The sequence below is a fragment of the Scomber scombrus genome, chromosome 13 (assembly GCF_963691925.1).
Source record: "Scomber scombrus chromosome 13, fScoSco1.1, whole genome shotgun sequence".
NCBI classification, from domain to species: domain Eukaryota; kingdom Metazoa; phylum Chordata; class Actinopteri; order Scombriformes; family Scombridae; genus Scomber; species Scomber scombrus.
This window is the reverse complement of record NC_084982.1, coordinates 9,641,419-9,702,533: the sequence shown is the minus strand read 5'-3', so window position 1 is coordinate 9,702,533 and position 61,115 is coordinate 9,641,419. Positions and strand designations below refer to the sequence as shown.

Genomic DNA, 61,115 nt, shown 5'->3' with positions numbered 1-61,115 from the left:
TGGACAAAGGGAAGGATCACTGTTTTAGGTAAAGGGCCAAAACAGAGCCAGTGTGGACATATGGCATTCAAGTACCTGACTAAAGGGGGCCTCAACAGGAGTGGCCAACATGATGAATCAGTACTAGAATAAGTGCCATTCATTCCACTTTTTATTTAGATTTCAGGATGGCGACAGTGCCATGGATGTGTATCTCATTTGTCTTACATGAGTGGCTTCATCCCCAAAAATGTACTTTGATAAATCTAAAAAATTTTTTTTTTTTTTTTTTTTAACATGGAGAGAACACTGACAACCACATACAGTCATATCCATTTTTTTAATAGGATGGTATTTCTTATCATTATGCCACGCAAATGGATTTGCATGCAACTTAGAGGTAACAGTGTGCTATCAAAAGTTGAAATAGTGATGAAACTCATGAAAAACAGCATCAAGATTTAGAGGATTTTTGATTGCATTCTTGCAGCCAAAGAAATTTTGGTCCTTCTCTTTGCTTTCCGAATAAGAATGGTCCTATTATTACCAGTGGCTATATGAGCTCCATGCTTCTCACATTAGCCACATACTGTATATCTAATTCACTGGATCCAACCTGGCAACCCTGCTGCACTGGGCCTTAACCCTTGTGTTTGTATTGTGTGTGTAAATACTGTGCTATAAAGAGATCTGATGTGCACAGGGAATTTTCAAATCTGACTCCTCTGATCTGTCTACAAACAGTGTGAGATGCTGCTTTGTTGGAAGGCACAGTTTAATATAAACCACAAAGATGCAGTAACATGGATTTCATACTGACTCGAGCCCTCAGGAGTTATAGGTCAGGTTTGTTGATAACATCACAAATAGTGCTTCCTTAGATGGGAGGACACACAGTTGCTCTTTGCTTTCCATTAATTGAAAAGAAATCAGTCACACTGTGTTCACACTTTGGGTAAAATGATTGATCAACCTTTCTTTCCAGGTAGACGTCAAGAGAGATCAAACTGCATGTATCTGCCAGAGCAGAAGTATGATTTAGAAATGCTGATAAAAACAAACATACACTGACGTCACACACAACTAATAATCAAGCTGAAAGGTCAGGTTTTTCTTGGAAAAATGCTCAAAATGACAGCATACGACACAAGGTCTTCCTCATCCTCGCTCCCTCCTGCTCTGACTCAGAGGGAGTATAAAGCGAAAGGCGCTCCATCACTCACTGGAAAACTGGATTAGGATGAATATTGCTCCGAGGACCTGCAGGGGCAAACTAAGTTTCTGACGCTCAACACAAAAACGCACAGTTGTAGATCCAGAAAAACACCGGAGAGAGACACAAAAACAGGTCTGGGAAGCGAGTGCAGGCCTTTTTATGGCTGCACTTTTACGACTGTGTGTGAACTTTGTGGTTTGAAAAGCCAGCCTGAGAACAGCATGTGCCTTTGAACCGCTCATGTTTGGATGACAGCGACGAAAAACACGCTTAAATCTATGATCCTGTCCTTTCTGTCAGGTTGTGTCTTGTCAGGGACTCGTGCATTCGTGTGTCTTGTAAAAATCAAAACAGCGTGAACACACACATATGGGTGCAGTCCGGTGTAGAAGGAGCCACACTCTGGGAGGTCACAGTGATCCAGCCATCTGCTGTTGCAATCAGACACTGAAGCGGTGGACTGACAAACACACGCATATGCATGGCAAGTTCACATGTGCGCGCACACACACACATACACACAGGCTACACACCTTCATCACACATTTCAAGAGCACATGTTTGGTCAAATATACACATGCCGTCCTCAAAAAGGAGACACACATATGAAGCCACACACATGCACACATGCAGAGCTGACACACATTCAGAAAGGGCTGCCTGCCAACACACAAGCCTGCACAACACTGCATTCACACACACACACACACACACACACACACACACACACACACACACACACACACACACACACACACACACACACACACACACACACACACACACTCAGTCGGCAGGCTCAGATTGCAGGAAGCTCTTTGCACGCAGCTCAGTCCACAGCAGCCGGTACTAATCAGCACAATCCACCTGCAGATCGTTATGGATCGCTTACTGCAAGTCACACACACGCACACACACGCACGCATACAATCAATAGATCCATACTTGAACGCACACAAAACTCAACACAACCTACATTCACGAATCATGATGCTGATTGTTCAGTCCCCTAATGTGCCAATAATAGGCTATATCCACACCTCAGTTCTCCATGTGTATTTATGATGACTTTAGAGTGATCGTGATCTTTTTGTCTTAATTCAGTTGTATCAATCTATCCCTTTTAATCTCCAAAAGCTCCAAAGGTTCATTTAAGGACTTGAAAAAGCTCTGATACAGGCTACCGAAATATCAACAACACACCGCCACCTTTTCTCTTTCAACGTACACCCCCCCCCCCCCACCCCCACACCGGTGTTGTAGGGCTAACCGGTTCCCCACAGGCGCGCCACGCTGCGTTTAGCGCGGCCTCACCGGGGATAATTACAGCCTGGCGCGGCAGGGCGAGCGTGGCTCCGAGCCAAACACTGCTAGCAAGAGGGAGGGGGGGGGAGTGAGTGAGTGAGAGAGAGAGAGAGAGAGAGAGAGAGAGAGAGAGAGAGAGAGAGAGAGAGAGAGAGAGAGAGAGAGAGAGAGAGAGAGAGAGAGAGAGAGAGAGACCAATTATTGGAGCACTGAGAGACACGGACCTATAGATTAAGCTCTAATCAATAGGCTGCCACATTCATCGATGCAATCAATCAGTGGGCCCGTGACGCTAAAATAACCAATGCGATCAATCACACTCTGATTCCGACCTTGTGCATCGTAATCCCTCCCCAAAAAAGCGCGGACGGAATTATTCTTTTTAGAAGGAAAGATTAAAACCTTCAAACGAGCCTTATCTGAGAGGAAGGAGAAGCGGTGGCGGCTCTCAGCGCAGCACAAGAAAGACCCCCATCACCTCCACCTCCCTCCCTCCCCTCCCTCCCTGCCTCCTTCTCTCTCGTCTGTCGGCCTCTGTCGAGTTCCGCTCATAACCTCGCCACCCACCCTCCCAGTTCCCCGCCTCTCCCTGCTTTCCGCTGCTGACGGGGAGCACACACACACACACACACACACACACACACACACACACACACACACACACACACACACACACACACACACACACACACACACACACACACAGGGAGACACACACACACCTCTTTATAGCTCTCTCGCTCTGGCACGCACCCACAAGCATGCACACTTGCACACCCGCGCATGTACACGCACGCACACACACACACACACACACACACACACACACACACACACACACACAAACAGGCAGGCAGCGTCGATAAAAAGCCCAGCGCTGTGAGAGGCCGCCGGCACTCCACTCCCCCCTCCTCCTCCTGCCACTGCGATTAGCGGAGGCTGGCTGGCTGGGGAGAGGCGCCCCTCTGTTATCTGGGGCGGTGGCAGCCTGTGTGTATGTGTGTGTGTGTTGAGAGAGAGAAAGAGAGCGAGAGAGTGAGAGAGAGAGAGAGAGAGAGAGAGAGAGAGATTAATTTAACTCTTTCGAGGGCGGATCGCAGCGCTGGAGGCTCCGCTCGCTCCTGCACTCAGGCAGCAGCAGCAGCAGAGCCGAGCTGCTGTTAGACAGAACGCAGGGCAGCAGGGACATTACACGCACGATCCTGAAGAAATACAGACGTAAAAGGGTCGACGTCATGTCCTTCATAATATTTCTGGCTATTTGAGCTGTTATTCTAAGATTACACAAACACACAAATGTTGGGTGTTTTAAAACTGTTTGTGACTGGCTACATATTCTAAAATTTGACTATGTGTATAATCAAAACACTAAGTAATTCAATTAGAAGGATCCAGTATTGATACCCAGAAGGCTTTAAAACAATCAGTCAGTCAGTCAGTCAGTCGACTAACATTAATTAAAATAATGTTTTTAAGAAAAAATGATTTGGTGGATTCTACTACTCTGATACTAAACATAATGTGTGTTTTTTGAGTTTTGGATTATCGGTTGGACAAAACAAATTGACTTTTGAACATGTCACACGTTTGACATTTTTCACTATTTTCTGACATTAAATTGACAAAACAATCATAATCATCAGACTAATTGATAATCAGAGGAAATGTTAGGTGCAGCCATAATTTAGACCTTGATAAAGGGAAAAAACATATACAGAAAATATTATATGAACAGTTAAATTAGTAATTAAAATGTGGGAATGTGGGAAAATAAACACATTTACTGACTTTGTCTGGTGGCTGGTGTTTCTAAAACACCTGATTGTATGGCGAAAAGACCAAAATCACCCAGGGCCAATATCAAGCGAAAATGAGCCTGAGTGAGTCTGTAAATAGTAAAAATAAAAAAATAAAAAAGGTGAATGAATGATGTTTTTTTCTCAATTCAACATATCGCCTTTTCTTTGGCAATAGTCTTACAACCAATTAGACAACTTCACCTGAATTTTGTTTTTTTGGCCCAATTTCTAATTTCTCAATGCTGCTTCTTCACCACTGAGGAGCTTCGTTCAGCTCTGCTCAGACATTCAAGGTCAGCCACAAGAGAAGAGTACAGATTTCCTGGAAGCACTGTCTTTGCTCAATCTGTTCCTTTTCATTTGAGGCCACTGCAGGGTGGAATAAGCTCCCTGATCGTTTGAAAAACATGATGAATTTCACACCTTTTCCTGGAGTGTTAAAAACCGATCTCAACTAAATCACGTAAGCATTGATTTGACATTAGGATCATCTACACGAGACACAATGTATGTTAATTTCCTATGATTATGTTTATAAAGTAGTTCAGTTATGCATGTTTGTAAACTGCGAAGTGGGGCTGAAACATGCTTTTGGGAGTCATTATAAATTGCAGTTATTGTATTGTGTGTTTATATTTAACTGAATGGCTGGATTAACCTGTCTGGGGGGCCCTGGGGCAAAAAATTTGACACTGGGCCTCTTTAGTATTTGACCAGATTTTGACACATTGTCCTTCCACAAATGACCAAAAACCAAATGACAAGCTGTGAACCTGAAGGGCTTTTGGGGCCCCTGCGGGTCAGGGGCCCAGGGATAGTAGTAGATTTTACGGACTGGAAACAAACTAAATCAGGTGTTTATTTTTTGTGTGCAGTCACTGACATAGTATTAAAAAAATGAACCAAAGCTAAAGTTTTTCACCAATAAAAAACTTACCTTGGGGAGCCCACTTGGAAGACTGATACAGTACAGTGTAATCCCAACGTCACTTGGCATGTTGTGGCATGTCCTCCCACTTGCTCTGCTCCTGTTTCCTGTCAATTTTACTATCATTTGTTAAAGCAAAGGCAAAACGACCGAAGAAAGAGCAAAGTAATAACAGGTTGAGTCTGGTGATATTCTTCAACATATAGTGTAGCTTATTGTTCAAAAGCTATAAAACACATAAATGAGCCACACTGTTGTACCAGGTGACACGTTCATTCATTATGATGAACAGGGCGCTGTAGTTTCAATTGTTCATCATCATCCTGTTGCCTAAATATTCACTATAGGGCACCTACTGTGTATTAATCCGCAGCAGAAAATAGTCCCCGACAAATGCACTTTTAGTCCGAGTTGGAGAAGCAGTATCATGCCCAGCCTCTTTAGACTATTTATAAGCCTTTTTTATTTTAAAAAGTTTTAAAGATTGATGTCTTTCAATGGGTTTAAAGGAAGCTATGCTCCGAAACAGACTACTTATGTATCGTATGTTTTGGTCTGTGTAAAATAACACAACACTCATCATTTAACCATACTCATACAGCTTATAGACTGTAGATATTTACATTTTGACCAAAAAGAACCCCTTGGATATCCCAGGTTTTGCGTCTGCTTACATTCCACTTTTATGTCTGCATGGAGGTTTTTTACTGACTTTGACTTCGGCCAACCACAAAAAAGGGATATTCCACAGATTCTTATGATTTCTCACGAATATACAGCGCCAGTTCAATACCAACAGCCTACAGCAAAAGCAATTAAAACATTTCATGTAAAGGGCTACACAACAACTTCCAGTCGATTATTTACACTTTTAAAACATCATTCAATGCAGGCTGTAATCTCCCCATTAACCTTCTCCAGCCTTCTATTTACTGTAAGCGGTGGGTGAGCAGATTTTTTTTTTTTTACACACCCGCCTGTAAATACTGCTGGGCTCTCTAATAAACAGCAGATGAGGCTCCCTGTGGACGCTGCACAGAGGAGCGACAAACACCCATCAGGCCTGCCTCGCTTTCGCTCCGAGGTGACGGAGCTCCACCTTGTTTTTGAGCGTCTGAGCTGCTGCTGCTGCTGTTGCTGCTGCCTTCCTCTCCCCCCTCTCCTCTCTCTCTCCCTCCTTCTCGCTCTCTCTCTTTCTGTGCGTCATGGCCAGGTCATGGCCGGACTCCAACAAAGGCTCCGGTTTCTCGAGTCCCACGTGCGCGCGCAATCACAGACACACAGAGAGAGGGACACACACACACACACACACACACACACACACACACACACACACACACACACACACACACACACACACACACACACACACACACACACACACACACACACAGTAGGCACCAGAAGCACACAAACACAGATCTGACAAATGATAGGCTGGTGAGGCGAGGTAAGCTAATGGTAGGCAGTGTGCGCCTGCCGACATGCCCCTGGGCCGCGGGTGTTAAATTGTATCCAATTACAGAGCACGCGACAATATGAGGGGAGAATAATAATTCTTCTTGCGTGACAGGGAGATTTGCTTATTTCCCGGGCTCTTTATATGGAGGTGGTGCTGGGCTCAAAACGCTCAAGCGTCTGTGGTAGAGCTTCATATGTATGTGTGTGTGTGTGTGTGTGTGTGTGTGTGTGTGTGTGTGTGTGTGTGTGTGTGTGTGTGTTTGCGTGTAAGAAAAACTGGTTTTCTGGAGGACATGGCTTGCATATTTCATTAATTAAAATCCAGTTAACCAGATTTGGAGACAAGGCAGGGGCCAGCAGAGTCCAACCAATAATTAATATCCATTATTTAAACAGCTCAGGTCTAAGACGACTTCGCTTACATTTATAGACACACATGCACACAAACACAAATGGACACACACTTGACAAAAGGCAGGGCAGTGGCATGAGGGGATGAGGGATTGCATCAACGTGAAAATGAAATAAACACACCCAGTCTCAGCTTTGTTAAGAAATGTCTTTCCTGCTCATTTATTTGATTGAGTGCAGAGTCAAGTAAAACCATGAACAGTGCCAAAAGAGGGGTAAGGGCATGGTGCAAGAAAGTGTTAGTGTGCGTGTGGCTCTGTGAAGTGCAAACTAAAGTTGCACTCTGGTGTCACTGACGCCCGGCAGAAAAGTTCAACAACTCAAGGGTAAAAAGGGTCAAGTGTCGGTTCATTAGTTCAACTTGTCAGAGAGGCAGCTGACAGCCGGCAGTGTGCGCCGACAGTGATGAAATCACCTAGATATGGGAAAAACCAAATGGGCTGAGGTTGAATATAAAGTGACTCTATTATCCTGCCAATCACACCTCAGTTACGTCCCCTCACCACTCCTGACAAGGGCCATGAGATGATGAACCATCAAAGGCTGTTGCTATGCAGCGGGTGCCTTGTGTGTGTCATCTTTTCCGACCCGTTTTGACAGGCACCAACTTAGAAATAAGTGTGTGTGTGTGTGTGTGTGTGTGTAAGGAGGGGAGCGTGTTGACCAGTAACATGTTTCTTAAGTTGTTCACAAGGCTTTAAAGTATAACCATAAGAGCAGCAGGTTTGGACCAAGAAAAGCATTTTCTTCATATTCCAGTCCAAGGCACGTACAAAAATAGAGGGCACACTTAAATATATACAGTGCATTCATCTGTTATAAATACAATATAACAAAAAGCTGTAATACATCATAAAAAATACAAAACCTTCTTTCAAAGGAATACTTGTGTGAAAGTCGCAACAACAGTACTGCCAAAGGGAAAAACTGAATACTGTCCGAGGAAGGAGAAACTCCTTGAAAGCAACATTGTTCCTTTGGGACTTATTTGCCGCAGGAGGTCATCTTCACTTAAAAAAAAAAAAATCCCTTCTGTATTTGCGCTGTACGCCACCTCCCCCCTATCTGCATGAAATGTATCCAATATCAGGATTCAGATAGGTGAATGTAGATGCTTTCACGTCCGGCACACAGGGCACCCTTTCAAAGGTCTGATTTTCACCTCACCTCCACATGCTAAACTAACGGCTTGTTATGATTGCCTTCCAGTGGCCCTTTATGGGTTTTTTTTTTTCCTTTCATTTTTGTGGTATGCCAAAAAACGCTGCAGAATACAGGAGTCACGACGGCGGTGAAGAGAGAGAAATTGTTTTAAAACCTTTGGGATGCAGCAGATGCCTTTAACATTAGGAGAATCTTTATAGCCGCTTCTCTCTTGCTCCTCTCTCGTGGTATTATTGCAGGGAGCTGCAGCTCTGTTCAGTATGTGTGTGTGTGCGTCTTTAGGATATTAAATAGTAAAGGATGGGGATTAATAATGGAACCTGACAGCTCATCTCCGGCTTCTATCTGCCTGACTGTCCCCCCAATCATACCTTCCATTCCCTCCCTACCTCTTTTTCCTCTCTCTCAGTTTCTAATCCGCTGCGTTTCTCTCTGGCTGTGACCCTCCTTCGTGCTCCTTCCCTCGAGCTCTTTTGTCTCCCCCTCTCTCTCTCTCTCTCTCTCTCTCTTCAGCTCTCTCTCAGGGCCCTCGGTCTTTCAGGGTCATGTCAGGCGAGTAGAAGAGCACGTTGGTGTCATCGTCGTCGTCGTCATCACTAAGGTCGACCAGGTCAGCTTGTGTGTAGCGCACCGCCCCGGGGTGATACTCTCCGATCCGTGTCCTGTCGCACAGCCGCGACTGCAGAGCCAGCTAGTGCGCACACACACACACACACACACGCACACACACACACACACACACACACACACACACACACACACACACACACACACACACACACACACACACACACACACACACACACACACACACACACACACACACACACACACACACACACACACACAGAGAGAGAGACAGACAGACAGACAGACAGACACGCATAGTTTGGAATTAACACATGACGTTTGTACTGGAGTATGTTCACAGTAAGCCAAGTGAATCTAACAATGCAACCTTTTTTCTCCGTTTTGGCCCCAGCAACGTTCAACTTTATGCAAATGTCGTTTGATGCAACAACCTGGAGAGAGGCGATCATGCTTATTTTGAGTCCCTTAGAAAATGGAAGCACAGCTGCTTCCATTTTCTACTCCACTCAACAATGTAAAAGTACTGTACTTCAATCTTGATGAAGGGAAAAGCTGCTTGTTGTGGTCAACAGCTTCCCCACTCAATATGATGCAACTTTAACGAGCCATCGGGACTTGAATAAGAAAAACGATGTGTGGTAACATATCGCTCAGGAAATGAACTACTTCGTCATGCGTTAGTAGAGTGGCGACAGGAGAAATTAAACGTACAATCACAGCTGAGTAAGTAAATTGTGTGGTAAATGCTAAACACGTTAAGACTTCAAACACGTATCTTATCGTCTCACCCAAGTAGCACCTGAAACAAGGGCTGTTCATGGTGCTACTTGGGTGGTGCCCAGACCGACATTAGCTGCATGAAAAAACGTGAGCCTTTTTATTAATTTCAATGGGTGCAGAGCATTGAGGCAGTGGGGATGACTGGGCAAAACAACAAAAAAGTTGAACATTCCTGATGGATTACTTTGTAACGTGAACTGTATTTCGACTGCTTGCCGCCATGATAATGTTCCAGAGTTGTCCTGTTTGTGAGTATTATGAAACACTTTGCAGAGTTTTGGGGCCTGATAAGCCTATGAATGCAAAAATCTGTAACTTCAACTTTACTTCCTGAATTGTATTTCATCGTCTCACTGGTGCCTTAAACAACACAGCCCCTCACACTGTTTTAATGCTGGGTTGTTTTCGGTCTGAATGCAGTTTTAGTTTGGAGCTCTTGGCAAACATTGAGCGGTTGGGGCTACATAGCAGTGAAGATAAAAACACTTTCCGTCATCTTTAAACCTCTCTGATCGCTCAGTCTAAATTTAATCTAATCTAAACCTTACTAATACATAACCAATTACACAATATGGATGTTGTCATTAGGCTCCATTCATGCCAGGTTTGTCAGACAACCTTGAAATCATAAAACAGTGATTGCCATCTTAGTGCCACAGTGCTGTCCACTTAGTTAACAGCTAGCATTTATGACTCTAGATCCAATCACTATTATATGCTCATTTTGTTTTCTGACAACAGAAACTGAAAAATATGTACGCGAGAACAACTACATTGTGAATTTGTTTTTGGGTTTTTTTGGGTCTTTTTTTGTAAAACACAGTATAAATGATCACAGAGAGCAGGATTGGACTTTAAATGTGTAATGGTTTTATTAACTCAATTGAAATAAGACAAAGAGCAGGCGATTTAGACATTTACTGTTGTTTTCACTTTTCAGTGTGGACAAAAATGACCTGAAAACACCTGTTTGGACACACACTGTGTGCTCATAATTAGCTGGCTTAGTGTGGACGTAGAGTAAGATTGGAATGATACTAAGACATATGGGGATCGGGAGCAGCATTTTCCTGCATGCACATTTGCGTGCGCGCACACACAAACACACAGAAGGAGTGAGAGGTGAGCTCATTGCAGAGCCACAGGCGGTTCAGCTGTATGGCTAGAATGCAGATCAATATCAGGGAAGGAGAGCGAGAAAGAGGTGGAGAGCAAGCAAGAGGGAGAGTACACAGGTGGGAGGGAGATGCAACACAAAAGAGAGATGCAGAAATAATGTAAGAGAGATAAATGCCAGAGATGCTGTAGCAGAGTACAGGGAACAGAGGAGGCAGGCAGAACAGACATGCACAAAGAGATAGAGATACTGTAGAGATAGCAAGAGCGGGAGGAGGAGAACAGTCAAAGACTGCCATGGAGGAGAGCTGAAAAACAACGGAAGACTGGATAAAGCAAGAGATAGACAGCACACACTAGCACTTTTTCATACGCACAAGAAACCAGGTTACTGGGAGAAATTGGGTTACACAGGAAATTGGACATCACATTCACATGTACTGTAGTAACCTGGTTAAGTAAAACCTTTAAGAACATGCGGCAGTTCGGTAATGGAGGAGGCTAATTAATGTAAATTTTAGTTTTAGCTGGATTAATTCAGACTGCTTACGCCTCAGTGGCTTCAGCTAAACTTATCTTATGAGGTTTGGACCGAACCACCAGTGGTACCTGTGTGGTGGCTGTGGTAGCAGTTGTTAAGATTGTTTAACATTTTCACAATGTTAAAAAATATGAAAGATTTTTATTTTTGTGAAACAACCTAAAACAACCTGTACAGCTGCACTGACCTCATCCACGTCTGTCACTATTTATCTAACTATTTTTCATGAATGTAGCTAACCACCATCTCCAACCACAGGTATCGGTTATTAATGGACAACCCATTAAACCTATTAAATCACTTCAATCAGAGATGTAGTCAGTGATTCAGAGGTCTGGAACAAGCATACAGATGCAGGTCCTTTGCGACATTAAATATGGCGTGTAGCTCTTCACTTTGCTAACATCAGTTCCTGAGTGATTGCGTACAACGTATTCACAAAATATTTGTCTTGCAAAGTCAGTTGTAAAACCCAAAATGAAAAAATGAGATGCTTGCCTTCATAGAAGATACCCAACACAGTTAAGCCTTTTTCATTATGCCAAAACTGCATGTAGGGCTGCGAGAAACTATTATTTTCATTATCGATTAACCTGTCAATTATTTAATCAATTAAACGATTAGCTGTTTAGACTATGAAATGTCAGAAAATGATGAAAAGTGACTATAACTGTTTCCTAACGGCCAAGGTGACAAATTGTGTCCCGACCAACAATCCACCACCTAATTTACTATCATAGAGGAGTAAATAAACCATGAAATATTCACATTTAAGAAGATGGAACCAGCACATTTTGAAAATTACAATCATTAAATTATCAAAATAGCTGGTCATTAATTTTCTATCGATTGACTAATCGTTGCAGCTCTAATTGCATGGAGAAACCACGCGGGATCCCTTCATGACACGTACAGCAAGGAGGGATCAACAACTCTTTGTACACACATATTGAATGTAAGTAGCCAATTAAGACAAACATGAAAAAATGTGAACCTATATCTTTTAAAAAATGTGCTGCACAGCAGACACAAGGACGAGGAAAGAGGCAGACAGCAGGAGAGAAAGAGAGAGAGAGAGAGAGAGAGAGAGAGAGAGAGAGAGAGAGAGAGAGAGAGAGAGAGAGAGTCAGCGCTGGGAGGGGAGGTAGCGTCTGGTATGAAAGCGCAGATTCGTTGCGTTGAGGAAGGAATGTTTTGATGCTGTTACAACTCCCCCACCCCACCACCACATTCACCACCTCCTTCTCTCCTTTACCCCTCCTCTCCAACGCCAATCTCACACCTGATGTGAGGGGGCTGCTGGGAGTCGCATGCCAAGATGAATAACAACCGGCTGTTAGTCACGAACACACACGCTGCCTGTCTCTCTCTCTTTCCCTCGGTCGTCTTCTTTCTTACCTTCTCTCTCTTTCTCTTGACACGCACAAACCGCATTTTCTCTGTGATTTACGAACACATTGAGATTCCATTTCACTCTCTCAGTCTCTTGGTCTCTCTCTCCCCACTCACCACAGTGAAACATTGACATTTGGGTTGAAGGTCATACCACACATTCCACTCTTCCACATTGTGCTCATGACCCGTTATCAGCCTGGCTGCTGATACTGAGTGGGTGACAATATGTGTGTGTGTGTCTGTGTTTGTGAACTAAGACCGCAGAGGGTTTTTTTTCTTTGCAGCTCAATATCAGCCCCGTCTCATATCCGCAGATACTGTCAATGTTTGTAGATTGAGACAAATCTGTGGAGAACAATATTGATTGTGGTGTTTATTGAAATGCGACCAATGAGTTTTGCGGTTCAAATGTAAAAACTTCATGCTTCTGGTGATCTTCATCATTACATTTTTCTAAAAGCTGAATTTCGGAATAAGCTGCAAATTTAGTCCAGTTATTAGTATTTTTACTATAAATAAAGGGATTTTGTTTTGAGCCAAAAACACTTTCCTGTATGTGTGATGCATGAACACTTGTCACAGATGACAGCTCTCATTTTCTAAAATTAAGTAGCCTAATTATAAATTCTGAGGTAATTAGTTAATAAAGTTTTTGTAGGATTAGAAAGTCAGTCAACTTTAACTTCCAAGACGTATTAGGTCTGCTTGAAGTCAACATTGTGATTATGAAATGCAGATTCACTGGTAATATGTTTTAAGGCTGCAACAAACTTATTTTCATTATTAATTAATCTGCTTTAGTTCTGTCTATAAGATGTCACAAAATGGTGAAAAATGCTATTAAAATTTCACTGAGCAGTCTTTAAATTACTCGCTCATACAGTCCAAAACCAAAAGATAGCCACCTTTCAATCACAGAAAACCAGAAATATTCCCATTAGTGGATTTTGGGCATTTTTGTGCCTGAAAAGTTAATTGAGGATTAACTAATAACGATTGTTACCAATGCATTTTCTATCAATAGATGACATGTTTCAGCAGTTCATTAGTTATGAAATGGCTGCTACTACAACTAATAGCCTACTACTGACGCATTCCAGCAACGCTTTTCAGTTATCCATCTAACGCAGATCTGAGAGAGCAGAGCTGCCTCAATTTTACAGGCAGAAGCTGTCTATACCAGCAGCATACAGGCTGCACTTATGTGCTTTACATGCCTACCTGCAATCTGAACTATATTTTTAGGCTTCAAATCTATTTTTTTTCCTTCAATGTGTGTAACAACATTGATTGTGTAATGGGCTGTGAGCACTGTCAAAATGTTGGAGACGCTGACGGAGGACTGCAGCTGCTGCTGCTCTGCTGACATGCTGCTTACTCTGTGCAGCCAGAGTAGACACAGAGTGAGAATCAACACAGCACTGTGTAGCGCTACAAAGCTCCTCATTGTTTTGATTATCCAGGCCGACGAAAATGTCAGTAACTGCTCCCAGCAACCTAACACAACCTAACTTCGGGCTACCTGCAAAACCTCAAACAGCAGAGAACCGAAGAAAAACAAGTCACTGATGAGGAAAGTCAAACATTTAACTAGCCAAAGGCAAAAGCTGATATTTTTCTCATCTTCTGGGTGGACCAAATCACAGTTAAATAGAGAGAGAGTGTAAATCGGACAAGCAATACACTGGTGGCCCTAAATACAACTCCAATGGTGCTCATGTTGCTCTGTTTCTGCTGGAGGTATAAGTAGACAGTGGTGTGCTAACTTGCTACGACCGAAATACATCAGGCAGGGACATGACGCATCACACAGGAAATATCAACCCAATCTCATATCCGCAGATACTGTCAATGTTTGTAGATTGAGAGAAATTTGTGGAGGGCAGTATTGATAATGGTGTTTTTTGAGATGCAACCAATGAGTTTTGCGATCCACGCTGCCGTGGGCAGGTACACAGACTCCATCTTTGTAGCGGTTGGTTGTATGACAGATGTGTTTTATGACGAGATTTCAAGTAGTATAATACGGAAAATAGGCTAAAACATATGCAACTGAAACTATTATGATAATAAAACCTGTGTACATGTATACCGTAAATTTATTTTCAGATGTTTTGAGCTGTGCGTGACCTATTCATATTGCCTATCTGAAGTACTTTACAGATTACTTATGTCATTTTCACTGGTTTTGTTTGTCCACAAGTGTCGTGTTGCATTTGTGTATTTTAGCCATTAGTCTTAACAACTTGAGATGTAAATACTCATTACTGCAGGTCATTCTGCCCTCTAGTGGTCAGAAATTGCTTAATGTAGCTTTAAAATGTGCAATCCAAATGTATTAGTATAAAAAAAAAAATTAATTATAAAAAGTCAGTTAAGAGGCGATTTGATACATTTAAAAATGCAAGAACTGTTACAATATGGAGACAAATTCTGTTCGCATTTTAAAATACTGATAGAGTTGTAATAAAGAACAATATATGGATTTGTGACATTTGGGTATATCATTTGTCAGAATGTGTTATAATAATAAAACAACAATAATTTAGCTTCTGTCTCTTTAAAAGGCCCCCTCTGGATGAGACAGTTCTGCTCTGATTGACCAGTTTCTGGAAGCTGCCCGTCAGCAGACATTAATCAACTAATCATGAAACAAACTATAGTATAGTAGGATTTTACTATGTTTTCTTGTTCTTTATTACAAATGTTAACTTCTCAAATACATCCCCACATGTTTGAGCCAAAATCTGATCTGAAATTTGAGAGTGGACAACGCAAACAACACATAGAAGAACTTTACAACATAGCCTACAGAAAAGATGGCTGTTTATGGGCAGGTGCGTGAAGTTGCCGTCAACTTGTTGGCAAGGTAGAAAAAACTGTTGCAAATGAAGCATAGAGCAGGTTGAACTCTACATATGTTAAGTTATTTTCCATGCTAACTACTACAGGACTTCTTCCCAAAGACTCTGGTGAGGTCCCTCTTTTCATTGTTGAAGTGATGATATGTAGGCATCTGTATTGAGCCTGTCTTTTCTGTAGGTCAACTGTTTAGGGTCCAATTTGTGAAGACTGGTCTACGATTTTCTGAATTTCTATAAAAGAAGTTCTCACATCACAGTATTGTTTGCATCAGCATCTTTCATAAATTGTCAGTTAAAACTTGATTAAGACATGACTCAACCTTTGTGCATTACTTAGTTTCACATGGCTGTTAATCAGTCTCAATGACTGAACAGTTACTTGACCAGGCACTAAGATTGGCGGCTTTCAAAATTCAATTTCTGCATTGCTAGGCATTATCTCTTGACTATATGACTGTCCCCTATTTGCTCTTGTTATCCAGCTTTTTCAACTGAAAGAGGAATTATCTAGCTTCTCCTCCTCTGTTAATTACAGTTGACATAGATCATGATCACAGACCTGTTGATGTTGATATCTCAATTCCTTTATTATGATAGAGATAATTCCTTCTTCAGATTAGGTTTATACACAATTTTTCAATAAACTCTTTAAGAAAAGACCCACCAAACACATATGGATTACTTTTATATTTTATCTGGTACTCAGTTGTTAAGCCTCCCAAAGGCCAATCTCCCTCAATATCTGTGCATTCCTTCAAGCTCTTAATTGACCACCTTATAAAAGACAGACCTTATTTGTAGAGCCTTATAGAGTGAGAATTGTAAATACTGCTAATGTTAGTATGTAGAATTATTTTACAAATCGGCTTTCATCAACTATTTAGAGAAATTTGTGGAAGGGGAATCATCAACTAAAAAAAGATTGACACTGTTGTGATGAGCTGAGTTTGCTCTTTCATATATATCCCTAAAAATAACTAATCATTAATTCTACTTAACCTGACAACTGAAACATGTTTTGATATTCGACTAACAGCACACAACATTTCAAGTATGCAAGGACTGGAAAACAGCAGGTTAAACTTAACAGTTATTTAGTGATATCTATCATCATCTACTGAATGGAATGGACCATAATTTGGTATTGACATTCAGTCTTCTTAGATGATTTATCCAAATGAATGTGGTGATCACCAGACACGTCATCTGGTAACACCATGAGGTTGAGGTTTTGGTTTTGAATTGTATAAATTTGACTTGAATAAAATGGTTTAGTTTTGCTTTAACTTTTGATCATTATCTGATCAAAACTTTAATCTGTTCAATATTTTGGTTTAAGACCAAATACTTGCAAAACTAGTGACATTCCCATCAGCCTCAGCTGCACTTAGTATTTAGTAATTATTAACAAGTGTTGTCATGCTGACATAATATGTTTTAATCATACTTTATTTGTATTAATGATCTTCCAAAAATTGCCTCTAATTGTCCTGTTCAGTTATATGCAGATGACATGATTATATACACATCTAACTCTCATATGACTGAAATTCAAAGCTCTCAGCAATAATAATTTTTCAATTGTTCAAAAAAGTTTTAATAATTTCATATAATACAAGCTGTCTTGTAGTATGTTGTTTGGTACTAGCTATAATCTTCTGCTTAGTTGGTGATTCATTTTACTGATGGGTCCCTCTTTATTAAATCCAATAAATTTAAATACTTGGAATATAAGATTAATTGTTCTGATTTTATTAGAAATAACATAAATACTAGTCTCAGAATACTACACCTGACAATTGTTTTACTATCCAAGCAAGAAAACAAATAGTCCAACAGCTTTTGTTTCCCATTATTGGTTATGGTGATATTATATACCAGAACATCACTGAAACACATTCTTTCATTTGTCCTGAGGTGTTCTTTTCGCAAGCATCAATGTTTCATGTACAATACCCTAAACTGGCTTCCACTTCCCTCTGGGAGACATTTTCATTGGTTGCTCTTTGTTTTCAAATGTTTTCATCATATTCACTTAGAAAAAGCTCAACCTTTTTATTGTGCCTAGAATATTTAAAGAAATTAGGGTGCTTTTAAGTTTTAAAGCGCCATCAGACTGGAATAATTTGCTTAACTCGCTCAGGTTGATTACTTCTTTCCATGACTTCAATGCTTCTTGCTTGTTCATCTTAAATCTACTGTACTTGTTCTTGTTTGTGATTAGTTATTTCTAGTTCATTAATGATGTGCATGTCTGAAAAGGGGATACAGATGTGTGTTCAGTACCTGCATGCCAGTAGGGCTCAGTAGACTCCACCAGTCCCTATCCAGGCCAAAGACAAAGGCATTGGCCAAGCCGTGGAGTGGCGCTGACAGGACGTGCAACAGGGTCAGAGAGAAGGATGGATCCTGCGGGTACATGGCATTATGGAGCCTGTTGGAAAGAAAAGAAAGAGAGACAAAAGTGTTGAGTTCATCCATGAAAAACAAGTTGTAAATAAAGGGACAACCTGCAAGAGAACTTCAAAAAGGCAGGGAATAGTGGCAAAAGGGAAAGGCAGAGAGTGAGAGGTTTGATAGAGCTACAGAAAGAGGGAAAGAGAGAAAGAGAGGACAAGTGAGTGACAGAGTGAGTGACAGGGTGAGAACGAGAGGTAATGAGAGGGAGCGTCAGAGGCAGAAAAAGAGGGAGAGAGGGAGAGGAAAAGGGGAGGGCGAAAGAGCGAGTGAGCTTTATATCAGCGTTTAAGAGCCCATTAGGCAGCGTGAGACGGCTGGGCTGACACATTCTTGGCTGCCGCTTCGACAGCACGCAGCACTTTACAAGGACAGGGAGAAGTGTAGCGCTCAACTCCCTTCCTCTCCTTCCCTCCTCTTTCTCTCATCTCAGTTTCCTGCTTCTCCTGACCACATTTTCACTGTCCCATCTTCTCCCCCTTTTTCATTCGGCACACGTTCCCCACACACTGATTCCCCCTTATCCAATATCCCTCCCATTGCCTTGCATTTGGTTTCATCTGTCTGGATATCTCATTTTCATCTTGACTCATGAGGGTGATCCTCTATTCTTTTCTTCTCAATTCCCCTCTCTGTGCCTATCTCTCTGGGAGCCTGGGGCATGACTCGAAGGAGAACCTGATATTGTGTGGTATAGCGGTGAACTAATGGCTGCCTCCGAGAATGATGCTCCTCAGCCATTAACCCTGGATTAACCCTGTATTAGCACTGCTCGCCGGGTTAGCCCGCCACTAATGTCTTTTATTGATCTATTAGTGAGAGAATCAAACCGTACACCGCTCGCAGCGTTTTTCGTGTGCGTGGTGTTTCTGGGTTTGGGTGTGCAGAGTGAACTAAGTGGCCACAGTGGTTGACCTCAGGGTCGTGAAAGTCATCCCCGAGCTACTTGTGTCTCGCAGGGGAGGAAGACACAAACCCAACCAGGAACCACGTTGTATTGTGGTTAGATGGAGTTACACGAGATGCTGCAGTGACTCATCTCTAAATGACCGACACTGTCAGAGGGTGAGACTCGTCTCCAGTTATTTAAAGTGATGGTGATTTTGACAGCGTCTTTGTTAGTCACCATTATTCACTTCACAGCTATGTTGCCAAAATCGTGACATTACTGGACAGATTATGGTGACAGCCGCCAAGCAACTGCAATTAAGGAAGAAATTTAACCAGAATTTGAATTGAAGAAGAACAGAGTTGAAGGATATCCCACAATTTTAAAATGATTACTTCTTGGAAACATATCATTCTTTTCTCAAGATTTCCAGAATTTGTCACCACAATGATTTTAACCCTTAAACTGTTGGAAATAAATTATATAATGACACTTATCCAAATGCAAGCGTTTTTCTTAAATATTCATTATTTATGTGATAGAATGGCATTTCTCTTTAAAGTAGAGCATCTCTGAGGTGAAAAGACACACTCATCATCTTTGATTTTCTGCTGAAAATAAAAATGTCCCAACATCTCTCATCCTGAGGACAGCTGCTATTGGATCCTGACTGACCATTTCGGAATATTTCAATTATTAATAAAGTTGTCTCTGCTGTGTCATGCGTATAAAAATACCACAGCCCCTCTCTCAATATGGAGATCCATGTATCGATCCTGCTAATGCGATATCCAATAAACTCAAAGCCAACCGATTAAACAACATTGTGCTCACTGTGTTTATTATGCACTAGTGTTGTTAATAAGAATGTGATAAAAAGGCTTGGAAAATGCTGTGTCCAGAGGTAGCCTTTTCCTCTAATTTGGCGCGATCTTTGTTTTGTGGGGAATCCCGGGTTCTCAATTCCCAACATTCAACCCTTGAGAAGCCTTAGTGTGTTGTTCATCAATCCCAGCATTATTGGGTCGGTCCCTGCCTTCCCCATAAGTGTCCTTGAGCAACACACTGAATCCCAAATTACGTCTTTTGCATTGACATTTGTGTGTGAATGGGTCAATGAAAAAGGCAATAAATACATTCCATTCACCATTTACTGAACAATAAAAATAGGAAAGTTTATTCATTAGTTAAGAATCCCTTTAAGCATTTGTTTGTAAAAAAACAGGCCCCATTGCAAATATTAAATTGTGTACTATTATAGATTTGAATAACATTGAATTCCATATTATTTCATTCAATCTGCAGCATGTTTCAAGCTATGAAGTTGCTTTAGCTAACACTTGTCTAATAGACTACGGAACGGAGATGTGCGCCCTTTTCTAGTGTCAAGTTTCAGTTAAAAAATCCAACTTCTTTCCAGGAGTATTTACACTTAGCTTGACTACCCTCTCTTATGTTGTGTTTACTGAAGCCAAAGTGTGTCCATATGATAGCATATTTTATTCTATACCAGCTCTTCTTCAACAGCGTCCCTGTGTCAAGCTGTAGTTTCTCAAGCATTTGAGAGTTTTTCAGTACATTTTCAGTTTATTGCCCAACCCTTAAACAGTGTGTCAAAATTGGCGCACCTTTAAATTACAGGTTAGAAGCACTTCTACTTTGCCACACTAAGCCACGGAAGAAGTTATGAGAGGGTTTTTTTGTTGTTGTTAATTCTCTGCAAAACCCAGTGAGAACCGCAGGTGAACAGCACAGAAGATGATTATGGAGATTCCTCCGCAAATCTGGGTATAATCCTCTCTTATCCTCTTTTGCAGCACGGGGTTGTAAGGTTTATTTGCTATTAATCTGTCTCCACTTACCTTCCAACTACCTTTTGAAAAAGTTGTGACAGCAAAAATAAACCACAGGATGGGTCGGCCAAGGGTTTGCAACCAGCCTGTAACAAGAACCTACCTGCTGCAAGCGTTTCTGGGTGTCAACGAAATGCCTAAACGCAGCTCAAAATAAAAACCAATGGTGCAGCTAGTGGAGCGTACAGTGGCGTGTTCTGGCACTTGTCAGAGTAAGGACCATTTCAGAGCGACGCTGCCTGTTTTCTGGGTTAGGCTACCGCTGTATCTCTGAGGACCAGACCAGCTGCTGCTCACATTCATTTCACTTCCCATTAAAGGTGAAATAAATCAGGAGTCCCTGCACAACCTCCTTAGAGACGCAGGAAGCACATACACAGAGGAGGTCTGACACATGTGGACATACATAAACACACACATCCCTGCCCGTACGCGTGCAGAGAGGTGTGTACATTTAGTATAACCTAGGTCATATGCATTGAGGTTGTCAGGTGGAGAGGAAATGCTGTGGATGTGCATGCGTCTGCCTGTGTGAGTGTGTGTGTATGTGTGTATGTTTCTCTGAACAGTGCAGCGGTGAGAGTGAGTGGGTCTGTGTGAAGGGGGGCTATTTCTGGCGTCTCATTTTTCCCCCTGTTGCCGCAAAGAAACGCGATCGGCGTCCGGGAAACGAGAGCTGGCAGCAAGCAATCATCTGCCTGCCACACACACACGCATGCATGCACGCATGCACGCAGGCACACACACACACACACACAAAACACACACACGCAGCACCTCGCAGCGCCGAGCAACACGCGCCATGGCAACGGAACAGCCGCAATTAGAGGCGAAGAGCCTTTCCCCTCCATCGAGGGAGAGACGGAGAGCAAAATGAAAGGAAGAAAGAAAGAGCGGGGAGGGAGGGAGGGAGGGAGGGAGGGAGAGGGAGAGGGAGAGGGAGAGAGAGAGAGAGAGAGAGAGAGAGAGAGAGAGAGAGAGAGAGAGAGAGAGAGAGAGAGAGAGAGAGAGAGACAGGAAGGTGGGGGGGCTGGCAGAGACGAGTGTCAGAGAAACAGCCTTGCACAGGAAGGAGAGAGGGAGAGTGGAAGAGGAAGAGCACAATAAAGAGGTGACAATGTGCAAGAGTGAGGCTGTGAAGGGGAACGAGGGCCGAGAGCAATGGAGGAGGAGGAGGAGGAGGAGGAGGAGGAGAGGGGAAAGGGCTGAAGGAGTGAGGCTGAATGGAAAAGACTAAAAAGCAGAGGAGACAGCGAGCGAGGAAGAGGAGGAGGAGGAGAGATATCAAAAAAGACAGATTGCAAGACATGAGCGAGACAAACAAAAGCGATTACGTGCGAGAGAAACCAAGATAAGAAGAGAGGAGAAAAAAAGGCGAGGAGGTTAGATAGAGAAGGGAGGCGTGTGGAGGAGGAGGAGGTGGTGGTGGTGGTGGGGGAGGTGGGGGGGTAGGCTGTTTCTCCTGTGTGAGTCGGGCTAATGAAAGATGAATGAGGGAGGCAGTGGTGGGAAGGAGAGTGTGGTTGCGGGCGATGCCTGGCTGAGCTGCTGTGCGTGTGTGTGTGTCGGGGTTTGTGTGTGCTGCGTAGTCGAGCGAGTCTCACAGTTGGCTGACTGGTGTTGGACAACAGGGATGATATTGTGTATACTGTAGGACTCAGGAGCAAATGCTCAACTGCTACGAACATACAGGCACGCACACACTCATGGAAAGAGTGTTAAGTTTGCTCCCACCTGTAAGCATGCAGTCAGTCATTAACACTCTCACAGCGTCTCAGAGCCGCGCTCACATATTCAGACCTTCCATCTATCATGTTGTCAGTCACTCTTTGAACCCATCTCTCTCTCACCCTACAGATCCTGCACAAAATCCCTCATCCGCCTCTCCCTATCTCTTCCAATATCCCACCCTGCCAGTCTATACCACTTTCCAGCCATCATTTTACCCTCTTTCAGACTTCACCTTTTCGTCTGCCTTTAATTGTTGTGCTGCACATTCTCAGAGCTGTGAGCGAAACATAGTGAAGCAGCTCAGACAAGAACCCCTTCCCCGAGAGCAGAGGGCGGCCAGACAGAGAAGTCATCCTGACCCTGATCGCACTTCCTCCTCTCTCCGACTCACTGCCTGACGTCTTTTTTTTTTCTCCTTCCAGACGAATCACACACTTCAAAGTGCCAAAACAAGGCCCTAGTGCTGCCTGCAGCGCTGCTGCTGACAGAAGATCTGAACTTTTCTCTCACTAAAAGGGAAAATTCTGCCAAAACGTGCTTAATCCCTTGACTCCCAGTGAGGTCAGTGAGTGATTTCTGACTTTTCTCAGCTCTTAAATGTTTTGCTGCTGATCAGTTATTGAGCCAAGTAAAATGTTAAAATGTATTTCTGAGTATAAACTGTAGGTGAGATGAAATCACTAAATCTTACTGTACATGAATGAAAAAAGGTAAAGTATGACCTAATTATACTCACTGCAGAGCGTACCTGCAGTTTTCCAACAGTTTTTTGCTCTTTAAGACGCTTTGAATGCTCCTGAAATTAAATTTAGGTCCAATTTGACAAATAAAATTCTTAACTTCCATGACAAAACATTCTGCACAAACAGACGGATACTGGAAATTGCCATAGTTCAATAATGTCTAATTATACTTCATAATGCCTTGGGGCATTATATCCTTTGATCAAATCTGAAGCAAGTATAATTCACTTATCAAATCCAAATCCTTTTAAAATGCATAATCAGACCTCTTTAGTTTTAATTCTCAATTATTTTAAGTAGCAAAAGTTATAAATAGCTCATTTTTTAAATCTGAAACTCAGTGAAGAGAAACATTGACTTGTGGATACACTGGTTTAAAAGGTTGTGTTGGTTGTGGTGTTTTGTGCATGTGTGACAGCCTTTAAGGCAGCACAAACTAAGGACAGGCTTTTCATTGTTCAGTGACAACATGTGATCAGCCACTCAAATATGGCATAAAGCTCTGATGCTGGTGGACTATCAGTGGGAATATGGTGCGCTCTATAGATATGGAGAGGGATAGTGTGACAGTATCTATATAAACCATGTATGGTCTGCTGGCACATGCATCACAATTGAAAACTGGAACATAATCTACTTTGATCACGGGGTCAACATGGGGATAATTGTCACAGCTCAGGGTATGACTCCCATTATACGCACACTCCCCCGCAGATGCACAGCACACGCACACACTCCAATCTCCTGTCAACCGCCAGTGCGAAAAACACTTCACCGAATATTTCTGGAATCAGCCTGAAACATACAAACAAGAGGCATGGTGTGCAGAAACATAGCGCGCAGACACACATAAACATGTGAGCGCAAACACGCACGGCTGCACAGGGGCGCACACTCAAGCAAACACACACACACACACACACACAGTAACAGACAAAGAGGCACACACAGACCCTGGGGACTGAAGCGGCTAACGTTCACCAACAGAATAAAACCCAAACAAAGAGACATCCTGTTTCCTGGAACACAACACCACTCAACCCTCTGTGCTGGGAGCAGCCAGTACACAAACACACACACACACACACACACACACACACACACACACACACACACACACACACACACACACACACACACACACACACACACACACACACACACACACACACACACACACACACAAATCTGCTCATCGTACATCGCCACGTATGTGTTTCCCTGCGCCTGCTTCATGTACCGGCGTGTGTCTGTGTGTCCAGCGATGCCACAGGCTGTGCCTTTGAGGGTTTTTGCACGTGAGTTTATCCTTGTGAGTGGCTATAGCTCAGTGTGCGTGCGTGCGTGTGTGTGTGTGTGGTGAGAGAGCAAGAGGTAGAGATAGGAGAGAGAGAGAGAGAGAGAGAGAGAGAGAGAGAGAGAGAGAGAGAGAGAGAGAGAGAGAGAGCGAGAGAGAGAGAAAGAGAAAGAGATAGAGAGAGGGAGAGATAGAGATAGAGGGAGAGAGAGAGAGAGAGAGAGAAGAGAGAGGGGAGGGAGGGAGAGCAGATGATAGAGTAGGCTTTAGCGATTCCCCGGAGTGTGAGGCAGCGTTTACGGCACTCTCAGAGCAGCCAGAGTGATGAATATTTAAAGACGTGCCTGAAAGAGCATAGGGAGGGGGAGCGGAGTGTGAGTGTGTGTGTGTCTGTGTGTGTATGTGTATGTGTTTGCACGCGCCACTGAAAGTGTGCACGTACCTAAGTGTGTGTGAGGGAGGTTATCTAGTACCTCCTTTAGCATTCGTGCGTGCATGTGTATATCATATGCATGTACATGAAGGTATGTATATGCCTATATGTAGTTTGTATGTCTGTATAAGGGTACATGTATTTATATAGGGCTTATATGTCTGTATATAGGGATTTATAGTTATGTATATAGTAACTTGTTTGTTAATGCCTGTGTATGGGTATTTTATGTTTGTATATTTATGCATGAAAACACATGTATACTGTAAATGTATATATTGTTAATACTCTGGCGACCTCTCTTGCACATGAACTCTTATTCCTTGTATCTTCTGTACCGATATTGAATCAAGAGAGCCGGTGTGAGTGCGCGTGTCCAGCCTCAGCATGGGTGCCTGCCCTGTGTGTGTGTTTGCTCTTCACGCAGCCCTGTAGGCCAGCTCTCTGTCTCGCTAAATGGGGATGAATAGCGGAGCGTCGCTGCTGCTCAACAGGAGACGAATGGCTACGGGGCTCCCAGTTACACACCGATCACTGCCCGAGATGCAAAAGCACGGGCGCACACACACGGGCGCACACACACAGGCACACACGCAATAGGCACGGTCATAAATCTACCCAAATACTATCTAGGCCACACAGTGACATGTGGCTATGTTATCGTACAGACAATCAGGATGTTCAAAAGCATGACAGCTGAAACCACCGACTTTGACTTTTGATGTCTTTACTTTAAAAATGATTCCATACATTTTCCTAATGTGATAACTTCTAGTGCACAAAATTAAATTCAATTTCAGCTAATCCTGATTTTATTGGCGACCCCCTGGAGCCCTGTCATGGCAACCCGGAGTTTGGAAATCACTCCTGCAAAGATTGCAGATCAAAGCAGTAAAAGAAGAGTTTTTCCTTTCAATCTGATAAAAACTAATCCATCACGTACAGTATGTGCAAGTTACAGTATGTGCAAGGTACAGTATAGAAAATTCCAAACTTATTTTAGTAAACAGGCCAACACTTCCACTCTTGCACAGTAAATTGAATATGAAGAGATGGATAAATAAAAAGGCTTGCAGACAAACAAAGATGAGAGATGGAACCTTGCATGCTTCCTTTCAGCATCTGAGAAGCTCACTTGTTCAAGTAAACAAAATGCACCACAAAAGATATTAGGGTATACAGTACAAACCACACACCAGCCTACACACATCCAGGCAGAAACACACATCCATGCGCACTGAATGCAAGATATTCTGAGAGGCATCGAGGCGAGGAACGGAAGGAAGGCAGTGTAGAAAAGAAAAGAGCAAGCAGGAGTTTGTGAGTGAGAGAGAGAGAGAGAGAGAGAGAGAGAGAGAGAGAGAGAGAGAGAGAGAGAGAGAGAGAGAGAGAGAGAGAGAAAGCGCATCCTGGGATGCAGAATGCCAAATACAGTGAGATAAGAGTTAATGTATCCCCCTACCCCCCACCCTCCTCCTCCTCCTCCTTCTTCCCTCCCGTTTGGCTCTCTCTTTCTTCCTCCCTCCATCCATCCCTCCCTCCCTCCCTCCTTTCCTCCTCCTCCGCCTCCTCCCCGTTCTCTTTGAGGGATGAATAATAACCGCTGCTCTGAGATTTCCTTCCTCGTTTTTCAAAGCGCAGAACGGAGATGGGGAAGGTCTGCCTGGCCCGGGTAGCGCGCGCGCACACACAAACACAGGCACGCACTGGAGCACGCACGCACGCGCACGCACACGCACACACAGCCGCACGCACACGCACACACAGTCTTGTTCTCTCTGCTTGCCTGGAGCAGGGAAATCAGATCTCCTCCAGAGAAAGGCGGGGGGGGGGGCTTAGGCGCTGTAGGGAGCCCATACAAAAATCCCCTGCAAGCACGTATAGGCCTATACACACCGCAAAACCCACACGCAGCATCGAGGGAAACCAAGAATAACTAGGAGGATGCAAGCTGCCTCCTGGAGCGACGGGGTGAACTCAAGGTTACAGACACATCACCAGTTCAAGCCCCGCCGCCAGGACCGATCCATCCTCACTGAAGCGCCCCTCTGAGAGGCGCCTAACCCCGATTGCTCAAAGGCAACCAGCTCTCAGCCTTGTGCCTCACTTAAAAAACTAGCTTCTAGACAAAGCCTTGGGGGAAAAAAGTCACTAAATGGGGCCGTCAGTTTCTCCCCGGGGGAAGGGGAGAATCACTTTTTTTAGGAGAGGGAGAGAGAGCGGAGAAAGTCTTTGTAAAAGACGAGCAGGCAGTCCAGGAGGAGTGCTCGCACATCAAGCTGCGACGCGCCGCAGAAATCGGCAGCCAGGTTCCGAGGAGAGGGCTTATTTATGCAAACAGGCGTACAAGCGCGCACAGTAGGAATCTAGACAAGCCTTGTAAACAAACACACACCCACACCATAAAGCACACTGGGGAAGCGATGTGAGAAGCAGACTGTGAAAACTCTAGTCGTGCCCGGGCAGTGCTCACACACACACACACACACACACACACACACACACACACACACACACACACACACACACACACACACACACACACACACACACACACACACACACACACACAAAGGGCTGAGAGAGAAACTGAAGTGGCATAGAGGGAGGGAGAGAGGGAGAAAGAGAAAGAGGAGTAGAAGGAGGAGGGAATTAGGGGTAAGTGTGAAGGTGTGAGTGTCTGGTGCTACTTCTGCATCGCCAAATGAGGGCAAGTGAATTAGTGACAGTGAGAGAGAGACAGAGGGAGACGTGTAAGGGTAAAATGATGTATAATGACTCGTCCAAGGGTGCGTGTGTGTGAGCGGGAACGCGGGAGAAGGAAAAGTAGGAGCGCTTTCCCATTTCAATTCGCAACAGCTGGTGTCGAATTAACACATTTACCAGTGTGCATTTGGAACAGATTAAAATTGTGTGTGTGGCGTGTGACTGTCTCCGTGTGTGCGTTTGTGTGTGTGTGTGTGTTTGTGTGTGGCAGCAGATGAGGGCCAAAACAAGTGTGTGTTTGTGTGTGGGAGTGTCTGTGTATTAACGCAATGGATCAGGGCAAGGAGAAATGGCAGGGGGAGAGAGAGAGGGAGAGAAAGAGAGAAAGAGAGAGAGAGAGGGAGAGAGGGGTGCCGAGCGAGGGAGAGAGCTCTACCCGACGGCTTTAGCTGCTGCCCTGGGCCGTCTCTCTAAGCCCTGTTTAGGAGGCTTTGGAGCTCAGATAGAAATAATCCCCCACTCAGACACACACACACGCTAGGCATGCACACACAAAATAAAAAAAACGCACACACGGGAATGCTCATAAGCAGCAAAAGCGCACGCTCAAGTCAGAGCGGACAAACTAGTGCGCGCAAACGCACGCAGACACACACATACACACGCATGGCAACAAGCAGCGACAGCACATTTGCCTTGACACGAAACCAACCACCCGCCTACACACACGTACAGAAAAACACACACGAGGCTGTCTGCCGTGCGCTGCTTCCGCACGGCAGAGCACAGCGGCATCGGCACCGTGACAAACACTTTACACACTCCAGCCCTCAGCAGAAGGGAGGGGAGGGAGGGGGAGGGGAAGGGGGGAGGGAGGGGGAGGGGAAGGGGGGAGGAAGAGAGGGAGGAGGAGGATATGAGCCAGGCGGAGGGAGGCGAGTAAGTAGGGGTAGAGGGAGAGGGAGGGGAGGCTAACAAATTAATAGGAGCCGGAGATATATACAGCCAGCCAGCGCTGCCGAACGGGGAAGGAGGAGGAGGAGGAGGAGGGGAAGGAGGAGGAGGGGGAGGGGGAGGAGGATAACAACGAGAGAGCAATTCATTCCCGTTTTCTCCTCGTTCGCTCTCTGGAGAAAGGCAGAGCGGAGCGAGTGAGCGAGACCGTGTTTGCTCAGGAGAGAGAGAGAGAGAGAGAGAGAGAGAGAGAGAGAGAGAGAGATGGCTTTGTGTTGCAGAGGAGAGGAAAAGTGGAGGAGGTGACAAAAAAAGGAGCAGAAGGAGCAAGACCGATCACGAGCGAGGAAGAGTGGAAATAACAAAGCCGTTTTGTGTGGAAATGAGGGAGAGAGGAAGGGAAAGTGACATTAAAGAAAGGAGGGAAGGAAGGAAGGAAGAGGGGCGTGAAAAGCGAGGGGGGGGGGAAGGGAGGAGAAGGCGAGGAGGGCGGTTTGGGGTTAGCACAGGATGCAGTTTGTCATCTTCATCAGCCGACAGTAGGGGCACACGGGGGAGGAGAGAGGAGGGGAGGACTGGAATGGATGGAAAGGTGACGGAGGGAGGAGGAGGAGAGGGGGGGAAGGGCAGTGTTTGAGGGAAGCCTTTTGAGAGACGTTGACCCTGTAATTGACCTGTGTCTCCGCCTACATCGCCGTGGCGACAAGCAGAGCCGCCGCAGCTAATCACTTAGTAACCCTGACCTGTCAATCACACCGGTACCACGTGGAGGGGGAGGGAGGACGGAGGGGAGGGAGGGAGCAGTGGCAAATGAAAGAGAGGGGGAGATGGAAAGAGAGAGAGAGCGAGGGTGGGGGTGGGAAGGGAGTGAAGAAGCAATAACAGTGCTGGGGTTATCATTTACTGGACCACCCGCCTCCTCCCTCCAACCCTCAGCCGATGAAGCCCCAGCTTTAAAAAAGCCAATAAAATGCACTATACGTCGAACACACACACACACACACACACACACACACACACACACACACACACACACACACACACACACACACACACACACAGAGCATTCTGATAGTTCAGATAAGACAGAGCATGAAAGGAGGACGGGAAAGGCAGAGGAGGATGAGGACGAGGAGGAGCAGGAGGATGAGTAGGTGAGATGGGGGGAGGGGGGGGGGTAACTGGTTGAGAAAAGATAAGATAGCAGAGTGAAGCCAACATGCAAATAAAACAACAGCAGAGCAAATTTACCTGCAGGTACAGGTGTGTGTGTGTGTGTGTGTGTGTGTGTTACCTGTTGATGAGAGGGAAGATAGACACCACTATGTAAACGGAGGGATACCACTTCAGCGGCTTGATCTCCTCAGCCAAGGAAACCTGGAGGAGAGAAAAGCGACTATTGACCCATGTAGAGAAACTGAATGTTCTGAATGCATTACCACTTTTGTCTGTCTTTCCATCTCTCAAACACGCACACACACGCACACACACTGTTTTAACTGCAACAACACTGCACTGAGGCAAACAACAAAGGCCAATTAAAACCTAATAAAATATTAACTTGCTGATAATACGCAATATCCACACAGTTATGAGGAGAAACAGGGATTCCAATTAAATTGAAAGCCAATACATCGCTGTAATTTGGAGGGATGAATTCAATATCTCATGGATAAGCAGGCAGGCAGGCAGGAAGACAGAGAGATGCGGCAGCGGCTAAAAGTCGAGGAGGGGGAGGGCCTGGCGGTGGAGAGCTTTTACAAGCCGTTATCTAATTCCCGGGAGAGGAGGACTCTTGCGTCTGGAAGAGGCTGAGGCACTCCTGGCTGAGTCGGAGCCAGGAGGCAGGCCCACGAGCTCTGGTCTCTACCCCCACATGCTTGAAATTAATTACTCACCAGTAAGACCCCGAGGCGTGCGAGCTCTGATGCAGGCATTCGCCACAATTCAAATGAAAATGTTGTGCTCAGGTGTATGCGTAGGGGTGTGTGTGTGTGTGTGTGTGTGTGTGTGTGTGTGTGTGTGTGTGTGTGTGTGTGTGTGTGTGTGTGTGTGTGTGTGTGTGTGTGTGTGTGTGTGTTTATTTGTGTGTGTCTGTGGTGATGCGTAGTAGTCTATGGAGTATAATTTCCACAGGTCAATTGTCAGATCAATTTTTGTGATCAATTGTCAATTGAGCGTAGACCGTCCGTATTTCCACATCACAGCACAGCATAACCCAAAGGCAAACATTAAGTTTATCCCTATTAGTGTCTATTATAACAGGAAGCTCTGACATCACTGGTCATATCAAGCTCTGCATTTTGTCATCTCGTTGATGTGTGTGTGTGTGTGTGTGTGTGTGTGTGTGTGTGTGTGTGTGTGTGTGTGTGCGTGTGTGCGTGTGTGTGCGCGCGCGTTAACGGGAATGTCTCATTGGGAGACTAAAAGGGCAAACCATGAGGCTGAAGGATGCCACGTGGAAAAGAACGTTGTGGGTACTTTTACATGAGAAATTAGTTTTAAAAGAATTTGTGGAGGCAGTAGTCTCCAGTAGATAAAATTTAGGTGAGGTGTAGAGACAGGCATTTGAGGAATTTCGGAGCGCAACAGACAGGATGTGGAGTAGTGGAGGAGGACAAGGAGAATGAGAAGGAGGAGGGGGGGAGGGGGTGAGCGCAGCTTAAGAGCCTCATGTTTTTAATCACAGTCCCCCGGTGTCACAGGCCCCTGCACTGCTCGGGAAGCGTTGGGGAATGAAACCGTAGCCTAATTATGTGCAGCGGGCGCAGCAACATTAATGACGCACACTAGATTACAGGTGGTTATCGGAAGAACCCCCCCCCCCCCCCACATCCTCCACTGCTGTCACCCTCTGCTCTGACCCGCTCGTCTCACAGGCAGCCTGCTCTTAAATTAACAGCATCAGATTTCCCACACGCACCTGGTAAATTCAAGGATTTTTTCTACTCCTGTTTTTTAGTTGGAGTGAAATTCAAGGACTAAAAATTATTTTTAAAATTCATATGATATCGTTCTGCTGTAGACATTATTCGTCATTATAATCGTCAGCATCTGCTGTACTATTAACACGCATATCTACTACTGGGTTTAGAGTGTGCATTCTTCAATAAGGCTTGCCCGAGGCAATTAAAATGCAACATTGGGCTACTAAATCTGGCAACTTGAGAGCAAGCAAAATGTTTCAAAATTTGTTTTATTTTTCATCGTCATATCATAAATTATGTTCTCGTTGTTTTGGCACGCAGCGTAGCCCCTCCCCCTGCATACATCGAAGAGTATTGACACGCGCTGTTGGCCAGTGAAGAATTGAGTAGGCTAATAGTGTGATGCGTGAAACAAACATCCCTCAGGATTATGTGAGCACTGTCAAATAGAGGAATCAGTGGAGCGTGTAATTTTTCACTGCCGTAAGTACTCTCAAGAATTAGAAACATTTAAGAGAGAAATCAGGAATTGAGTATTCAGTGAAATCTAGAAGATCGTTCATACAATTTTCTATATGCAAAAATGTTTGTTGTTTTGTATCTATGAAATGTTGTTCTGTGTAAATGTACTTAAATAAAGATTAAAAATGGGAAATTAACTTCAGTCTTTGTTATTTGATAACCACTTATAAATGAAAAAAATGTCTATAGGGGCAAGTGAAAATGGACTTTGGGCAAGTAGATTTCTGACTCTCTTGCCTAACCAGTCAAGTGTAAAAAAAAAAAAAAACTAACATTAAACCCTGGAGTTTTGGTGAATTTAAAATATTGTTTTAAAAACTGATGTCTCCAAAGTGAAGAATGTATTTTCAATATCAACTCTGAAGCCAAAATTAACGAGAAGTCCTTAAGTGCTCAGAGAAATGGAAATTTGAACATCTAAAAATGAGAAAAAAAGATGTGTGTTTTGTTATGTCCTGCTTTAGAGCCCTAGAGAGACAAACCAGAATGCAGCTTATTAATAGTAAGTTCATCGTGATGTTGGCTACATGTGAAAGTTAAAATTTGGTGGATAAATGAGAAGACAGATGTGCAGAGCTAAGACTCACCAGGACACAAGGTTACACACACACACACACACACAAATAAAGACATGCAAGTAGTCACATCACATTTTGACTCAACGCAAAGCTCGTGTGGATCAGTAAACAAACACCCTGGGAAGATAACGAACAAGCAGCTTGCTGTTTGCTCAGCCAGCTTTGTTGCTACCCGACGGGACTGAACTGCTGTGTGTGCAGTTGTGCAAATGTTGTGTGTGTGTGTGTGTGTGTGTCTGTTTGTGTACATCCTCACTTAAATACCCTCTTCCAAATATTCTTTAGCTGACCTGTGCTGCTGTACATAAGTACTACTGTAGTCCATGCGTGTCTGTGCGTGTGTGTGCGCTCACGCATGACCACAAACAAATCGCTCAAGACACACACACAGATGTGTCGCAACCATGTGACTGACGTCTCTGATAACTGCCAACACTAGTTATGTATGTCATCGCTCCAGCCAGATACACACACACACACACACACAAACACAGAAGGGGAGGGGGATGGTGCCAGGCTGAGTCAGAGATAGAAAAAAAGATCAGGAATGGCGGATGTGGGAAAACTACATGTGTGAGTGAAAAACATGTGTGTGTGTGACACAGAGAACAGAGAACGTGTGAGGCGCTGAAGGAGAGAGATGCGGTGACGTGAATGGAAATCACCAGAGCCGGCGGTCTTCAGACACCCAGTGGGAATCGCTTTCTCTAGTTTACACCTGCTGGCACACACACACACATTCATACACACACGAACCAAAGCTCGCTGGCTTGGCAAGCACAATTGGGGAGGCTGTTGTTGTTGTTTTAAAGCATCGCAGCACGTGCATAAATTCTCATAAATATTCATGTCCATGAACCTGGCTTGCTGCTTTATTCATGCTGGGTATGAGTACAAGAGTGAGAGAGACAGAGGAAGGGAGTGAGAAAAGAAGAGACAGAGGGAGAGAGGGGGAGATAGAGAAAGAGAAAGAGAAAGAGAGAGAGAGAGAGAGAGAGAGAGAGAGAGAGAGAGAGAGAGAGAGAGAGAGAGTGCGAAGTGCAATGCAGAGTGGAAAACAGATGGAAACTAGGAGAGTGACTAAGAAAGAGATCCATGAGGAAATGGAGAGTGTGATAAAAAAACTACTGCTGACTTATTTACACCCCGCGCTACACATAGCAATTAGCCCACATGAACGGTGTGTGTGCGTGTGTGCGCTGCTGCCACACATTCATGCACACACGTCACTAGTGAGGGTTACACCAGTTCAGTGTGCAGTAATTACATCTGCCACTTAGGGGCAGCATCTACATAACCTTAACCCTAAACTGCCCTCTCCACCTAACCCTGCTGGGTGGAGGCCAGGTAGCATAGAGAAGAAGAGGGAAGGGGGTGGGGGGGTGGATGGGGGCAGCTTATCTAAAAGCAGGGCGGCTGTTATAAGATGTAACTTCTCAGTTGCACTTTGAAGGAAGCGTTGGTTTAGGTGGATTTTAAGCTTTACATTTTAATAATTTGGCTGCTCTACTGAAATGTAAAATGTGTGGGCAGGTGAGGGTTTTAGTGTCTTGCTGGAGGACACTTGATGCATATGAGCCAGCAGGCTCTGAAATGACAGTAGAAATAATGAGTTTTGAAACACTCAGAGATAAGAAACCAGTCCCTTTTTTGTGATTACTGCAGTCAAAAGTGCTTAATGTTGTAATGGTTTTTCTCAGAAATTGCAATCGTTATGTGGTTTTATTACAGTAAAGTTGCAGGAACTGGGAAAAATTTCAAGCAAAAGCCACTACCAATTTACTGCATATCACAGAAAGAAATTTAATCCAGCGCTAATTTTTAAATGTATTGTCTGAACATGAGAACGATGTGCTCAAAGTAACATAAAAAAGAAAATAATGTACTTGAGTTCCAGTTATAAGCCTTTGTTAAAAAGAAGCTTTTAACTCGACATTAACACCAAATAAAATCAATAATGCCATAAAAATAAATCCATTAACATAAAAACTTTTTTGTCATTTTAGTTGGCAAGTGGATTTTATTTCCATTTTCCACCAGATTGAGTGCCTGAATCCTTGCTGAATGCATGCTGCAAAGTGCAATGACGTAAATTACCACAACATAAAATGCAACAATCGGTCCATATAACAAGAAGTCTGTTGATTTGGCCATTTAATTCGGAAAAGTTGCAAAATTACAATGTCTCACAAATATTGTGGAGATTTCTTGAATGTTGGGACTGAGAAAGACATCCCAGACAGTACCAGCATTTTAAAGGAAAGCCATTATTTAATTTAAAGGGGTAGTCCAATGATTTAGCATTGCACTTCAATAAAACTATATAACTAACAAGAAACACATTTGAAAAAGGACATTTAAAAATCACAGCAAAAACCCAAGATGTCTTGACTTCTGTGCCTTGTACGGCTCAAAAAATGCTGATCCTTAGTTTCCCATAATGCATAATGCAGGCTTTCTGTTATTGAGTTCTGGTTTCCAAGCCCAAGCCAAGATACACCTGATGACATCACCAGGGTTATTACTTAGGAGAGCTCACAGAAGAATATATCCACCAGTTTTCATAGGCCAAGTAGTACTACATATAACCACTAAATTTATGGAGACATTTATGGAGTGCCTCTTTAAGACGAAAGACGAAAAATACATCACATTTGCAAAAACAGCTGCTAATTTTCTCACCAAATGATCTTTTCTTCCTCCATTCCTCTATTTCTAGACTCTCTGTGACCTGTTTCTCAATCTGTCTTCGCTAGGAATGAAAACAATTTTACATGTAGCTCTTTTTTTCCTCTTCGCTCCCCTGCTAATTCAGAGAGGTCACAGAGAAGCACAGCAGCCCCCCGAAATTTACACACACGGATACATGCACGCCCGCATTCATACACGTGCACAAGCACATACACATGAAGACAATCAAGAGGTCAAATCGATCCCTGCCGTTTTTGACACCTGCCCAGCGTGACTGCAGGAGTTAATCCTGAACACACTCTAATCCCCACGCTCCATGTGTATGTGGGAGTGTGTGTGTGTGTTGAGAAATGTGATGGTCAGACAGGCCATTACCTTTCTTCTCTCTCTCTCAGGGTTGAAGGTTCCCAACCATGACCGCATCTGTGCAGAAGAGACACAAAATGGAAAGTAAAGGTCAGAGCACTTACTTTGGACAAAAAAAGCAGTGTGAAGATATCATTTCAATCACTTATTTTTTCTGAGGGAGGTATGGTGTCATGTTTAAAGGTCTGTGCCTGCATTGAAAAACAAATATCACATTGGCTCAAAAAACCAACACAAAATCCCTCCACCGTCTCACCGGTTTGTCCAAAACTGCCTAATTCATACCACAGTGCAGAGCGTAGAGGCAGAGGGGAGCACTTAACCAGCTCCCAGCATCTCACAAAAAAAGTGGGAACTGCTCAGTTTCAGCGCACACGATGTGATGTGAGGAAAGAGAAGAAAAAGCAACAGGAGTAGAGAAAGTGAAGAAAACTTTTTGAAGACGTGTTAAAGAAAGAGGAAAAAGTGGAGCAAACATGGCAGATTTGAGATCTCCGGAGAGAACGTGGGAATACTTTTCGCTCTTCTTCTGTCTCCTCTCTCGGGGGAATGCAGGGAAAATGTCAACAGACACGCGCCTATGAACGTACACACACGCACACGCACACACCCACACGTACACACTCACCCGAGCACAAGACTGGGATTTGTAATGATGGGATAGGGGTGGGGGCTGTAGGAAGTCAGAAGGTTTATGTTACCCAAGACATCAGAGACGTATCTCTAGAGGCCCAGTGTGACTGACACGCACGCACGCACGCACGCACGCACGCACGCACGCACGCACGCACGCACGCACGCACGCACGCACGCACGCACGCACGCACGCACGCACGCACGCACGCACGCACGCACGCACGCACGCACACACACACACACACACACACACACACACACACACACACACACACACACACACACACACACACACACACACACACACACACACACACACACACACACACACACACACACACACACACACACACACAGGATACGCACTAACAGCTCCTCTGTTCAGCTATTTATTAACTCAATGTTGCCATGGTTTCTGGGCACTGATGTGATTGTCATTGTAAATCTATGTGTGACCGCGGCATGTTTTCCGGAGGCCTTTGCTGCTCAGCTGAGCACCACCATCCATCAAAATCAACAAACACTGATAATAAGAGGCAACATCATTAGGCTTCGGCCAGGTCTCCAGCGTGCGTACCTAACTTCTGCCGCAATCCCTCTTAAGCCACGACACAGAAAAGTGAGGAAATTCAACTAGTTAAGTGCTGAGGTGTGGGATTCGGGAGGGAAGGAGTGTGCATGTAGAAATCACATCTGTAAAACAAACACTTCATCACACCGTCAGACCTCTCTGGCCTAATAATGACTCATTAGCTTTCAAATCCCTGTAGTTAGTACGAGCTCGCACAGTCACTCAGAATGTGTCGATGTTTTTCTAAATAATCCTGGTGTAAATTACTTGTGACTTGGTAAACTAATGAGCTACAGTGTCGTTCTCCCCCCACGTCTGCCTCTGAAAACTAGAGAAACTTCTCCGTCCAGCTAACATCCCACCTCTCTTCGCTCTCGCCTTTTTTTTTTTCAGGCTCCTCGTCTTTATCCCTTTATCCGTTGCGTCGCCACCTACCCTGCTTTCAAAGCTTTTGAAATTCTTTCAAGTGAGACAGCCTGCAGCTGAAAAGAGATAAGGCTTGAGCTCTTCATAAATATGATAGAGAAAGCAAAACGGCAGAGTGAAGGGGGAGAAGAGGAGAAGAGAGGTAAAGGGAAAATGAGGGGGAACAGAGACAGAAAGAGGCAGATGGAGGCGGAAAGGAAAAAAGGGAGGAGAGGGAAAATAAGGTGGAAAATAGAGATACAGTACAGAGAGAGACAGGAGGAAGAGGGAGAGACAGCTGAATACTGTGAGCTGAATGAGTTATGAGATGCAGGTTGCAAACCGGCTACATTAATTCATTCTCTTTATCACATCCGTGATAAAGAGCAGCGTAGTCTCTCTTTTTTTGGAAGTCTCCCTGCCCCATAGCTACCTGCTGTCTGTCTCTAATGTTGTCGGATATCTGCAAAATCTGTCTCACTGTCCCGTCGCTCAATCTGCCACCCAAACAAAGAATGCTAACATTACAAATGACAGTTCATTGTGAGTCTGGTGTGGCTTCAGCGAGATCCTCCCTCACTCTCTTGCTGTGTTTGATGAATCGAATCAGAAACACACACGCACACACACATTGTTGTAGCACAAGCCTGCCAGCTCCTTTCTGCTGGCGCTACAGCTGTTGTGTGCAGTGTTGTCAGATCAGGGGAATGGCAGCTATGCGAACTTTGTGGAATGTTGCCTCCGGGCTTCGGCTGCACCCTTACAATGGAAAACCACACAGAGCCGTGTGAGCCAACAGTGAGGGGAGTGGTTAATCAATTAATCGGTTGATTACGCTTTGAAAGATAGTGAAAAATGGCTATTGCACAACTGTGAAAAGGCTGGGGTGACTTCCTCAAACGGCTTATTTCATTTAACCAAAAAGCAAAGGTAATTATTTGATCATATAAAACGTATAAAATAAGACAATCCACACATTTGAGAAGCCAGAGCAGGTGGATGACGGGCATTTGTGCACGATTAAGACTTAATGCCACTATTTTGCTCCACCCAGTGGCATGACAAAGGACCCATTACACACAAAAACACATTTTCTTTCTACACACAAAGGATTACGTGATCCGAATAATAATTAGCCGTAAGAATATTTCGGTTCATTACAACAGCATTGTGGTAGCTTTGGCCTTCATTCCTGTTGAAATTCTTCACAGCAGGCATTTCGTCTTACAGGAAAAACACAGGTGCATTCAAGTGTCGATGGATGCCGACTGGTGAGCCATCATACACTACACCATTGTTAATGCTATCACTTCCATCTGTGTCTTCCTGCTTTAAGGTGTCAAAATGTCTGCTGTGAAAAAAGGTCTATTGCCAAGATCTCTGACGCAGCAAGTTAGAAAAAAAGTCAGATCAACAGAGCAGTTGTAAACAAAGCGCCAGGTTAGTGAATTTGCTGGAAATGAAAACAAAGGCAAACAGTAAAGTTATCACCCAAACTGTCTTGGATTGCAGTTTACACACAGGCTTATTTATTCAATTTCACATACAGTACTTGCCATACTTGTGTGATCATGTTTTCCTACAATTGAAAGCATTTTTACAATCTGGCTCAATTTTTAACTTTTTTTACAATCTGGCTGCCTGTCTAACCTGTAGTGTTTCTTGCAGACTCAGACTTAGTCAGCAAAAACCCCATGTTCCAGTTTTCCAGTGTTATCATAACCAAAACTATCAAAATTAGACCAAATTGTAATTAACCCAATCATGGGCAGCATTATTTTAGCACTAATGCATTTAACATCTGTATTGCCAAATTTTTGAGGATCTCCACTGATTACTTATTACTTATTGTTCGATTTTATGAAAACATGAATCACCTTATTTTACCCAAAAAATACACCACACACAATTTATTTGGTGGATTTTGTTTCAACATTCAATTTTTGTGAGAATGTTTATTCCCACCAAGTACAGAAATAAAAGAATACACAAACACAATCCTACTTTCAGCTTTCAGAGATGTCAGCTTTTACTGATGATCCTTTTCTAAAAGGTCACAATGCATTCAGCTTTAGCTAAATCTAGCGTCCTGGGCTGCTGTGGCAGGTTGCACGCACGTCGAGCACTTACCCTGTCATTGGCCACGCAGATGATTCTAGCGTAGCAGCCGATCATCAGGAGGATGAGGCTGAACAAAGGCACGTACCATCTGCAACGCACAGACATCAGCAGGCAGTAAGACAAGCTCCAAATACAGAATGACTATTAAAAGATGATTCTTGCTGTTCCTGGTGGGGGAAATATCACATTAAAAAGAAAAAAAAACACAGAAACAGAGTTTAACTGAGAATGACAATAGGGTCACACATCCTAATGGAGTTTATAAATGTAATAGCATGCTAGGTGTCATATGTCATACTGTCAGGGCCTCCACTAGATTAGACATTAGACCACAGACAACCCTGTTCATAAAAATGTCCTCTGCAGGCCCGTTATCCTAGGAGGTTACTGCTGTTAAATATGATTTGGTCATTCTGATTACTTTCACAGTGTTATTCAGTCGTTTAAATTCTCTTACTGTTCACTTTCAACAGGAAACAATTCGTCCTCCTGAAAGTCATATTGACCACTACAAATGTACTAAAGTAAAATGCTCATTTCAGTATTTAAGTGTAGTTTAGACAATTCCACTGGTGGACACTGGAGAGTTTTAGACTGAATAGCTGATGTGTAGAGGACATGCAGTATTAGACAGCACAGAGTTGAAGAGTCCTGACTCAGCACCTCTGGTCCTTATGGCATATGGTTTCAATGGGTAGAGGAGAGGTATACAGAGAACAAAAGATAATGCCAGCAAAGTCACATCACCAGAAATGCATGACATTCCTATGGGATGAAGGGTTGACAATCAAGAGAGGCTCTGTGGAGAATAATATGTCAGGTATTTTTCTGAGTGGATGAAAGAGAGCGAGACGAGAGGGGGAAACGGGGGTGATGGCTTTGTTGGAATGGCAGCCTTGTGTTATGCAACCTCTTGGGAGGTGATGTAAGCTCAGAGGTGTTTCAACCTCTCCCTGTAATCACGAAACAGGCCTTTGTCTTGCTTTGATAGACAGGTTCCTGGCCTCTGCTTCCCTGTTCAGCCTCAGTGGCTGAGCAGGCGCGACCGTGCCGTGCAACAGCCTGTTTCCACGAGTCCTCCTGAGCACCTGGCACATAGAGAGAGGCACTGCTCAAATGCACCTACATAATAAACATATTGGATTGTGAAGGAGGAACAGCAAGAGTAATTATAGGCCTAATCATGATCCAGGAGGGAAAACAGGTTCAAACAAAGGAGTTATACAATTTTGAATATTAGAAAGTATTTTAGTTCAGCTGGCATTTGACATTTATGAATTTGAATCATTTTCTGAATCTGTCTCTGATACATCAATACAGGGAGACATGTGGTCCTAAACCTCAAAAAACATGTTGGGATGAATGTCCAACACTGTGCATGAGAAGAAGGGAGGCATATGTGCTAAAGATGCAACTTTAAGCATCATTGCCAAAAGCAAATATTATGTGCTTGGCCTAACTTCCCTTCGTCCATATTTGTCTTCCAAGCCTCCCAGTCACAGGACACTTTTTTATTAAAGGCTTTTTATTTGCAGGGGACTCTGGGATGGTAGGCGTTTGTTTCACAGCAGGAAACAGGAAGCGAGAGAGAGAGAGAGAGAGAGGCTGCCTTAAACATCATGTTCCTTCATGTCTTGTAGGAAACATCAATATACAAAGAAGAACCCCTCTGAACATGTGTGTGTGTGCGTCTGCGCAGGTTCAATAATGGCTTGGGACAATGATGAAAGCGTTTCAGGGGAGACTTGCGCGAACGTCACCTCGGTGTGATTTAATAACCCGCTCTCCGGAATAAACAGCGCCCAATTACGCCAGCGCACGTCCCGTTAATGATGGAGAGATGGGGAGGGGGGGGGGCTGTGGAGAGGGGAAAAGGAGGGGGTGGCCTTTTTAACGATAGCGTGGGGGGCTGCGAGGAGGAGAGAATGACGGGCGGCAGCTACAAAGTGCTCTAATTAGCATGATAATGATCTGCCATTAGAGTCCGCTGTGCTCTATAGCTGAGCACTACCCGCGGAGAGAGCAAGAGCAAGAGCAAGAGCAAGAGAGAGATGGGAGGAAAAGAATGAGAGAGAGAGAGAGAGAGAGAGAGAGAGAGAGAGAGAGAGAGAGAGAGAGAGAGAGAGAGAGAGAGAGAGAGAGAGAGAGAGAGAATGAAATCGAGGCAGAGAGAGAGGAGAGTCTGAGTGGGCAGGCGATGATAAAGGTGAGAACAGGAATAAAGGTGAGGAGGGAAGGTGGATGGATGACAGAGGATTGTGGGTCAGGAAGAGAAAGAGCAGAGCAGTGATTAAAAGACAGGGAGAGGGATAAGGTCATAGTGAGTGAGAATGAAAGGAATAGCAGAAAGAAGCTGCAGCCGATAGATCGGCTTGGGAAGGATGGCTAGGCAGATGGATAACCACAGAGGGGGTTTTGAGAGTTGGAGGAAACGACGACAGTGAGCATTGGTGGAAGGCTTCAAACTTGGAGGAAGATCATCACAGACGCACACAGATTCAATCTCTCGGCTACAGCCTGGCTTTCCCCTCCACTGCCGCTCTGAAGTGAAGGGTGAGGCTTGGATGAAAGAGGCTTTAATTGAAGTGCTCAGTAGAAGATGAGAGCACGGTGGGAACCCATCTGCGGTGGTTAGTGTTCAACTGCAGCCGTCAACTTTGACCCACGAGATCCTGCTGCCGAATAAAAGATCACGATCTACCTGTTCAACCACTTACCCAGGCCCCAAACCAAGAGACAGAAGGAGAGGAGGGGAGCAGGGTGTGTGTAGCATCAAGGTTTTTCATCAGATTTTCATTGCGAGGCCGTACTTTGCTTTGAGCTACATGCTAAGATGCTCACACTGACGATGCTAACGCTATGATGTACACAACGTTTGCAGTCCTTGTACAGCATTAGCATGCTAAAATTTGCTAAATATTGTTAATGGACAAATTAAAATTCTGACCTGATGATGATGCTAGATTCAGAGAGGGGATCTCCAAAGTTATTTCAATTCATCCTGAGGGGAGCGTGAATGTGTGCGCCAAATTTCACAGTAATCCATCCAACAGTCGTGAAGAGATTTCACTCAAAACCACAAGATCTACCTCTTGCTGATGCTGAAGAAAAGTGAACACTGAAGTCATTTGCATTAATCAGGACAAAATTTGGTGCCAATCCATTTAGTAGATGTAGCTATATTTCACAAGATACATGAACACTTTGTCAAGGGATCATCACAGTCATTAGGCTTTTCTGGGGACTATGAATGTTTGATATAATGCATCCAATTCTTGTTGAGATATTTCAGTCAGGCCCAAGTGGTGGACCAACTAACACTGCCATCCCTACACTATCACCGATACTGTGGCTAAAAATACCCGGGTGATCATAATTTTTCATTTGTGAACATGATTTTCTCCGTTTTTCAGCGCTATGCCTGACCAGTGCCAGTGATACAAACCGATGGGGACCTCTAAGAGTGGTGACTCAGCTCAGCTCGAGTGCTTCCAATTGCTGACTCAACCCTTGAAATTCTGCACCTCCGTCACACGGCCCTCTGCTTTTCACTCTCCTTCCTCTTTCATCCCCTTTCACGCACTCCTCCGAGCCTCCCCCGCCTCCTCTGTCCTGTCTGTGCGCTTCGCTGAACTCTGATGAAGACACACTACGGGGCGTGGGCAGAGGCGAGGGCAATCTATTTCTCTTACTCTCCTCTCCTTTACGTCCCGCTATGCCGCCCCTCTTTCCATCTCCTGCTGAGTAATTCCCAGTCTCTTTAGCTGTACCCCGTATGCCTCCCCTCCCACAATTTCCACTTTTCACCTTCGATACGGCAACCTCTGACCTCCTGCGCCTTTCCCTGCAAGATGTCAGCAGAGCGCGCGTGTTTGAGTGTACGTGTTTTTTCCTTGACGGGTGCTGGCTCGGCCCCTAATCTCTCATCTGGTTTGATGTAATTAGAGCTAATGAAGATTCCCTGATCCTCTGAGCGCCTCGTCCCCCTGGGCCACGACAGCGTGGAAAAGTAGAAAGAGCCGGGGAGCAGAGGAGCACTGATAAAAGAGACACAGGCTCGTTTAGCACAGCTGATAGCTAAGTGTTGTTCTGCGTGTGTATGTGTAAGTGTTTGTCTGCGTGAGTCTGTGTGTGTGTGTGTGTGCTTATTTGTTTAGAAAGATTGATTCCCTGCTGATGCTGCGAGCAGCAACACGATTACCTTGGCTCATAGCGAAGTGTTGTTGTGTGCATGTGTGTGTGAGTGTGTGTTTAAGTGTCTGCGTCGGGGGATTGGCAGAGCCCTTGCAGACTTAGGGCCAGTTGCAGAAAGCAGTAGACAGGCATAATCCTTCATAGCCGTCCTAAACACTTAAATACACAGGGTAGCAACTCCCCTAAATCTGACAAGGCAGAGGCAGACACAGGCACATCCACACGTGTGTGCACACACACACACACACACACACACACACACACACACACACACACACACACACACACACACACACACACACACACACACACACACACACACACACACACACACACACACACACACACACACATCTTGGCCTCACACCAAGAGAGAAAAAACCCTGTAGGCTCCCCTGACATGCAACCCTTCACATTTCCCCACAGTGACAGCCCTCCACAGCCCCCCTCCATCCCTCCACCCCTCCTCCCCCCCATCTCCCCCAGTGGGGGAAGCTTTGATGGCGGCACTGAAAGGGTCTACTTACATCCCAAATCTCCAGGCTACGTGATCGTCTGTGATCCAGCTGGAGGAAGAGAGAGAGAGAGAGAGAGAGAGAGAGAGAGAGAGAGAGAGAGAGAGAGAGAGAGAGAGAGAGAGAGAGAGAGAGAGAGAGAGAGAGAGAGAGAGAGAGAGAGAGAGAGAGAGAGATGGGGGGGTTACAAAGGAAAGGGAGAGCGTGAGCGGAATAGAGACTTGTGTGACTGCGGAGCGGGAAAGCAGTGCAGCTGTAGCTATTAATAAGCTGAGAGTGGAAAGAGAGAGCCGAGCCCGGAGATTAAGGCTCTGTCCCAATTCTCATTCCGCCGCCTCCTCTCCTCGGCCTCTTCCCCCTTTCCTCAACCCCTTAACTACCCTCCAAACAAATAATGCTTTCCCTACTCACCACAAGAGCTGGAGACTCTGAGTGGGTGTTTTACTATTCAAAGATGTTCTGATAATTGCCAATTTTTATCACATAAAATCTTACGAGGAAAGGAGCCTGTCTGGAGCTGGAATGAGGCCAGAGCTGTGGCCCTCCTTGAAAGGAAAGACATTTAACGGAAAAATTTGCTGTCGCTGGCTGACGAAACAAAGAAGCACTGCTGTAGCTGGATGCTTGGCTGTACTTACCACCAGGCTCCCGCGGGGCCATAGTATCCCCTTGAGCAGCGGCAAAGAGGCCATGACCAGAGGAACACCCCACGCCGTCACATGGTACAACCTGATAAAAGAGGAGATGTTTATTTCATTATGAGCAGCGAAACCGTGGAGCTTTGCCCCTGAGAAAAAAGAAAAAAAAAACCTCTAACGAAATCAATTCTTTTCCTCTTCAGTTCATCCTTTTGTTGGCACTCACATCTGGGTCATTTTTCAGGTGCAGACAGATGCCTATACAGCCAGACTGCCAATACTCAGGGTAATATAAACCATAATTACCCCTAGTGTTGTGGAAAATATGATTTGCAGAAGAGTGGTCTGCATCAAAACCACAAACAGGATGCGGATTCTCACTCAGCAGGTTTAAGTAACTGATAAATTTTATGTTGTGAGGAGAGATCTGTTTATGAGCTTTATTGTATAAAACAGGCTACTTCTATAGTTTAAGAAAGGTCAAGGGGTAATACTGCCTATCACTGAAAAAGGAAAAGATTATTGACAGCCTTCTAAAAAAAATCACTAAACATGGCTGTGTGTGTGTGTTAGACAGATGAGGTGTGTGTGTGCTCCAGTGTCTTTGGGTGTGGGCGTCGATACTTTATAGAGCGAACAGCGTCGCCCGGTCAATAGAGTGGAAGTCCTGCCCTGACTTCTTCCAAGTGCGGTCAATCGAGAGGCGACACGGCTGACACGCACTCTATCGTTTCCAAGTCGTGCGCCACATACACACACACACACACACACACAAAAACACTTTCTCGTTCTGTTTTCGCTGGGGCACACTGTACTCCCCGCCTCTGCCCCCGTCTGATGGACAGCAGTGTGACTGTGTGGGAGGTGGTGGAGAAAGAGAGATGGCTGGTGGTTTAAATAGAACAGAGTGGTGGGTGGGAGAGAGACATAGGATATGTATAGATCCAGAGAGTGAAAGAGAGAGAGTGTGTTTAGATCGAACGCAGGAGGGAGCGTGAGGGAAAGAGAAAAACAAGGGACAAAAGGGAGGAAAAGGAAATGGTGGAAGCTCAAAAAAAGAGAAAAAAAACAAGCGACTGAGCGATTAAAGCACAAGAGAAAGCAAGGGAGAGAGAGAGAGAGAGAGTGTGTGTGTATGTCAGTGGGAGGAGAGATACAAATGGTGAAATCAGTGCTGCCATTCCCTGGCGTGACGATTGGTGGAGGGGGGCTTGTCAGGAAATCAATGTCGAGAGCTCGCAGACCAAGAGACACGCAGCAGCAGCGCACACACAGACTCACACACACATATACGCACACACACCACACTCTCGCAGCGCTTTGAGAGGGAGATGACGAGGTCCGGAGCAGAGCGCAACATGGGCTTAATGAGGCACAGCAGGATCGCGATGCGCTCTGCATTTCACACACCTGCACGCACACCAACACGTGTCGACACACACACACAGGCAAGCTCATATAGAAATCTCTCTCGAGGCTCGATCTCATTTCTCGCCGCCTTACACCATTTTCTCAACCCCCCCCCCCATCTCCAGCTTCACCAATATCTCTCTGCCCTCAGCGCACGGCAGATTCAGTAAGCCTGAATCTATCCTTCAAACACACATAAACATACATGCACGCACACACACACACACACACACACACACACACACACACACACACACACACACACACACACACACACACACACACACACACACACACACACACACACTCCCTATCCTCTCTTGCATCCACTTCAATCAGTCTTAGATCATCCAGCCTCCGTTCTCCATCGCCTCTGGCGATTTGTTCATTCATAAACCATCACAGTGCCGTCGCTGTGTGTGTGTGTGTGTGTGTGTGTGTGTGTGTGTGTGTGTGTGTGTGTGTGTGTGTGTGTGTGTGTGTGTGTGTGTGTGTGTGTGTGTGTGTGTGTGTGTGTGTCTGCGTGTGAGATAGATAGACAAAATGTTGGAGGTCGGGTGTGGGAGCTGAGGGATAATTGTGCTTGCATGCAAAGCCACATACCTTCCCGCCTAAATACATACAGCTTATCTATACACAGTCGAGCCTCCTTCGCTTCACTCTAACCTATTATGCCTGGTGGGTTTCTTTCCCCCTTTCGCATCATGTGTGACCGGTCACATGCAAAAAAACACAGACATGTCCCCCTCCCATGTTAGTCCCTGTGGACCCATGAGTGGTGTGCAGCTGATAAGACTCTGAAGCGTAATTCTGTCCCCCAAGCAGGCCCCCTTCCCTGCGCCCATAAAACCGTCTTCCTCTGAGTTATACACACCATTATATCATCTGGCTTATTGCTAATCAATGCAGGGAAACTCCCATGGGGGGCAAGAGGGGAGATAGGGAGGGGGGCTCTCTCTTTACCGGCCCAACCCCTCACACACAGAAGGGTAGGAGGGGTGTGTGCACCTACAGCACACAACCACGCACAACTGACTTGACTTCGCAAACTGAGTTGTCGTCGCTAACTTGTTCAAGCTGCTACTTTCTTTTCCCGCCCACAGTGTGCATACTTTGCTTTTCCAAGTGTGTTTGTGTCACAAAGCTCCGCGTTAGGCAAGGAAAATGAGAAAATGTCTCTCACACACACAGATACAGACACACACAAATTCACACTCGCACTGTGGAGAGTGCTCATAGGAGTTTGAGCGACAGAGACACAGAGCCACAAAGCGTGAAGATGGGTGCGCACGCACGCGCACACACAAACACACACTTAACGGCTGACACTCATTCCCTTTTCAATTAGAGCATCGGCTGGCTGGAACAGAAAAGGAGGAAAAGGAGGAGGAGGAGTGGGCTGTCAATGCTCTACGGAGGGACACATGCTGTGGCAGACCGAACACACACATCCATGGGGAAGCGGCCACAAAAAACAAGACAAATACACCTGAAAGGAACACACAGAGGCCGACATAGAGACAACAAATGACCTGTTTGTGCACACAAGGTACGAACAGTCTCCTACTCACATTTCAAATCTCTTTGTGCTCATTTCTCTGACCAAGTTGAGGTACAAGTTGAGTGTGATGAGGCAAACCCAGGCCAAGGCACTCCAGTCTGCAGAAACACACAGACAAACAACAAGGTCAAATTACAATACAGCTCCCCCACCACACAACATGCACCTGCAAAAGTGTGTTCAAACCTCGTGTATGTGCGCGCATGTATTCCACTTTTTGATAAATGAATGCCCATTCTGCACTAATATGAGGGAAACCTGTGGCTTAGGGTGATGGATGAGATGGGGGAGCTCAGAGAGAGATAATGATGAACTGTGGAAAAGCAGAAGGGAGATAAAGCAGGATTGGGAGGCAAGGGAGGAAGAGGAAAAGAGCGGGGTGCAGGGGTGGGGGTGGGCTTCAACTGAGTCGACCTGAGTGAAAGTAAAGACGCTGAAAAAAAAAGTAATGAAGAAAGGGAAAAAAGGAGGGCGCAGTCAGCAGAGGGGAAAAATGAATGCATTTTACAGAAACAGGGAAGAGAGTGTAGAAAGCTCACTTCCCTTTTTGTGCCCTCGATTTCAGCCCTCTTCCTATCTCTGTGTGTGTGTGTGTGTGTGTGTGTGTGTGTGTGCGTGTGCGTGTGCGTGTGTGTGTTTCTGTTGACAGGACAGGCAGGGCCGGTCGTCACAATGATGGATTCCCTGAGCCACATACTCAGCTTACTCAGTTTCACACAGCAAACCTTCACACACACAGACACAGACACACACACACTAACACAATACTTACACTCAAGGAACTATTGGGAATAGTGTGCAGTGACTAAGAAAGAAGGAGGCTGGCTGTCTATGTCATTATCACAATAAATCACTGTCATTGGGACTGTAAATACACCTTACCAGGCAGCAGCTGAAGCCTTGCTTTAACTTGACAACACACATCTCAGCTTCACCACCTGTCCTGCTGCTGTCCCTTCCCTCCATCTTCCTCCATTTCAAACACATTTCATTAAATTTTATTGGTCAGAGTTAAAAGCAGAGCTGTGCTATGAGGCTCCCGCTAGACTTGGCGCTTCGCACGGAAAACAAAGTGCCCGTTCAGCCGGTGTTTATGTACAGAGGTTTGCCCTCAGTGTGAGGATCCTCATGATAAACCGAGGTGACACACACCAAACCCTGCAGCACTAACTCACTGCCCATTACCCTGTATCCGCCTGAGTGTGTGTGTGTTTGTGTGTGTGTCTGTTTCCCTGTGAGACCAATAAATATTAGCACCAAGCCCTGGCTACAAATCCTAATGCTAATCAGGGCTAAAGAAGCTGTAATTGCAACAAATGTCGTCAAAGCAAATAAAACCAAGAGTTTTAGTGTAAAACAATAGAGAAAAAAAATCCTCTCAATCTCCTTAAATGAGAAACAATAAATGTCTCCGATTGATCTAAATGAATTTCTGTGCTGTGATTGGAGGAAAATCATCTCCTCATATAGGAACTGGATATTCAGCATTTAAAGGGTGTTGAAACACTGAGGTGCCTGGATTGGAGGCGGTAAACTGAGCGGCTGCGATTGGCCAACAACTTCACGGTACTATGTTGGACTCCCAAGTATTACACCATCGCCATGGGTGTGGTGTTCTCGGTACGGGTGTGTGAATACTCAATGATCAGAAAGTTTAACTAATGCGTTAACAGCCTTGGCGACTGCTGTGTAACCTAATGACAAACACAAACAACGACAATGGCAAGTCTCAACACAGACAAAACAGTTCCTCTATTAAAATTAAAGTGATACCATATGAGAGAATAACCACAAGTTTATAAAAAGCTGGACTCAACACCAGTGTCACCAGTCTTGTGATTTGCAGATGACACTGCAGTTTTTTGTTGTTTTTTTGGGTGGGGGGGGTTGGTCAGTTTTTTGGCCAATAGCAGAGATTTAACGATCACTCATGTAAAAATATCAGTTTGTCTCTTTTAAAAGCTCACATTGCTAGGTGCTATAAGTTGGAGCAATCAGTGTCAAGGCACATTTTGTTCTCCAGGCAAAAGACGAAATGTAAGTAAAACGGTTTTCTGTGGTGTTGTATGAATTCTTTAGCACGTCTTTGCTGAATCTCTGCTTTCTTTGCTCGCTCGCTGGTCCCTACTGTTAAAAGTGTGCCAGTGAGCTATTAACTGACTTTTTTTTTTTATCTTACCAAAGTACGTTAGCCACCAGGCCTGGAAGTCACAAAGAGATCCCTCTGGATGGGACTCGCCCTGAAAGAAAAGCACAAGGAAACATTTTCACACCAGCAAAACCCAAAAAAGCAATTATGTGTGTGTTTAGTGAAACAGACAAGAGTAACTCACCATGACATATGCTACGCTGTCGAAGAAGGCAGCTACAGTCAGGCTGAGAATCATCTTCTGTACCGTAGAAAATGAGACAAAGGCATAAAGAGGGATTCTATAGCAAAACACCCCCGGTAAATATGCCAGTGCGTTTTTATTCACTTAGAGAGAAGGGCAAATTATAGATCAGATGATCACTGATGTGGCTGACAGCTTGGCATACAACGTCCCATGCGACAACTCCATAAAAATATCACAAAGGATTCCCTCTATAGAGACTGAATTCATTATGTTTCTTGATGAAATTAATCAATAGTCTGTGCACTATAGAATTTCTGTGTCCAACAATGACTCTGCCGAGGCTGCAGGAAGACGACAGGGGGAGGAGGTGGAGACAGAAAAAGAGCGCAGGAGGGCCAGAGAGCACTAAAGACTATTGACTGACGGATAACCTTTGCAAGGGGATGGAGGGAAAGAGATGGTTTATGTGGTGTGAGAGGAGCAGAGGAGCAGGAGGAGGTGAGGCCACTCTCTGCAACCTGGTCCAGGGGCGATAGGATCCATCAGAGCCCCACGTTAAACTGTCATTTACTTCAGATTAGGATAACTTGGACTGCTGCTCAACCTGACAGACCTGCTGGACTGGCTTCAAAAACTAAAACCGGCTCTGAAGCTGCACACTCAAACAAAAGCTGAAAAATAAAACCATGGAAAATGTTTCTGTGGGGAAGAAAACAAGTGGAGAGAAAACTGTAATCAATATTATTTAGCGAATATTCAGACCTTAAGGATAGCGCAAACCTCTTCATTTAAGGGGGGGGGGGGGGGTGGCAAAGACGGCAGTCATTATCACAGAATAACCATGAGTCAATTAACTCCACAATTGATTAATCTGTGCATTTTAAGTGGGTTCAATTATGCCAAGATTTTCCATGGCTAATTGAACATATTTCCTGTGGCAACGAAGCAAACAGAAATGCAAAAAAAAAAGAGAAAAGGAGTCACAACATACTGTACATGGCAGTGTGTATTTACCTGAGCCAAAGAGTGATACCTGCGAAGCAGCCAGATCACAAACAGCATGAAAAGGCTGTAAAAAGAGAGAGAAAAAAAAACTGTGAGATTTTCATGTTTATTGTTGCAGGGGAACAATTTGTGCAGGAGCAGCAATGAATGCTCTAACAATGATGTATTGTCTTTGGTGCACATAAATGCAACATAACAATTCAAACACTAATCGATGCTGTCTCTTTGATAACATTAACTCCACCTGCTGATATTCTTTTGCTTCTAGCAAGACTAGTGACAATGAATGCTCCAATAAAACAACTGACTACTGAATCAATGACTCCGATGGCTTGTTGTCAACAAAGCAAACAAATGTTTTCCAGAAGAACTTAGGGTCCCCACAGACAAATTTTGTGTTACTCATTTCAATTTATTATCTGTGGCTGTGGACTTGCTATTGAGACATTTTGAGATAAATCATTTAGTTTCATTAGAAAACACGATTTAAAAAAAATGTAAACCCCAACTATTAATGCTGCAGTCATGTCTTGGAGTATTCTGACTATATTCCACTTTTTATGAAGAGTATAGACTTTAATTATTTTGACCTCATTTTACAAACATTTCTGACATGCTGTACAGTGTGTGCACACAACAATACAAACACAACAAAGGTTAGTCACATACAACAAAACCAAAAACCACAGCCCCCAAATCAACACAGTCAAATCAACACATCTTAGAAACAGCCTCAACAAGAGCTGGATATTATCAGTTTCATCATGATAGTATGTCTTACAGGGTTACTGCAATGTGTTGCATTAGACTGTGCATGTTAATGTTATAGTTAACCTCCATCAGAAACCTATTACACCTTCACCTGTGAAAAAAACAAACCTGTTTACAGATGTTTCATGCAACCACTGATGTCACACTTTAATAGAAGTTATACTCAGATTTCTTGTCTCATAAACATAAAGCTCAGCAGAGAATCTAATGTCAGTGTATCCCTAAATAACATTCAGCTGTGAAGAGTTAAACTCTCTGGTGTAAAATAAAAGTTGAGGGTTCAAGACAAATCATTTATAGAGAAAGTGATAATTTGAAGAAATATTCACCATCCTGCAAGTGAGACGGTCCCAGTGGCTCGCTTTACTGTTAATATCACCACCTGTAAATCAGAAACAATTCATTACTGTAAGGCACCTATCTATAAATAATAAAAACAGCGTATTAAAGTATTTGTTGACTTCGGCATTGCTTACTCTTTTGTTTTTGTTTTGAGTGTGGCACTGTGCAAATTGGTTGAAACGTGCACCCAAAATATTGCACGATTGTCATTAAAATCATAACCTTAAAAAATTACTGGGTTGAGAAGACTGATTTGTTCAAGCGTCTCTTTTGTGTGTTTGTGTACGTGAGTGCAAGCATGCAACTAACAGGAAGTAAGATAAAATGAGATGTTGCGTGGACTTCAAGCAACCGGAGCATCAGACATGAAGCAGTAAACACCTAAGACACGTATGTTGTATGAATGTCACCTCTCCACACATTGACCCATTTTAACACGTTATAAAACACAGAGGGGTTGTTAAATGACAGCTGAGTGAAATGAATAACAGATAAGCAGATGTGTTAGCGCTGGTGCCTGAAATACAACATATTTTGTGCAAAGCCGCAACCTGAAACTGAGCTGAGAGCTTTTTGGCAGAGAAACATGACAGCTAAAGAAGGGGAGGAATGAAGGGAATGAAAGGTGTGTGAGTCGGTGCTGTGAGCTTCAGGGGAAACTAGGGGCCTGTATTCCTACAGTTAAAATAGAGCAAGGCACGTCCGCACAATCAACTGTGCAACATCGCTGCCGTGACCTCTCTTACACACACACACACACACACACACAAACACAACAACAAAGGGCTACATAAGATCAGTGTGATAACCTCTTCAGAAACACTGCTGTGTCCTGTGTTGCCCTTTATAGAAAACATCTATTGCCAAAATGATCCAGGAAACACTCTTAATTAAATGTATGGAGAGTGGATGTTATATTGTTCATAGTAAATAGCTGTTGTGGTTTTAGCAGTGCGATTTTCATCTGTTCAGAAAACACGTGACTCACTAACAGGAACACACTGCAGACATGTTGTCTCTGAGGCCTTTGACTAGTTTGTTACTGTTTTAATTAAATTTGAATGATGGCACCCTGCAGGGAACCGTGGGAGTGTTAAAAAGACTCTTTGCTTTTTGTTACAAAATGTTCCATAAATAGGGCACGAGTGATGTTTATTATGGTATTTTTGGCATTGTTTTTTGTTTTTTTCTATTAATGATATACAAGTCACACAAACATTTATATGATGGTTACAATGGGTAATGTTTGTATTCCCAACTCTACTTAATAGAAGATAAAAGTGGAGGGATGAATTTGAAATACTAACAAAGATCTGACTGTTGATTTTAATCACTAACAATAATTTACTATTGATTAATTTGACAATTATATTTTCAAGAAAATGTAGAAGTTAGTTCATCACAATTTACAAAAGCTAAATATAATGTCATCGAATCGCTTGTTTTTTCTAGTTAAAAACCTGAAGATATTCAGTTTATTATCACATAAGATCAAAGAAAGCAGCAAATCGTCACAGCTGACTATCTGTAAGTAGGGAATATTAGAACATTTTGCTTAAAAAAACGAATAAATCTATTGATTGATTATCCAAATACATAAACTGTACACAACTGATGCTCAACATTTAAGTCCACATTTCTGAAAATGATGTACTCTTATTGGAGAAAATAAACAACTGTATCATTTCTTAATTGTGTGGAAAGTGTTGCGCAACTGTCACTAAGATGTTGCAGGCATGTTAGCAGCACTCAGGACTCACAAATATCTTGAATGCTGAGCAGGACATGAGGTTGGAGAAGATAGATGATTATATGATTCATTTTTAGTTGGAGTACAATAACAAACTGCAACTTGGACAGCTGTCTTCGTCAATGTAAGTCATCTGTATATAGGTTTGTCATACATTGTACGGGACAGTGTGAGCGATTGCTGGGAATTATGAGCGATTGCTTGTCAGTAAAGGGCTTTGGGCTCTAAGAGAGACGGCATTGCAGCAGCATTCTTCCTCTGATATTGTTGGGGCCAAGAGAGCAGAAGATAACCTGGAGCTTAATGCTCCTGGCATGCAGAACAACACCTACTCACATCAGCGTGTTCACCAGAGACAGCGTCGGTCCTCTGACTAATCTGATCCAAACATATGTATGTCAGCTTTGATTTAGCAACAAGCTACAATTGTTCCAAGGAGGGTTTTTCTTAACTAAGTTATTCTAAAGATAAGCGAACTATTGAAAGGTTTATCTTAATCTCCTACATAAATCCCAAGGTTGTGGATTCAATATCACCAACACCTGTACAAATTGAATTTGAAGTTATATTTCTGAAGGTTATGACATTCAATTATTGTGCTTGAGACTTTGCCAGAGAGGAGTGGATGAAGCCCAATGGTAGTTTTCAGTCCATAAGGAGATGCTGCTTTATTAGATTGTATTATACTGCAAAGAGCTCGTTTTGGAGAGAAAAAAATAACACGAAAAAAGTTTTAGAGCTTAAGGCTACTGAACACCAACTTTAAAAACCTAATATTACATTAATTTGGCAGGTGCTTTTGTCCAAAATGACTAATTTTTCATCAGAACATTAAAGTGTTTGAAGATATTTTTTGTACAGGAAATGAGAAGTGCTAGCATATGTGTGGTGTAGTATGAAATGTAGCAGCTTTCAGGATTAGCTGCAGAGGTCTGTGGGCAGAAGCAAAGGCTTCGATGGGAAGAGGGTTGCAGTAGTCCAGCCAGGAGATGACACACACCTAGATGAGAGCCTGATCCAAATCCTCCTGATGTTATACAGGATTAGGAGTGGACTACTCCTGCTTAAACCACAGCATCAAAAAATACCATTACGTCAAACCACAACCTGTCTGACATACTATCAAAAATATCTTAATGCCACAAGATTAACTGAATTGCTTTGACTCAGTTACACACAGTGGTAGAAGAAGTATCCAGATCGTTCTCATGTCCCGATCTTAAGATTTTACTTAAGAAAAAGTATTGATACTCATTATACAGAATGGGCCCTGTAAGTGTTTTAGCCTATTATTGGATCATTATTATTGATTAACTAACATGTAAGCAGTACTTAAATGTTGTAATTAATCAAGATGGGCTCCTTTTGAACTGCTGTATATACTGCTAGGTTTATTTCTTTTTTGTTTGTTACTATTACATATATGTAGTAGAGCAATAGAGAAAGAAATACGTTATTTCCCAAAAACTGCAGTGGAGAATAAATCTAAAATACGCTAGTCATATATAGGTTTTGTGAAATGGTACTAAAAGAACAAGTTCAAAAAACAACAGTCAGGTGCCCATATGAACAATGAATAAGGTTTTCCTCCCTGTAATCATTCCTCCTGTTTATACTGGCTGTTAAAAAACCCCATTCAAATATGCTTTCAATGGAAGTGATGGAGGCCAAAATGCAGTGTGTCCACACAGTCATTTTGTGCAAAAATGTATTAAAAGTTGATCTGAAGAAGCTTATATGAGGCTTCAGCAGTCTGAGTTAGTCATATTAAGTGAATATCTGCCACATTTACTGTCTTTTTAGCATTAAATTCCCTCTTTATGTTCCCCTGTTGAATTGCGGTGGAAGAATAGTGACAAATAGAGGGACTGTGGCAGTAAAAAGGCTGTAAAGGTGAAAGATATCTACTTGATTTGACTCATCTGAACAGCTGAAGCTTCATGAGCTTCAGATGAACTTTTAAATATGTTTTTGCACAGACACAGGACTGTGGATTTTGTCCCCCATCACTTACTTTGTAAGTGTATAAGGGATCTCTAATGGTCAGTGAAGGAATTATTACGGCAAGGAAAATGTTTCAATGTTCATTTGTTCATTTCTAATTGTGAATCCCTCCATTACATGCAGTTCTCATGTAAATGTATTTAACTTTCAACCTCTACTATCAGACATTGTTCAATTGCTTCAGTTGTTGTGTTCCCCAGTGTTGGTGATGTAATAATGTGCCATGTTTTCTTCTCATAGTATCTTTCACATTCCAGTTAAGGTACGCATGAATTAGTCAAACTGGTTCACTTATCTTGTCGTGATAAGGAACTCAACATCTTTACTTATCTTTATTCATACTGGCCAAAATAAACAGGCTGCTTCCACATTCATGACATGCAGGCTCAAATCAGACGTAAGGCTGGTCAACATGATTGAATTTGTTAAAGTAAGTGTAATAAACAACAGTGATATGTATGTTAAATTCATATTCAACAGACCTATTATAGCAGCTCGTCTATCAGCTCAGTTGTAGCATTATATAGAGCCAGAAACCTTGCAGGTCATCAAATAGTCATCCGATTAATCGAGACATAATCAGTTCGAGGGAGTTAAATTAAGACCAATGCCATAATAAAGCCACCAAATGAAGCTAACACTGTCAACGTTATGTAACTATCTAGCTAATTAGCTAAAAACACTATTTAGAGTGACGTTAGCTACTTACGCATCGATAGTCCTCTGAGTGTGTGTTAAAAAATACGCAGCGTGTGTCGTTACTGTCTGGCTTTAAATTTTCACTGTCCATTTTTTAGCCACGATGATTTAGACACAATTTGTTTTTGTTTTGCTGTAAGTTAGCTTTCCTTGTACTTCCGGTTTCTACAGTGAGCAACAAGGGACAAAAAGCCCCACTGCCGCTTGTGTATTGTTAAGTACAAATTACTCTCCTAATATATATTTTACATATATATAAATATATATTATTTTTCCCTTTTGTATATGTGTAACCTGAACATGCATGTTTGTAATCCTGTGTGAGGGTGTGTTTATATGTGTTTAATATACTTATCAATGTATATAGAATCAAAATAAACCTTAAGAGTGTCAGAAAAACCCCAACATATACTTATATGGTGTTTTAATTATATTTCATTATAACAGTCAGTGGGGAAGTATAACTAAATACATTTCCTATGTTATTGGGCTTAAGAGCAGTTTCATGATACTTGTACTATTAACATGTCCTGCTTCTTCATACTACTCCATTACATTCTCTGACAACTATAGCTAATTTACAGATGAACGTTTACATAAAAAACAACTGATGTGCTAAATATTGTGCATTATTACAGATTAAACTATATACTGTTATGGCAACTTGTTCTGAAGTAATCAATCTGAAAACTTCTTCCACCACCAATATCCATTTATGTTATATGCTGTTCACAAAAGCAGCAAAATCCCAAATTTTACACTTTAACAAATATCTGGTTATCAAAATCTCTCTCCCTTTGGTACAGCTTGGTCTACACTACAGAGTACACTCCATACATAGTAAAAGCACTGCAGTTTAGTGATGGCCTCTGGCATTAACCTTAAGGTTGATGATAAGGTTATCTCAGCGGATGTTTTTAGTAACCAGCAGCTTCATTTACAGTCAAACGCAGATAGGCATGTTACCTTTGCTCTAGCAGTGGCTGAATCACAAACAATAAAAACATTTCAAGGTGTGATAAAGATGTTTGATGAGTATCGCTTCCTTTGTTAGACTATTATTACTGCAGCTGACTTCATTCAACTAAGCTTTAGAGCTTCAAAAAAGGAAAATATTGAAATTAATTAAATTATTGAAGTTTTTTTTTAAAGTTATTGGTTATTTTAAACATTGACTGAAAAATGCTCAGAATTTTGACAAACTGGATTTCACATTTTGTCATGTAGCTAGAAATTAAAGAAATTTGACAAAATGAACAATATAACATAGTTCTAGTATTGGTATTTTGTAGTATAGGCTATCAAGAGGCCTAATGTAATATAGTGTTATCTCTCCACTATGTCTAATCTTTTTCAGTGACTTTCAAAGTGTAATGCTTCTAAACATTACAGTTGTGTGTTAGTGTTAGTGTGTGTGTGCGTGTGTGTGTGTGTGCGTGTGTGTGTGTGCGTGTGTGTGTGTGTGTGTGTGTGTGTGTGTGTGTGTGTGTGCGCATGTACATGTGACACTGAAACTCTAGCTGCACCCACCCCACTTCCCTCTGTGGCCTTTGAGGTTGTCACTGTCACTTACACAAACAACACTGAGGCAAGACATTACATAAACTAAGATGTGTGTCCACACAAACAGAAGCAGTCTCCCTTTTTGTTTAAAAAAAAAAAAAGGTTTAAATGTCAATATGAAAGTAATAATAAAAAGCAAAGTGAACCTATTGTAGTGCACACCTGTATTTATTATGTCTATCCCTGACTCCAGCATATATTAAATATATTAACGAATGATTAAAATTATTCAGTACTTTCCAGTATTGTCCAAGAAATATTCACTGGACACAATCAGAGTGAGAGAAGTTGGCTTTTGGATGCATTCAAAATGATCTTACACTTATTGAACAAAAGCCTCTGGCCCTTTACTTTCAAAGTTGAAGCGGTTCACGATGTTTGTCAGTCTAAACTTTACTGAAAGGGAACATTCTGCATGTTTGCAGAAGAACGTCAACATCTGAAATCAACATTACCCTCAGGTAATTTTGAAGCCACTTCTCCCTTTTAACACATTTGGCTGAGAGCAACGATTAAGCCGTAAACCTATTTTTTAAATTTTTTTTTTAGCTTTTTACCATGAAATAAATAAATGAATAAAAATCAATTTCCAGAGCAAATTGTCTCAATGGTTACAGTAAGCACCACTTTAAATAAAATAAATGAAGCGGAAAACAACAGCTCTGATTCCTAACAGTGTTCATATGCTGTCTCTGAAGTGACGACTTTTTCATTACAAAAACAATGAAAACTTTAAGCTAAAGACACATTTATTCTCAACTGTAGTTTTTTTTGTAGTTAAAATGTTGAAACTTGAACATAATCAAAAGTGATTCTTCAAAGATGTTAAGATGCATAAAACATGTTTTTGACCAACATTACTACTTAGTCAATATTTGAATGTAGATTTGCCTACAGGTGTCTGTTTGGTCAGAGGTGACAGATCCCTTATTTGTCAGGTACTCTAAGAGAACTACTACGTAAACACATATTTGGTATTCAGTGTACTCCTAATTCAGTTTTACGATGTTCTGGCATGTGAGATTATGTTTAAATCTGAACGTTTCTGCATTTGTGAGGACAAAAGTACACCACAAATTGACTCAGTTCATAAAAAAGTTTATTTTCAGTACAAAAATGTTGCAGGAGCTACGTACAAAAGCATTTGCTTGTTTTGACAGATGGACATCTCCAATAATGCCTTTACAATAGCAAATAAATGACAATGACAACAATGCATCTTGTGGAAAAAACCTCTCATTATTCTTTATGCAGAAGAATTATCAGTTGATTCCAGTTCATTGACCATGTAGGACATAAGGAGATCACTGGCAGCTATGAGTAAGCATCTGCCTTCTTCCTTTAAGCACAATTTAAAGACACAGACACATCAGACTAGAAGTAGCGTGGTCATACACAGACAGATCCATCTGGACACACTGACATCATCAGCTTCACAAAGAGAAAGCTAAATCTTTTGTCAGTATTCCCCGTCAGAGGGGTGGTTCAGACAACAGGCCGTGTAGTTCATGCGGTCCACTTCTCCAACTTTGAAATAACATTAGGCTCTCAAACATACAGAGTGAGGTAATAAATTATACATTAAATAAAAGTTTAAATATATTTCACCTGCGTGTCACTGAATACATGATATGTACAACACTTTGGAGCAAAAACCGAAGTTTGTTGTTAAGTACACAGATGCTTTCTTCAGGATCAACACATACAGTTAATACCACAGAGTAGACCGAAACCATGTAGGCCTATACACAGAAAAAAACAGCTGCTCCTTCCACTACCATCCACATGTTTGCCATTCAATTTCATCAGTAGTAACAGCAGCAGCAGCAGCAATAGAGAATATTGATAGTTCAGTTAAATCAGCCACATCATTTGCCTCCCGTTTCAATGTGTTGCAGGCTTACTGGCCCCATCCTCCGATACCAATCTCCTGCTTGTAGCGCTTGGTAAGAGAGTTGGCCTGCAGTGTGAGCTTGCCCAGGACCCCTTGGAGTCCGGTAAGGTGGAACTGGAACTGCTTCTCCAAATCCTCACCCTCCTCGTCTTCCTCCTCGGATGATGATGACGATGCTGAAGAAGAGATGGATGCGGACGAGTGCACACGGGTGAATTTCATGCTCTCTTTCCGTCTCTCGTCGGCTGCAGCGCACCTGACCCCCCACTCGATGTTCGTGCGGATGGACTTGAGCAGCTCGTAGTAGCTGTACATGTCCCCCTCGTCCAGGTCTGATTTCATGGAACTCAGCTCCCTGTCCTCATCCAGCGGGACGTCCCGCAGCATACTGGGCACCATGACGGTCTGATCCATGTTGTTGACCGCGCCGATGAAGCGGTTCATGGCGTTGAAGAGAGAGTTCTTCTGGTTGGGTGTTTCTGAACACATCATCATTTTTGGCAAATCTCTTTTCCGTCTGGCAACAGTAGTAAAAGCGAAGATCCGAGTTGTTTTTCTCCTCTGTGAATGCCCTGGTTTAATTCTGGGTTGATCGGCTTAAGAGAAGCGGCTGCTTGTCTGTGATGCTGCGTAGGGGATTGGCTGTCTTGTAAATCAGGCGAGCTGTGCTGGTAGTTGGGCACGATTCTTGTGTTTCCCTCTTGTTGAGTGTTAGTGCCCTTCTCGTTCTTTCTAGTTTGTCGAAAGGCGGGTGTGCCTTTTATGTATGCAGGTGGTTTCGTGCTCAAAGGCGTTTCCACAACCTGTTTGTCAAGTTCTTCCACTGCAGTTGTAACCGGATCCAAATGACCTGGAATAGCACACAGCAGAGCAGAGAGGTTTGGCACATTTACGTAAATGGGGGTGGCAACAAATTGACAGTAAGGTACACCCCTCTTCAGAGAATACAGATGCTTCCTCATCGCTACAGAAATAACAAATCTCAGTGCTCGGCAATTACTTG

General features: G+C 43.4%; 2 protein-coding genes across 2 annotated transcripts; both read right to left on the bottom strand.

Moving 5' to 3' along the window:
- Positions 1-7,269: 7,269 nt before the first annotated feature.
- Positions 7,270-56,810, bottom strand: si:dkey-100n23.5. The gene is given in 14 exon segments (XM_062431567.1): positions 7,270-8,954; positions 17,837-17,984; positions 29,908-29,990; positions 35,707-35,754; positions 39,440-39,518; positions 44,152-44,190; positions 44,778-44,809; positions 44,811-44,868; positions 47,759-47,846; positions 49,928-49,988; positions 50,082-50,138; positions 51,099-51,153; positions 52,190-52,242; positions 56,666-56,810. Coding segments are annotated over 14 exon segments (1,053 nt in total). The 5' UTR covers positions 56,747-56,810; the 3' UTR covers positions 7,270-8,783.
- A 2,490-nt stretch (positions 56,811-59,300) lies between these two features.
- Positions 59,301-60,607, bottom strand: mid1ip1a (MID1 interacting protein 1a). The gene has a single exon (XM_062431574.1). The coding sequence runs from the start codon at positions 60,605-60,607 to the stop codon at positions 60,119-60,121; it is 489 nt and encodes a 162-aa protein (XP_062287558.1). The 3' UTR covers positions 59,301-60,118.
- Between the last annotated feature and the right edge of the window lie 508 nt (positions 60,608-61,115).

Coding starts and splice junctions, on each gene's coding strand:
- mid1ip1a (XM_062431574.1), bottom strand. CDS start 60,607: ATGATGATGTGTTCAGAAACACCCAACCAGAAGAACTCTCTCTTCAAC.